The sequence below is a fragment of the Trematomus bernacchii genome, unplaced genomic scaffold, assembly GCF_902827165.1.
Source record: "Trematomus bernacchii unplaced genomic scaffold, fTreBer1.1, whole genome shotgun sequence".
NCBI lineage: Eukaryota > Metazoa > Chordata > Actinopteri > Perciformes > Nototheniidae > Trematomus > Trematomus bernacchii.
Window position 1 is genome coordinate 698,970 of NW_022987571.1, and position 72,089 is coordinate 771,058.

Consider the following 72,089-nt stretch of genomic DNA (forward strand, 5'->3'; position numbering starts at 1 on the left):
TTTCACCACGTAGGAAAGCAGCAGAAAGTCGACTGGAGTTAAAGAGAGCGGGCCCTAGATTATCCTTCTGCGCTGCGCTGCGATGCATGCATGGCTTCCTTCTGCAGGTAACGGGTGAGGCGCTCTGCCAATTGGTAATTAGCCTTTCTTTTTTTACAAACAAATATTTTGCACACTTATTCCTAGTGTGCCACTGGTTACGGTACCGGCACGCGTGCCTAGGGTTGCTGACCCCTGGTTTACAGTAAAACTTCGATTTTTAACCCAGGCGTTTTTGTTGGGACATGCCTTTCGTTTTCTATCACGCTATTATGGTAAATACTATCAAAGTGTTTATTTAAACCTGTACAAGTATTACTTCATGTGTTCACTGTCAGCGTCCTGAACTGTCATTTAAATCTTTTATTAAAACTCAAATGTCAAATGTCGAATATCATCAACCTCTCTGTCAAGGAATGTTTCCAAATGTTTGGAAGCCGGCTGTAGTTATCCCAATCTTTAAAGGTGGAGACCCAATGTCTACCAATAACTACAGGCCAATTGTATCCTTCCTACAGTATCAAAACTTGTAGCTGAACAAATTATGAACCATCTGAATAACAGTGCTTTTTCTCTGCATCCAATGCAATTTGGCTTTAGGGCCAAATACTCTACAGAAACAGCCAACTGTTTTTTCACAGAACAAATAAAATCCTAAATGGATAAAGGTGGTGTTGTAGGAGCAGTGTGTCTCGACTTAAAGAACGCCTTTGACACTTAATCACAAAAAACTCATATCTAAGCTATCCAGCATTAACTTCTCCACACAACCACTTAAATGGATAGAATCATATTTGTTCAACCGTTCTCAGTATGTCAGAGTACAGAATAATCAATCATCTAACCTCCAGCTGTCCACAGGTGTCCCACAAGGGTCAATTCTGGGTCCATTGTTATTTTCATTGTATATAAACGACTTACCATCGATATGTCCTGACACAAACATCCAAATGTATGCTGATGATACTGTAATTTATGTTCACGGAGGCAGTCTGACACAAGTGGCTAATAAACTGACGAACAAGATGGTTCATGTAACAGCTTGGTTGGAGCAATGCTGTCTGCAACTAAATGTCAGTAAAACTGTATGTATGTTCTTTACCAAAACCAAGTCCTCCTGCGTTGAGCCAGATGTGTTTGTGTCCGGGGAGAGGCTACAGGTGGTCTCACAGTACAAATACCAGGGGGTCTTAATTGATTCAAGACTCAATTTTAAGGCTCAGGTGAAAAAGGTTTGCAACAAGGTCAAATTCAGTCTGTCAAATTTGAGGTTTACCAGAGACTGCATGTCAACAGAGGCGGCTCTGATGTACATGCACTCTATGGTTCTATCTCACATCACATACTGGTTAACAACCTGGTCACATGCCTGTACAACCACTCTTAAACCCCTGGAATCATTATACAAACAAAAACTTAAAATAGTAGATAAGAAATCAGTTTATTCTCATCATTGCCCAATACTCACAAAATATAACTTGTTGAGCTGGGAAAATGTAATGAGATATGCAAATGCTTGCCTCATGTACAAAATAATACACGGCCTTACCTCACCTCCGCTAAGACATTTTATCACCATACGCACACCTGTAACTAGGTCAACAAGAGCTGCAACAAGAGGAGACTGCGTTGTTCCATTAAGGAAGAGTTCATTCAGCCAATCTTCTTTTTCTTTTAAAGCTGCACAACAGTGGAACTCAATCCCATTAAAGCTTAGAGAACAAAACACCTGCAGTTTATTTAAATCTAACTTAAAAACATGGTTAGTGGAAAATCAGCTCTGTCAACACTGACACAATCTGCACTTTACAACGCTCTGTTTGTACATGTGCCTTGACCTGTTGCTATCTGTCTGCTTTGGGAATATGTATTTTAGTTTTGTTTTTATGTTTTTATATATGCTTTTATCATAATATAAGCATCTATGTTGAATGTTGTTTTACTGATTGTATTTACCTGTCATTTGAAGTGAATCTTTTTTTTTAGGATGACTTTCAACATTTGTCCAGGGACTACAGATGAAAAATAGCATGTTGGCTAACTCTGGCGCATTTACAGAAATGTCAATCAAGTGTGCATCAAATGTTTGGAGATAGTCATTGATGTGAGTACGTACATGTAATTATTTTACTTCAGTACATCCTATTAAATGTTACGTTCTACTTTATAACATCTTCCAGGGATGTACTGCACTACGACGACTTTTACTACAGGTATCTTTGCTGCTGATACTTCAGGGATGCAAACTCATCAGGTATGAAAAAGGTGACAAGGATCCGAGCCCCCCGACCCCACGGAATATCGGCTTTAAAATTAGGAATAACAGAGGATTTTAGCAGTCAGAACAACTAAAGCAGCAGTGTTAATAATAACAGAAACGCCAAAGAGTCACATCTAATAGAAATATATGAAAACATTTATTTTTATTGTGTAGCAGTCAGTTTATAATTTTGGCAGCACTGTTGAGCATTTTGAAAATGTATTTTCATGCCTCTGTGCAAGGCTTAGTCTTTCTGTCTTTATAGCCAGTGGTGTAAAGTAACTAAGTTCATAAACTCAAGTACTATACTTGGGTACAATTTTGAGATACTTGTACTTTATTTATGTATTTCAATGTTTTGCTACTTTGTTCTTCTTCTCCTCTACAGTTCAGAGGTAAATGGTGTACTTTGACTCCACTACATGTATTTAATACCTTTAGTTACTTTACAGATTTGGATGAATGATGTGAAATAAAATTCAAGTGTTAAATCAGACTTTAGTTCCACCTGGAGTAAATTCACAAGCTACCCTGCTGTATACAAAGTCATTCAAACTAGCTGCACCTTTACCAGCTTTGAGAACACTTTAAAGATCAATCATTATAAAACATATCAAATATATTATTCTGAAATGGACCAATCTGCACAATCACTACTTTTACTGTCGCTACTTTAACTATATTTTAATGATAATACTTTTATACTTTTACTTGAGGAACATTTTGAATGCAGTACTTTTACTGTAACAGAGTATTCCTACACTCTGGTACTTCTACTTTTACTCAAGTACAAGACCTGAGTACTTCTACTTTTACTCAAGTACAAGATCTGAGTACTTCTCTTTTACTGTAGCTACTTTAACTATATTTTGATGATAATACTTTTGTACTTTTATTTGAGGAACATTTTGATTGCAGCATTGTTCCTACACTCTGGTACTTCTACTTTTACTCAAACCTGAGTACTTATACTTTTACTCAAGTACAAGATTTGAGTACTTTTACTTTTACTCAAGTACAAGATCTGAGTACTTCTACTTTTACTCAAGTACAAGACCTGAGTACTTCTACTTTTAATCAAGTACAAGATCTGAGTGCTTCTACTTTTACTCAAGTACAAGATATATAATTACAGATGGAGCGTCTTATTTTGGACAGTTTGAAACGCGATGGTCGTGATTGGTCGGTGATTGGTCCGTGATCAGCCCGTGATCGGCCCGTGATGAAGAGCCGGCCCCCAGTCTGACTTGATACCGCCCCCGTGATAAATAAATGTAATTATTGTGAAGCCAGCTGCAATGGATCATTGATCCACCAGGGGATGCAGTGGGGTTCCACACTGGAGTCATGTGAAATCAACTTCGACACAGTAAACTGGATGTACAGTATGTCTGGTACTAATGTATAGCGGATCTTTGTTAAGATCCATATGTCACGGATAGGATCATACTCTGTGCTAAATAAGAGACATGTAATCATTTACAAAACATCACCATGTTGTTATTTAACAAAATAATGTTGTTTAGTCGAAAAAAACGAACGAGAGGAAATGCAGCCGGCTCTCCCGATTTTTAATCCTAATTTAATCATCATCTTCACCACGATCATTGATGTTTATGTTCGCCGAATTGACATGAAATCACTGACAAATATGAATATTCTGTATTCAACTTCATTGAAACGATCAGGATGGGTGTTATTTTTCCCCACAATGACCAAGTCGCTGCAAATTATCCCGTTTATTACATGGCCACATTCTCAACAAAGTAACGACATGACTCCAAATCTTAATTGAAATGCTTTTATGGATTTAGAAAATGTTTTTATTGATTTAAAAAATAGTTGTATGTATTGATTTAAATTGACATGCATCCGCTAAGAGAAATAGTCACTAGACACTTGACACAGTGGCTTTAGGCAAAGCAGAAAAAGAACACTCAAACCGAGAGATGTTATTATTACAACGTGACTTCACTATTATTTAACAACTGTTTTTATTGGGTTCTTTTATTTGGGGTTAAGTATAGGTGAATTGCACTAATGTGGGAAAGATCGTGATGTCTCCTCCGATCTGCTTTATGATATTCTTTCTCCCGCTGTGTAGATTGGGGGACCGCCGTCCTCTGTCTTCAATGTTCGGCATCGCGTGAAACAGAGGATTTCGACATTCTGTATTCCTTGCTTACTTCCTTAAACCTTTTCTCCTCCTTATCTCTTTCATGACTTTTTATTTAATGCTTTATAACAGCTGTAATAGTTCGTTTAGAACAGGCACCTCACTCGCAATCTGCTCCTCCGCAGCGCTGCCCACCTCCCTCCGGCTGAAATTATGAATGTACAGTAAGGCATAGTAATCATAGATAACACGGCAGGCTCCGTTACAGTTTGTTTTCATCTGATTTCAAATATTTCAAATGTCTGAAGTTAATAAATACATTCTCAGTGTTCAAGTCAATCACTGACGATGCTTACGATATCATAAAATCTAAGTGTTAATGATTGTCAGTAGAGATGGGATGGCAGAAGGTGCTATATATATATATATAATTCCAAAGCTGGTAAAGACCTTTCAAATTTAGCAATAATAGTCATATAAGAAAAGTACTGATCTAATAACAGAGATTTGTTCTTGAATCAACTTTTTTATGGAAAATGTTTTATGTAATTTTATAAGGACTTTTCAATGTTCGACATCGCTCATGTGAAATCAACTTCGATACAGTAAACTGGATGTTGTGGTGCCGAGAGACGGGAGTCGGAGGCGGGGTATCAAAAGTACAAGCTAAACTTTTATTTAGCATCTGAACACACATGTAAACAACTTCATGCCCGGGAAGCGAAGACCGGCGGAAACAGCTGGTCTGGTTCACTAAAATGTCCGTGCGGAACAATACCCCAACCCATAGATCCGTGGGTGAATAATGTCAATCACCACAATGTACAGTATGTCTGGTACTAATGTATAGCGGATCTTTGTTAAGATCCATATGTCACGGATAGGATCATAGTCTGTGCTAAATAAGACATGTAATCATTTACAAAACATCACCATGTTGTTATTTAACAAAATAATGTTGTTTAGTCGGATAAAACGAACGAGAGGAAATGCAGCCGGCGCTCGATTTTTAATCCTAATTTAATCATCATCTTCACCACGATCATTTATGTTTATGTTCGCCGAATTGACATGAAATCACTGACAAATATGAATATACTGTATTCAACTTCATTAAAAGGTTATTAACGTGCCTAAACTCAGTAATTCACTAAAAATATTTATATTTTAATGGAGCCTTGTCAGGCAGATCAAGATCCGCGTAGCGGAGGGATCTTGATCCCTGGGTGTTATTTTTCCCCATAATGACCAAGTCGCTGCAAATTATCCCGCTTATTACATGGCTACATTCTCAACGAAGTAACGACATGACTCCCAATATTAATTGAAATGCTTTTATGGATTTAGAAAATGTTTTTATTGATTTAAAAAATAGTTGGATGTATTGATTTAAATTGACATGCATCCGCCAAGAAAAATAGTCCGTTGTTACCGTTTTTTAAACAGTCAGAATGAAACGGCAGCTCTCAGCGGTGTGTTTACACACCTAATGGCCCATCACCCACAGCTCTCTCCCCCCCCTGATCTTTCTTTTCCAACAGTTAAGATAACTGTAGGTTACTCTGAGTGACAAGCTTACAGTTAGTGAAGTAACACTTTTTTTTTGTGAGTCACGACCTGGCTGTTTCATTCTAACATAACGCTCCAAATATGACTGTTTCCACTCGGACTTCAATACAGCAACACCATTGTTTGGTTTCCATGGTAGCGTGTCTCTTTAGTAGCGTGCACTCCTTTCCTGTAAATTACAGGTCCAGCCAGGCAAAACAGTGCACTTCTCTTTCCCAAACTACTGTGACAGACCATGGGGCTGGGTCAGCCACTAACATATTCATATTTATCTTCTCAAAAAGAAAAATATGAACGTTAGTTTTTAACTGAAATGATCAAATAAAGTCAAAATGTCACAGTGTTTACAAACATTGACCATAACGTTCACCAGCCCCCACCCCCCTATGTTGAGTAGGCTATACTCTTTGTTTAAAACTAATTGGCCATCGGAATGTGTGTGTCCCAACCCCCCCCTGTGATATCTCTTCTCCAGCAGTCTGTAGGTTTGTGTTCGCATATTTATGCTGTCGCAGTTCCTGTTGTTTCTATCGCGCATTGCCGGTATGAAAGGGTCTGTGCCGGAAATATCAAGATAACACGGCAGGGTCCGTTTTGTCCAGTTTGTTTTCTTCTGATTTCAAATAAACAAAGTTTTGGCTTTCAGAATATTAAACTTGTTTCGGCAAATTTAGATGATAAATACAACTATGAAGCTTGTAACGGCATAATTACTTAAGCGGAGAACGGAGTAATTTAACGTTACAGCAGGCATAACAACAGCCGGTGTTTATTTTATTATTATATATATAGTCGTTATTCATTTGTTTTAAAGCTCAATAAGGAAGATTTAAACTTTCACACACAGCTTTTTCCAGCAGTACCTACCCCCCTCTGAGTGAATACCTGTTGTACCTGTCCGGGGCTAAGCCCATAGGACGATGCTCTGATGTCAACCCCCCCCCGTTGACAATTCACGAGCGTCTAACTCTCTCCCCCCTCCCCCGTCGCACCTTCTAACAGAGCCCCCCCACATATCAAATCCCAATTTAACCCCTGGCCTCTGGAGTAGAAATGAAAGAGTTTTAAAAATGTTTACGTTTTGGTAAGTTTTTAGGGAAATGTTGTAATATTGCAACGTTGGCCTTAGGTGGGAGCAGAATTTCTGTATTTCTACTCACATTGTCTGAATAAATATATTGAACAACTAAGGGTTAATTTGCAGGATTGATTGCTTACTTAGCCCTATATCAGTATATAGCATGAATAATAATCACACATCACTCATATTTGTTATGAATAATCATTTATCATTTATTAAATAGTAAGTCGCTTTGGATAAAAGCGTCAGCTAAATGCAATTTATGAAAGCCTCACTCAGGATTTTTTTAACAAGTGTTTTTATTGCTCTTGGGGCATTAAAAACAAGATTTTAACTTTAGTTTTTTATATAATATCTGCATTTTCTCTTGTGAAAAACTAAGTCTTAGTTTGGCCATAGTTATTTAATATATAGCGCCATCTCCTGGTTAAATCCTGAAATTGAAAATCTGGCAACGCCCTCTTGGAAAATAGTGGGAGGGCTTAACATTCCCAGATACTGGTCTTTGGCAGGTCTTAGGCAGGTAACTGGCTGGTAGTAGGCAGGAAGCTGTATGCTGGAGTCTGAAATAAGATGCTCCATCTGTATTCCACCTCCGTTTATAGCCTATGAAAAAAACGATTAGAAAACGAAGGCTAAAGCTAACGTTAGCAGATAGTGACAATGTATGCTAGTTAGCTAGCTCAACGATTCCTTAAATAATATTGCGACAGAAAAACTTTTCAGTGCACATCACGCTCTGCCGCTCCGACAGGGAGCTCTGCTCTGAACACCTGAACGGCCCGTTCTAACAGCTGTTCACCAGCGGTCCAGTCTGTGCCACAGTGACTCCGGACCACACAGTTAATATTAACGAACGCACCCGTAGATAATGTAGCTAATTAAGCTAGACCATCATAGCGGAGCAGCAGAGCCTTATTATACATCCATGAGCAGAGCCGACAGGCAGGAAGACTCGAGCACACAGCTCGCGCTGCATTATAATATATAAAAAAAGAACACCATGCGTGTCATGATGGCACATAACAGCTCGCGGCCGCAGATTACCCCGGGTCCCAGACCCCCCCCCATACCCCAAAAATATTTTGATTGCAGATCTACATGAATCACACAAACGACCTATTTTGGATTCAAAACGGCGAATTTCGCCGAAAGGTGACAAGTTTGCATCCCTGATACTTTTACTAAAGGTACTTTTACCACAGTGTGAGATAGCGACCCTTTAGCGGTTGGATTTTCAGGGAAAGAATCGACCACGAGAGGAGGTAGAATTGCAAACCATGGTGACTTTATTCCAAAAACACCACAAGAGAACAGTAGCCAGCATGTAGGTGTTCACCCCTCTCTGTACAGGTTCACCGCTCCCTGTACAGGTTCACCCTCCCCCTCTGACTGAAGACTGGCTCATTTCATAGAGGTTCTTCAGAGGATTTGATTGGGAGAAACCATTCACAGGTACACTTAATAAATACACGTGTCATCATAATGATTATAAAGAATATCCATACTATTATTTACATAGCATTATTAATTGTCTATAGCCATCTGTTAATTGAAACCAAAACAAACATGATAACTGACCAGAATACATATAAATACATTCCCAACTAAAACAGAAACCCCTACGCCTATCTCGCCACTTGGTTCGTCCCGGTGTAGGTACCATATGTGTTTGGCCTACCAGATGTGTTCGGGGTCCGTTACGCTTACCAATGACGTCACGCATTGGCTGTACGGTAACCCAAGGGGACATTTTACACGGTCAAATTCCGAATGTATTGAAACTCCAGACTCAACGTAAGAGCTTGAGCCTCTTCGGGGGGTGCTAACATTTAAACATACACTTCATTATTTACTTTGCCCGTTATTATATGTAGAAGATATTACTTTTTTCTCCGTCATGTTGTTTCCATAGCAACAACTTCAAAATAAATAAATCTAAATAGATGTGTGTTCTACACACCAAAATACGTTATTTGAACACCCCTCTCGATCGATTTACAAAAAAAAATTTGTATGGCCCGCCCTAATACACCAACGCAGTTTTTAAAGATATACATTTTTCAACACAGAATCATTTACCAAATTACACCATATCCAATCATTTTACGAGTCAGAAAATGCTATCTGTTCATTGCAGTTATTGTTTATTGAATTAGATTACCATGAGCTCAACATAATTATGTAGAGTACAAGTCCACAGCCAAGAAAATGTTATTTGCATATCATTTTATTTATGAATATGGAATTATGGAATTCTAACACTGGAGTTTGTTATTATTTACTATAACTTTATTATTACAGTAGGGCTGTACCCGAATACTACAGCCCTACTGTACCCGAATATCCGAATATTCGTTCGTTGGAGTACTATTCGGGTTTCAATTTCGTTATTCGGATATTCGTTTTTTTTCAAATTGAATTTATTGAAATCTCCAATATCAACTTAAGAGCTTGTGCCTCTTCGGGGGGTGCTAAGACTTAACCATAAACGTTATCGTTTACTTTCTCCGTCTTTATATGTAGATATTACTTTTCTCCGTTAATCTCTGTCACGTTGTTTCCAAAGGAACAACAACTTCCTGTCAACTGCGCTAACTCTCCTTCAAAATAAAAGCATGTCCATAAATAGGAAGCCAAGCCAAATTACACTTAAGACGTATACAACTGCAACGAAAGTAACAAACACAATGCGATATCCTTTTCAATTTCAAAGAACACAAATTGGGTTACATTAACAAATAACTATAAAACAACAATACTGTAGAATAACAAAATGAATGCCGTGAATACACCGAAATACACGTGTTGAAGCGGTTCGCTGCTGATTACTACGCCCCCCCGCGCGGGCCGAATATTAGAATATTCGCTGCTGATTACTACCGAATATCCGGAGCCCAAAAAATGGTATTCGGGACAGCCCTAGATCATTCTGCTTCAGTTTGTGGGCTACAGCCAGTTTATGGTAGCAGCACGTTAACAGCTTCATCCTTTGATCAGACCCCCGGTATACCCTAGTCAGCGCCCCTAGTTACACCAATCAGCGTGCGATTACCGTACAGCCAATCACAATGCGTGACGTCATTGGTAAGCGACGGGCCCCGAACACATATGGTAGGGCGAACACATATGGTACTGACACCGGAACCTTCTTTGGTCAGTGTTTGTTCCACCCGAGGACCTTTTGGCCGAACACACTGCAGCAGACACAGGACAAGCCCCCAGGAAGTGCGCCGGACTCTGATGAGAATATTCGTTGTGGCCAAACGGCGGTACTGCACTTCCGTTAGGTTGCTGGGCCCGGAAACACTTTTTCCCATTGACTTACATTGGGAAAGAGACGTCTGTAAATCGTTGGATAATTTTTTTGAAACTAAATAAACAACCCAGTATGAACATTTGTATAGCCCTTATTAAAAACATTCGGTCCTCAAGTTGTAAAATGTGCTAATAACGTTATTCTGAGAGTTATTTCCCTCGGCATTATGAACGCGCATCTAACCCACGGGACCGCGACGCCCGGCACGTTCATGTTACGTGTTCAGTACTACATGAGTTTTACCTTTACCCATGGATGCACAATAGAACGGACCCATATCGCCTTACGGCCCGTCCACACGGCGGCGTGTGTTGAAGCTTCAACGCTTCTGCCCATTCACTTTGAATGGGGTGACGTCACGTTTCGCCGAACTGCATTGTGGGAGCGAAGCGTAGCTTCAGAAGCGTTGCTCGCGACGAAAGTTGAGCAATGTTCAACTTTTGAAGCTTCGGTGGAAGCGTCAGCCAATCGAATCATATGCCAGTACAAGCTCTAGCCAATCAAACCGCCTGCTTGTGTGTCCGGGGCGGGAGATTCATGTGATTGGTTGTTGGTCGAGTTTCAGTGCAAACCCACATGTGCAATATTACAAGGCCCGAAGCCGTCAGTCCATAGTAACGAAGTTACCTTCGTTACACACAGATACTTTTACTGCTGATACATTTACTGCAAATTATTTGACTATTATTGAACTGTGTATATTTCTACTGCAGATACTTTAAAGGTAGGGTAGGTAAGTTTGAGAAACCGGCTCGAGATCGCTAGAATTTGAAAATACACAACCGGAGAAAATCTGCCACTTCCTTACAGAGCCCCTCCTCCAACACACACGAACGCGCACATGACCAATGAGGGCACGAGATAAGTTTGTGCACAGATGGAAGGCTGACAGGCAGGTAGGTCATCCAATCATTTTAGCCGGGCCGGCTAAAATGATTGGTCGTGCTTTTTACAGTACTACGGCTTCCACAGATGACATTTTTTTATGGATTTTTTGTCAAAGCACTTAAGATATTCATTGCTATCGGGATGTTAGGAGCATTCCATGGAATATAACAAAAAGTGTATCTCGAGCCGGTTTCTCAAACTTACCTACCCTACCTTTAACCATGTATATTTTTACTTCATACAGTACATTTTTACTGCATGTACTTTTACTGCAGGAACTTGTACTGTGTATATTTGTTATGCAGGTACTTTAAATGATGGAGTCATGTGAGCCGAGCAGCTTAATGAAGAATCTTTATTTTAAGAAAAATAAATGAATCTGTGGGACAGACACTGAAACTGAAACAGAGACGCGCAGAGAGACAGGTGTGCGTGTGTGTGTGTGTGTTCAGTAGCAGCGCAGGAAGAAGGTGTTGCAGGCCGTTCCTCTCAGACAGTCACACAGCCGACCGATACGAGGGCCATGTTTCATCGCACATCGCTCGCCCACATCACACTGAGAGGGAGACAGGAGAGAGAGACGGGGAGAGGGGGAGAGACAGGAGGGAGACAGGAGAGAGGAGGGAGACAGGAGAGAGGGGAGACAGGAGAGAGGGGGAGACAGGAGGGAGGGAGAGAGAGAGAGAGAGAGATAGGGGACAGGGAGACAGGTTTTCTCTTCAAAATGTCCCTGAACACAGCCCAGAGACAGGAAGTGATGTCATTTGATAAATAAACATGTTTCATATTGATGACAGACTGTAAACGTGTTAGTGCAGAACAGGAAACACAAAGGACACGAATGACTGAATGAATGAATGAAAGAATGACTGAATGGATTTGAAGGAGTGAAGGAATGAATGAGATGTGATTGATTGACAGCTGGTGTTACCCGGGGGATGACGCTGGCCTTCTTCTCCACAGAGAGAGACACACTGCTGTCAGCCTGATCCAGGAGAGCAGCCTGCACACACACACACACACACACACACACACACACACACACACACACACACACACACACACACACACACACACACACACACACACACACACACTCACACACACACACACACACACAGACACTCAGTATTTATTTGCTCTTTAAAGGTACATAAATCAGATAGTTTAATTATTTATCCACACATGTTTATCATTTAATTTTTTTTTTTAATATAGTGAATTCAGAAAATGTTGAGCATCGCCAACTCTTTTAGACATTATGTGTTTAATTCATAACGCTGACTTTCAATTTCAAATCAACATCGCAATTTTTTTCACTTGTGTTAAATGTGTATAAAGCTGTCTGTGCAGTCAGATTTGTATTATTAATAGAAAAATATTTTTAACAGATTAACCCACCACCTAAATTACATCTGATTTTATAATAATTAGTTAAAATAACTTTTGTAAAAAATATTTCGATTTAATAATCTAACTCATCACTTAATAATAACATAATCCGTTAAATTGATCATTTTAACCTTTTGGATTAGCTTCTTATAAATCATCTCGTCACCCTATGGCTCTAACTTATTTAAAATGTATAATTTTGTATTTCATTTATTCAAATTATCGTCACTAAATAATTGAATGCATCATAACCTGGCTTCATTGGTTAATATTAAAACTTCTTGAACACTGATTATTAATAATTCCCTCTATGACATTCTCTTGACAACATTTTACACATTGTATTAGCTTAAAATTCATAATTTGACCACATCAATTACATTTGAAAACATTGAAACCCTCATTAATTCTATTTCGATTTTCCCTTTAAACATTTTAATATCACTTTAATTAGCTATGATCTTTACGATATACAGAATAAAAGCGTGTAAATACGCTGCAGAGATCCTGTACGCAGACAGATGCCTCACCAGCTCTTTGTCTGTGAGTCCGAAGAGCGTCTCCGGTGACCTTTGACCCTGACACAGGGAGGTCAGCAGGGACAGACAGACGGACAGGTAGACGGCCGCACGAACACTCTCCATCTCCAGAAACTGAGCAAAACACAGAGCATGGTTTTCTACCCCTGAACTTCTCAAAGCTCTAACTACGGAACAGGAAAATGTGAAGTCACTCACAGAGATGACGAAGGTCCTCCAGAAGATCACAAGTATTTTTTCTTCTGTGGTGGCTATGCTCAGCTCCTAGGACTCTTTCTTTGTTGATTAAAATGTGTCTTCCTCTTCTTCTCCTCCTCTCTGCTGCTGGCTCTGCCCCCCCGTATTTATAGCTCCTGCTGCTGTCAGATATTATTCATGTATTCAGACATCAGATAAACGTACCGACGTGTTTGGCTGTGATCGATGACGTGTCTGTGAGGTTAATATTAACATGTCGATGGCGTCCTGTGTGTTGTTGTACAGAGGTCAAAGGTCCGACTGTGACTCACAGCAGGATGCTAAATTAACCTCGGGGGGCCGTCGGATCATGGACAGGAGTTTCTGGTAATGATGAGTCTGTGTCTCTATAGCAGCTCCTCAGGAGGACTGAGGAGTGAACATCTCTCCACCTGTAGGTTCACTTCCTGTCAGAGGTCAGAGGTCTGGCCCCTGTCTCTCCTTCTTTTAGACGCTGTTTATTGGACTGACCTGAGATCAGGAAGGTGATTTAAGGATGACGCAGGAGAAAGCTGCTCATGCCCTTTTCCTCGTCTGATTATCATCTCCAGGCTCCGTGTTTCATTAACGCAGAAATGTCAGGAAACTTTTGCTGCACACAGCCATCGATAAACGGTGAGTACAGGTACATCACAAGTGTACAAACACACAGCCATCAATACTCAGAGAGTACAAGTACATCACAAGTGTACAAACACACAGCCATCGATACTCAGGGAGTACAAGTACATCACAAGTGTACAAACACACAGCCATCGATACTCAGAGAGTACAAGAACATCACAAGTGTACAAGCACACAGCCATCGATGCTCAGGGAGTACAAGTACATCACAAGTGTACAAACACACAGCCAGCGATACTCAGGGAGTACAAGTACATCACAGGTGTACAAACACACAGCCAGCGATACTCAGGGAGTACAAGTACATCACAAGTGTACAAACACACAGCCAGCGATACTCAGGGAGTACAAGTACATCACAAGTGTACAAACACACAGCCAGCGATACTCAGGGAGTACAAGTACATCACAAGTGCACATTTTTTTAATTTAATCGTTTATTTGAACCGGGACAGTGCACATTAAGGAACATTTTAAACAAAATAATGTTTTTAAATGAGCCGGATTTTAGCTTTGAGCTAGTTTCCATCCGTAGTCCCGTCACATACAACATTTATGAACATAACATTTATATACATGGCAAACAGAAATACATGATATGCAGAAAGAGCATGAGCAGCATACAAGCCACATGGCAGTACAATGTAGCAGCAACGACATATAAAGTGCAGGAGGAGTTACCCCTGTGTAAAGTGCATTTAGCGGTGATTGCACGTCTGGTTGTTTCTCAACCATTCTTTGAGTTGACCTTTAAAACTATTGAGAGTGGGACAATCCCGTATCTCAGTTGGGAGGCTATTCCACAAAGAGCTGCCTTTAATGGAGAGGACATTTTGTCCAAAGGTGGTCCGTCTGTGGTGGACTTCACAGTCTCCTCTGGTTTCTGACCTAGTGCAGCGTCCAGTGTGTTTTTGTGAATGAATTCCCCTAAGGGGGGGGGGGGGGGCGGCAGTCCATGTAAACATTTATAAAAAAAACACATACTTTTAAAAGACTTAAAATGGTCAAAACTCAAGAAATTGTGTTTTTCAAGGATGGTACAGTGGTGGTATGAATTAGGCTTTCTGTCAAACACTTTGATAGCTCTCTTGTACAGCTGTTCTATGGGTTTCAGGTGTGTGACCAGTTTGTCAAACAGTATTCAATGTGGGATAGAATCATACAGTGGAGGTATGACTTTGCAGCACTGACAGTTAACCTGTTTAGCCCTGAGCCTGTTTTTCAGGTCTCAGGCTCGAAAATGACATTCCCAGAACAAATGACCATATCTTCCCTTCTAAAAGGGTTAAATTAATAATCTTTTTTCTCAAAGTAATAATAAACCTGTGAGTTGGATGTAGAAGAGTCAGAACAATATAGATGTTTTTTATTTTAAAGAAAATTCAGATTGAACATAGTAAAAAACTGTAAATTATAATGTCCGTCCAAAAATTCTTTTTGACTTATAGTGAAAACTACCCTTGGATGATGGGTTAGTAGACTAAAAGCTTTAGGAATCCAAAGTACAACATATAATAAGTACCCTGTATCAAGATTGATGCAAAACAAGTGACATTTAACCTTTTTAGAGAGGTTTAGCAAAAAAACTCCACCTCTGAGGTGATTTGGGTGGAAATGGGGGTTTTATCGTTTATCTGGAACCCATTGGTCGATTTTGGTGATTGACATCTCTTTCTGACCGTTAGAGCGAATAGAATCGAAGGGGAATCTCCCCTCTCACGCGCATGCAGTTTTGCATCAGAGCGAACCTATCTCTAGCTCTGACATCTAGAAACGGAAAAGCAGTTTTATTGCTCATGGGTTATCAGAAATCATTTCAAAGGGACACAGACACATTGGATTAACCTATGGATTAACTTCAGCAGCGTTTTTATCGTTTTAATGCCATTGAAGACCACTTTTGACCAGACTACAAGACAGGTAAGCCATAGCGTTTTTAGCTACCTTGCGCCACATGTTTTGATGTCTGTTTTTGTTTATAAAGTCGCGAGTTTGTATCATGGAGTGATAATGTATGTACCCATCGATTCTGTGTCACCTCACGATGTGAAACGATGTCATGGATGTGCAGAAAAGATAAATAATAAGGTTTTGTGAGTGATTCTCGGTGCAGTACTCTGTTAGCATTTTTTGCTCGTTGCTAATTCAGAGGCTCAGTGTTAGCATTGTGGGTTTTATTTTGAAAAAAAAAAAAAAAGATCAGTTAGATGAGTTTCCCGTTACATGGATAAAAAACATTCATAGTTTATTAAATGAACATGCACTCAGACACTGTTTCCTGCAAGATGTTGCGGGAGTGCCCTGGTACCGGGGTCTCTCAGGCTTAACAGGTTAAGAAAGGTCTAATTTGTTTAACATTTTGCAAGTTGAATTTAACGGTGTTGGATACTTTCTTGATATGTTTCTTAAAATTCAAGTTCGAGTCCAGTATGACTCCAAGATACTTGAAGTGGGGGACTAGTTCTAATTCTTCTCCGTTTAAAAACACGTTGGATCCTTCCATTTTGACTGGTCGTTTACTGAACATCATGCATACTGTTTTTTTTGCATTTAACTGTAAGCAAATGTTGTTCAGCCAGTGTTGAACCTTGTCCAATGCATTTGAGAGACATGATGTGATTATTTCAGTATTTTTCCTGTGTACAAAGATGACCGCATCATCGGCATACATTTGCACATTCAACTCAGGACATACATTCGGCAAGTCATTAATGTACAGAGAAAACAGTAAAGAATGGAACCTTGTGGAACCCCAACAGGGTTGACAAGGTAGGGGGATTTGGTACCGTTGACCAAAACACACTGTTTTCTGTTTGATAAGTAAGACCCAACCCACTGTATTGAATCTGCAGAAAAATTGAAATACGTCAGCTTTGTAAGGAGCACTTGGTGGTTAACTGTGTCAAAAGCCTTCCTGAGATCAAGGAAGACAGCACCTACATATGGGCTCGTGTCCAACATAGATTTAACCTTTTCCACAAAGACACAGTTAGCTGTCTCAGTGGAGTGGTGAGCACGAAAAAAAGTTGGTGTCTAAATCATCTGCATCCCTAGCCTTAGAACTTTTTAACCCTAAGATTATATTTTTTACCTCCACCTCTGTGATTTCCTCCAGGTCAAAAACTGGATGGGTATCCACAGTCGGGCTATGGGAGACCTCAGCTGGCGGGAAGAGCTTTGTGATGTCCAGAGCACTATTTATAAAATACTCATTTAGAGTGCTGGCCAACACTGCAGGGTCTTTTATCAGGGCATCATTGATTTTTAATTCTAGAGCATTATTATTTTCCTGTTTCTTATGTTTACCTAGTAGTTTATTTAGGATTTGCCAAACGTTTTTACTGTTACCTTTCGCACCTTCAATTATATTGATGAAAAAGTTTGCTTTGGCCTGTCTTATTGTTTGTGTTACTTTGATACGAGCATGAGTGAATTTCTGTCTATCAGTGGATAGTCCGGATTTTAAAATGGACCTATCATGCTATATTTGAATAATATAGTGTAGGACCATACCTATATAAGGCATATTTATACTTTTTCTTTTTCAAAATACCAAACAGATCATGCATTTTAGCCATACCTCATTTTGCTCAATTTGCTTTTTTATCCCTGTTTTAGCAAGGGCAGATTCAGTGAGAACAGCACCATCTACTGGCCTGGCATATGTACTACAGCGTCTCCAGCACTTTCGAACGGCAATGGCCGTGGCTGTCTCCTCCTGATTGGTGGAGTTGGCCCAATAGCTGTAGCGCCACTGTCCTGACGTCAGGACAGTGTTCAAATCTGGATCAGTTTTTATCAGATCCGGTGCAGCCCCTTTTTTAGAGATTTGGGTATGGAGGAAAATAGAGAGGGTTGTGTTTTCTGACACTTGGTGAGTTCCCTGGAACACCGGGGACACATATTCATGTATAAAAGACGTACAAAAGTGCATTTTGCATGATAGGTCCCCTTTAAGCTCTGCTTTAATAGTTGGTCTCTAGATTTAATCAAATTCCTGCACTGTAGGTTCAGCCAGGGAAGATGACGTTCCTTCCTGTCCCTAACTGACCCTCTCCTTGAGAAGGAAGACATTGCATCATTAATTTTAGATATAAACAGATTACTGTTTTCACCAATGTCTTCAGAGGACAGAGTGTCCCCCCAATTAATCATTTTCACTGCCTCCATTAAAAAAACTGTTGCAGGTTTTTGGGGATGAAGCGAGAACCCAAGGCAGGGGTTTTAGGTGTGGCCATGAACCTTTTTTTTGTGAGTTTCCTGGCAAAAAGAACAAGATTATGGTCAGAAAGACCAGTCAGGAAGTGGAGGTTTTAACTATTCTGACAGCTTTGTTTGTAAATAATAAATCTACCATACAGATGGAGCGTCTTATTTTGGACAGTTTGAAACGCGAGGGTCGTGATTGGCTCGTGCACGGTCCGTGATCGGCCCGTGATTGGTTCCTGATGAAGAGCCGGCCCCCAGTCTGACTTGATACCGCCCCCGTGATAAATAAATGTAATTATTGTGAAGCCAGCTGCAATGGATCATTGATCCACCAGGGGGTGCAGTGGGGTTCCACACTGGAGCTCATGTGAAATCAACTTCGATACAGTAAGCTGGATGTACAGTATGTCTGGTACTAATGTATAGCGGATCTTTGTTAAGATCCATATGTCACGGATAGGATCATAGTCTGTGCTAAATAAGACATGTAATCATTTACAAAACATCACCATGTTGTTATTTAACAAAATAATGTTGTTTAGTCGAAAAAAACGAACGAGAGGAAATGCAGCCGGCTCTCCCGATTTTTAATCCTAATTTAATCATCATCTTCACCACGATCATTTATGTTTATGTTCGCCGAATTGACATGAAATCACTGACAAATATGAATATTCTGTATTCAACTTCATTAAAACGATCAGGATCCCTGGGTGTTATTTTTCCCCACAATGAGAAATAGTCAGAAAAGCAGAAAAAGAACACTCAAACCGAGAGATGAGTTATTATTACAACGTGACTTCACTATTATTTAACAACTGTTTTTATTGGGTTCTTTTATTTGGGGTTAAGTATAGGTGAATTGCACTAATGTGGGAAAGATCGTGATGTCTCTTCCGATCTGCTTTATGATCTTCTTTCTCCCGCTGTGTAGATTGGGGGACCGCCGTCCTCTGTCTTCAATGTTCGACATCGCGTGAAACAGAGGATTTCGACATTCTGTATTCCTTGCTTACTTCCTTAAACCTTTTCTCCACCTTATCTCTTTCATGACTTTTTATTTAATGCTTTATAACAGCTGTAATAGTTCGTTTAGAAATCCTAGAAACACTTTTACGGCAGCTCTCATTTACGGTAACTCCTTCTGACGTCATAGCTACCCACGTATGTGAAAACACTTTACGATCAACGGTACCTTCATTTAATATTCATCAGTAATAATATCTCGACGTCTATAGATGTAATGTTAAAGTCAGTAGGTTTTGGTGTGCAACATTCCGTGTCATTTTTACTTCACATTCAGAAAACGTAATATTAGCCACATGCTTGTCAATACTAACCGGATATGAAGGATTTTCAGAATAAAAGCTTGGCATTGAGATTTTATGAGAACTTCCGGGTTTTTCACAATAAAACAGCTTTTAAACTGACGGTATGTTTTAGACTAAATAATGCTATTAAACATTGATTTTAATTTCTACCATTTTGCATTTCAGACTTCTGGAATATATTGCGATATGAACAGGGTTGGGAGGGTTACTTTGTAAATGTAATCAGTTACTGATTACTGAATACATGGCTCTGAAAGTAATCCGAATACAGTTACAGTTACGTGTCTTAAAAAAGTAATCAGATTACTTTTAGATTACTTTTGGATTACTTTCTTTATCCATCACAGATGAGAAAATAATAAAACAAATACAAAGAGGAAACAATTTGATATGTCTACCATTTATTTTAGGAGTATTAATATTTTTAGGATCATACATTTACAAAGCATCACCATGTTTTTATTTAACAAAATAATCTACAAGAAATCCTAATCTTATATTATAAAACATCACCATGTTTTTATTTAACAAAATAATCTACAATAAATCCTAATTTTATATTATAAAACATCACCATGTTTTTATTTAACAAAATAATCTACAAAAAATCCTAATCTTATATTATGGTCCTATATTTAACAAACTATGCCTATCTGCGGCCTATCTACAGTATGCCTATCTTTGGCCTATCTATATCTGCATTTTCTATTTTGGTTTGATAAGGACACATCCTGGGGATTGTGTTTACAAACATTGACCATACCGTTCACCATCCCCCACCCCCCTACTGTATGTTGATTTTTGACTTTGTTTGCCTACATGTAAATGGGTGGCATTTAGTACCTACCCCCCTCTGAGTGAATACCTGCTTAGCTACTTGGCACTAAGTACAGATATGTCTACCCTTTCTTCTTAGAGTTAGCCAAGAGGCTATTTTTCATCTGTAGTTAGTTAGATTTAAAACACATTTCATTTTAAACAAGTAAATACAATACATTTAAAACATGCAACATACACTGTAAACAAAATCTGTAATCTAATAAGATGCTCCATCTGTAGTGTTGGAGGTTTTGGTTGTTCTAGTCGGTTGATCCATTAGTTGTATTAAGTTGTGTTTATCCGTGATCCGTTTTAAGCTTTTTCTATTTTGTTTGTCATTCCAGTTGATGTTAAAGTCTCCGACAATAATTAGCTCTTTGTTGGAGTCACAGGAATTCAGCAGGAGTTTTACCTGGTCATAGAAATCCACCTTAGCGGTGGGTTGTCGATACAGGCAAATCATGGTGAGGGACATTTCCTCAGATAGTGTGATTTCCACACCAACACAATCAAACTCAATATTAGCTGGGAGTGCAATCTCCCTACAAGTAAAGGTATTCCTCACATAAAGCAACACACCCCCTCCTTTTCCCTTCAGTCTGTCCTTCCTAAACACGTTATATCCTGACATAGATACAATAGAAGATGGTGACGAATGTTTTAGCCAAGATTCAGATATTCCCAAACAGTCAATATTGGACTCAAGGAGGAGATGTTCTAGTTGTTCATGTTTATTGCAGATGCTTGCACCGAGGATCCCACACTATTTTAGCTTGATTCACTGTTTGAAAATCTTTTGTGCAACAGTGTTTTTTAAATACAGGATTTCTAGGCTTTACCTCGGTGCCGTTTATGACAGTGGAGCAGTCAAAGCTAGCTGGTGTTTTATGGATGTCTGCCGCTAGGCTGCTATCCATCGGCGCGGAGCCATCGGCGCTGCAGTCCTCCGATGGTGTTAGGCCTGCTAGGCCAGCAGCCATCAGCGCGAGACCACCAAGACCCGCCGGCAGAGCTAGCTGTTCAGCTAGCCGGCTTCTTCTGAAGCCAGTCCGGTGGTGTCCGGTGGTGACCGGTGGTGCGAGAATCTCCGCTGCTAGGCCGCTAGCCCTCGGTGCGGATCCGTAGTTCTCCGGTGGTGTGGAAGCTATCCGTCCTCCTCTGAAGCCAGTCGGCGGTGTGTGGATCTCCGCTGCTCGGCCACCAGCCCTAGGCGTGGACCCGTAGTCCTCCGGTGGTGTGGGTAGAGGTCCTGCTGCTAGGCCGGCAGCCGTCGGCGCGAGACCGTAGAGACCCGCCGGTGGTGCTAGCTGCTCGGCTAGCCAGCCTCTTCGGAAGCCGACTGATGGCGTGTGGAGCTCAGCGGCTGGGCCGCCAGCCGTCAGGTTCACGGAAACAACGCCGGGACCCGGACACGGGTGGATATCTCCCGAGAGTAATAGACACAGCAGAGCCAATAGCCCAATATTCTTCTCTTTTCATTTTAAAGCCTTTTTTTGTTTGAGAGAGTCTGCCAGGAGTGCCAGATGAGTGAACTGTAGATAATATGCCGACCATGGCCGAAGTGCTTGATATTCAACGATGTTGCTGGTGCAGACAATGATGTATCCTCAACATGTTGTTTTACCATGGGGGCAAGATGAGTGGTATAGCTACACACAGCCATCGATACTCAGGGAGTACAAGTACATCACAAGTGTACAAACACAGCCATCGATACTCAAGGAGTACAAGTACAATAAAAACAAATACAAAAATGTGCAGCCGTTAACCTCATAAAAGCAAATAACATCCAATAAAAAAATGTAACCAGCAGAAAGAAAACATGTAGAATAAATGTGAAAATCACGACATGGTGAAATGATCCGGTCATGTTTCTGACGACGTTTGGAGTTATTTTCTGTAGTTTGTAAAGCCATGACCTTTATTCTCAGTGTACATTCTGTATGAATAATAGCAGACCATCCATCTCCAGCTGCACACACACACACACACACACACACACACACACACACACACACACACACACACACACACACACACACACACACACACACACACACACACACACACACACACGGACACACTATTATTTATTATTCACTTTATTCAGAGGAACCAGAGAAGAAAACAGCAACAACCATTTAGCTGCAGAGACCTTCAGAATGATCCGGCAGTTTCCATCTCAGCTCCTTTTATTCTGTTCAGGTCGAGCTATGGAACGTTCTCTTGTCTTCTTCTTCCAACATTTTGAATGCTGTCCACCAGACAGATGAGTGAGTGTTTCCTGTCTGCAGACTCCTGAAATAAACGTGCAGCCCGAGGGGTCCCCACGCTGTGAGCCACTGACGGCTCCGTGTTCGATACCCGACATCTCCCATCACCATCAAAAGGCCCTGCACGCAAACCCAGGAATAACTGTGAGCCCTGGGGGCGGGGGGCGGGCAGGGCCGCCTTAATGCACGGGCTGACCTGGGCTGAAGCCCAGGGGCCTACGGAGATCGGGGGCCTATCATGAGCCAATAAAAAGAAAAATTCTAATTTCTTTTTTTTTCATTTCGGGATTTCTTTTTTTTTTTTAAATAAACAAAGTCTTGGCTTTCAGAATATGAAACTTTTATTTCCAAAATCACACGATAAATACATTTTTGAAGCTTGTAAAGGGAAGAAGACAGCTCTCCCTCGCCACTCTGCTGTTCCACAGCGCCGCTTCCCCTCCCTCCGCTGAAATTATGAATGTAAGGCGTATAGTAATCATAGATAACACGGCAGGGTCCGTTACAGTTTGTTTTCATCTGATTTCAAATAAACAAAGTCTTGGCTTTCAGAATATTAAACTTGTTTCGGCAAATTCAGATGGAACAGGTAAGGAGCATAATAACTGAAATATGCTGTTGCATAAGTATTCAACCATTGTGTTTTGGAAGATACAAGTTAAGAGCCTCTCTTTTACTGCTGCTGAAATCCACACCCTCATCACTTCCAGACTCGATTACTGCAATAGCATCCTCTTCTGTTCACCAAACAATATCAACAACAAACTGCAATACATCCAGAACCGCCGAGACCACCTCACTCCGGTCCTCCACAACCTCCACTGGCTCCATGTCACATACAGAATAGACTTTAAACTACTCATCACCATCATCAAAGCCCTCAACAACCTGGCCCCTCCTATCTCTCTGACCTCCTCCACAATCACACCCACACCCGTTGCCTGAGGTCCGGAGATGCAAACACCCTTACGACCACCAGGACTAAGCTCCGGACCTGGGGTGACCGGGCCTTCTCGGCTGCCACACCCCCCCTCTTGAACGCCCTCCCCAGCCACATCAGACAGGCCTTCTACAGGTGCATCATAGAGAGTATCCTGACCTTCTACAGGTGCACCATAGAGAGGATCCTGACCTTCTACAGGTGCACCATAGAGAGGATCCTGACCTTCTACAGGTGCACCATAGAGAGGATCCTGTCCTTCTACAGGTGCACCATAGAGAGCATCCTGACCTTCTACAGGTGCACCATAGAGAGCATCCTGACCTTCTACAGGTGCACCATAGAGAGGATCCTGACCTTCTACAGGTGCACCATAGAGAGCATCTTGACCTTCTACAGGTGCACCATAGAGAGCATCCTGACCTTCTACAGGTGCACCATAGAGAGCATCCTGACCTTCTACAGGTGCACCATAGAGAGCATCTTGACCTTCTACAGGTGCACCATAGAGAGCATCCTGACCTTCTACAGGTGCACCATAGAGAGCATCCTGACCTTCTACAGGTGCACCATAGAGAGCATCTTGACCTTCTACAGGTGCACCATAGAGAGCATCCTGACCTTCTACAGGTGCACCATAGAGAGGATCCTGACTGGCTAGGAGTGGGAATCACCAGGCTCCACACGATACGATACTATCGCGATACTTAAGCCAGAATACGATAGTATTGCGATTCTACGATATGCTAAGTATTGCGATAAGATATATTGCGATATTGCAAATCACATGCGTCATATCCATGTCCGTCTTCCCTTCCTTGTTAAAAAAATCTAAAATAATTCCACACCTTTGATTTAAACGCGACCGGCGCATTTCTGATTTCTTTCTTCGCTGACTTTACCCATGGCCATGGCCACAAGAAAAAGCTCAGCAGCTAAGCGTAATTTAGCTTAACTTCCTGTTTTATTTAGACATGCTTTTATTTTGAAGGCGACTTTGCGCTATTAACAGGAAGTTACTGTGCCCAAAGCAAAAGAAGGACTGAGAAAAAGAACGGAGATAAAGTACAGACATTAACGGAGATATCAAAACATAAAGTATTAGCACCCCCCGAAGAGGCACAAGGTTAGTGTTAACTGTAATATAAAAATGTGGTTTGTGTCTTAAGTCGTTAACTTTGCTAACTATTTGAAGTTCACTTGTTTAATAGTATGCTAAAGTAATGCTAATATGGATGTAGCTTAAATGTATTTGTTGTTTTGTGTCTTTGTATATGAAAATCATCAGTCAAGTGTACGACCACCATGGATATGCTACAGTTTATATAATAAAATATCGATACTTGGCGTCCGTGTATCGATACAATATTGCGTTACTATGCTGTATCGATTATTTCCCCCACCCCTACTGGCTGCATCACGGCCTGGTACGGCAGCTGCACCGCCCTCAATCGTAAGGCTTTACAGAGGGTGGTGAAAACTGCACAGCACATCACCAGGACGGAGCTGCCATCCATGGAGGACCTTTACTCCCAGCGGCTCAGGAAGAAAGCCCTCATGATTACAAAAGACCCCCATCACCCCAGCCACAAACTGTTCTGTCTGCTGCCGCCTGGCAGGGGGTACTCAGACTCAGGGACAGTTTCATCCCACAGGCCAGAAAACTGCTAAACACCTGAACTTTTTAAAGAACATCCATAAACATTCATCTTGCAAATTATTTATCTAATATATCATATTCCATTTACCTGTATATGGACTCTTATTGCACTATTTCTATTTTATTTATATTTACTTGCACATCTCAAAACATTCTCTTGCACTATTTTATCTGTTTTATTTGTTTTATGTCCTATATATATTTCTGTTGCTCTGTTGGAGGAGCCTGTTAAGTTTTTCATTGCCATATCTACACTGTAGCTAATGTGCAGATGATGATAAAGCCTTGAATCTTGAATCAACAGCACCTAGAAAAGACCCTCAAAACTCAGCGTCTGCACAAGAAGGAGACGAGCCAGGGACAGAGAGACAAGAATCAAATCAAATCAAATCAAATCAGGTTTTATTTATAAAGCACATTTTAAAAGCGATTTTTGGTCGAGCCAAAGTGCTGTACATGTAATAAAAAACACATTACTACAAAACACAATAAACAACAATAAATTACAACAGATATAACTATAACAGATATAAAACACACGGAAAAGTCAGGAGTCATGCTCCGCTCTAATTAGAAGGCCAGAGAGAAGAAGTGTGTTTTAATGTGGATTTAAAAACCCCTAGGGTCTGGGCCGACCTCACATGGAGGGGCAAAGTGTTCCAGAGCCTGGGGCCAGCTGCTGCGAAGGCTCGGTGACCTCGGGTTTTTAGCCTGGTCTTGGGCACTACCAGCAGCAGCTGGTCAGCAGACCTTAAAGCTCTGGCTGGGGTGTAGCGCTGGAGCAGTTCAGCTATATAGGCCGGAGCCAGCCCATTTAGGGCTTTAAAAACAAATAAAAGGACTTTAAAATCAATTCTGAACCGAACTGGAAGCCAGTGTAATGAGGCCAGAATAGGGGTGATGTGGTCGCGCTTTTTGTGACCAGTCAGTAAACGTGCAGCTGCGTTTTGGACTAGCTGAAGAATCACTGAGGGAGAGACAGAGTTCAGAGGCTGAGAGAGGAGAGAAGGAGCACCAGTTAACCATGTCATATCTGCATGACACTGGTCTGTATGTATGGGAGGGGGGCTATAAAGACACCATTACTCAAGAACAACAACCTGGGTTGCGGTCGAATTGTCCAAAAACCAGCTCCTATAGTCTTCTCCTATCCACTATTCCTTGACCTCTGTGTGAAACGTCACAGGGTTAAGGGATAGTGGTTGGGAGAATTCAAAAGGACTTAGGAGAAGATGACCGGGCTTCAAGAGAATCCGACTGCACTGATACTATCAGACGTATTTACTACGCACCAGCGCATGTTATTAATGTGCGTCTGCTGTGGGGAAACTACAGTTTTCTGTACAGAGGACTACTGTAAGACATCTAGATACTTTGCACCGTGCTCTGATGGTGTTTCATACTTTACTTTATGAATGTGGACAACAGTGTGGAGGTTTCCATATCGAGTTAAATCATTAAAAAGAACGTTAATTTAATCAAATATAATTTTTATATAAAATAAAATGCATCATACTAGTAGATGCTCTATACTTATATACTAAATGTTAACGGTTTGGTAAATTGATATGAAAGATTACATTAACAGGAGGCCCCTGACTGGATGGGACATTACTGTAAGCTTTAGTTTCGTTTTGACTGTACCATCTGAAGTGAGTCTGGACATGTCCAGTCTCACTCCCCTGGAAGAGAATGACACTCCCCCACACATACTGTATGGGTATGTGGGTGCATACTTGCTTCTGCTTCCGTTGGAAGGATATAAAAGCAGCAGCTCAGAGAGGAAGAAGACAGGGTTCTTTTACTGGGGAATTTAACCCTAGAGTAAGTTCTCTCAAATCATTGTGTGCACCAACTGAAGAGGACAGTTGATTTTACACCCGGTCACCATGAGGACATTCCTCTGAAGATCTGCTGGAGGTGTTAAAAAAAGGATAAATGTAAACCGGTGAACCACTGTTAGATCTTAGAAGTTTACACCGGAGGGAAATATTTGTATTATTGTCCCAATGTAACGAAAGGAGATAAAAACCCTGTAAAAGTGTGTACCATTTCTTTGAATAAAATCATCCCACCCATTTGGACTGGGATAAGGTAATGTTGCACGACTGCCACACTCACACTTAGGTAGGGCCACACCTCATTACAGATACCAGAATCCTACGGGATCGCTTAAACCAAGGTAATGCTCTTTTCTAAAGCTAAAAAGACACCAGAGACTGCTTTGGATATTGTAACTACGCAAGGAATACAACTTGAAGTGGTTGCCTGTTACAAATACCTCGGTATCTGGCTTGATGACTGTCTCACTTTTGAATTTCATGTAAATAACCTGCTTAAAAATCGGAGGGTTAGGCTAGGTTTCTTCTACAGGAACAAGTCCTGTTTCTCACTTGAGGCCAGGAAAAGGCTAGTCACTGTGACCTTTTTACCTGTGCTGGACTATGGTGATTTGTTATATATGAATGCACCTGCCCATTGCCTGAGCAAGTTAGATGCTGTGTATCACAGTGCACTGAGATTTTTGACAAATTGTAAAGCACTTACGCATCACTGTACACTGTATACCAAGGCGGTTTTGCCATCACTTACTGTACGGAGGCTCAGTCACTGGTACATGTTCATTTACAAAGCCATGTTGGATAAACTACCATCTTATATCTGCTCACTGATCTCTCGGCGAATTGAAAGTAGTTATTGCCTGAGATCGCATGCTGTGGTTTTATTAAATGTGCCAAGTGCTAGGACTGTCTTAGGGAAGAAAGCTTTTAGATGTGCAGCTCCACTAACTTGGAACAGTCTGCAAAAAGAATGGAAAATTACCAATCTGGTACCACTACATGTTTTTAAAGCTCGGTTGGATGCTACACAATCAGATGCTGTTGGTACCTGTACATGTGGATAGATATGTAAATTGTAATCCCTGTAATGTTTGCTGTATGATGTCCTTTTGTTGTTCTGTTGTTTATGTTTTTATGTCTTCATGTGGAACCTGCTGCAGGTCTCCCTTGAAAGAGAGATCAATGATCTCAATGGGATTTCACCTGAATAAATAAAGGTTTTGAATTTAATTGAATTTAAACGGATTTAGTGCGTCATCTGCCTTAAAAAGCAGTTCATGGTTCTCCAGAAGTTAGCTGATCCAGGTGGATCTGAGCCTGGTGGTAAACGTACATAGACTCAATAGCTTCTGTTAGGTCAATTAGTAGATCTGATTAATAGTCAGAGATTATTTCAGGCCCACCGACCTCAACAACAGTGAAAAATATATTCTTCATTACCAAGGTTAGAACTGAAATAATAAAGTAAAGCACCATATGATCATGATATCATTTCTCGGTCACGATCGGTTGTTCCGCGAACGGCCGAATGTTGTGTCACAGTAAATGTTGCTGCAAGGTATTGTGGGGCAGCAGTTTCTCCTTTCCTTTCGTAAAGGAAGGTCCAGTGTTTCCTAAGCTAAAGGAGGTTATAAAGGAACTTTCAAAGCTCCTTTCCATCATCTAGAGAATTCCAACAGCTCTTATCATGGCTGCCACTGAGGTACTTCCAGGTCATTTCACTCCGTTAGGAAGGTTCCTAAGATAAACTGACAATTCCAACACAACCCAGGAGTTTGCTAGAAACATTGAGAGTGAACCAGCTGAGATGTGGGACTAGGTTTAGTGGTCTGATGAGAAGAAGATGGAGATTTCAAACTGCTATGTGTGGCACAAACCCAACACTGCAGGGACCACAGCAGATCTCAACTGCCCCCCCCCCAGAACCTGTGGCCCTTTTCGAAAGCTGCCATCCACAAGCATCAAGCAACCAACCTGAAGAACCCCAGCAGATCTGCAGAGAGCGGCAGAAATCCCCCCCCCCCCCCCCCCCAGTGTGTGAGCTGCTGGATAGACTTCAGGCTGTTATGCAGCAAAAGCTGGCTCTACCAAATACTGAAGTGTAGGGGTTCAATACTTACTCTTTACAAGATCTGCCCCAGGATAATTATATATATATATACATACACAGGGTTATAATTTCAATTTGATGAACTTCATCAAAGTAAATGAATGATCCCGCAGTACAGAATAAAGACGAGCGAGCGCAAAGTGTAAAGTGAGAATACAAACTGCATTAACAGGCCTTCAGTGTTTAACTCATATATTTATGATTTAATAAGCACCAACTAAAGTTAAAGTGACATCCTGAGGTTTGATCATGAAGACATTCTGCTGTGTTAAATGATAAACAAGAAGCTGTTAGTAACTTCAGACATTTTATTGTGAAACATAAAATCAAAGATGCAAAAAGAACTTTGGACCAACATGTTTCAATGAAAATCATTTCTGAAATATTTAAAAGGTATTTCTCTAAAGCTGTTTTTCATTCTCTTTCTGCAGAGAAATGTCCTTCAAAAGACCTTCAGACATGTGATCTGCTTCGAGCTGCAGCACAAGACAGAAGCAGGAATAATTCCTCTTTAACTTGACAGTTTGGAGTTTAAAGTGGTTTATTAAAATAAACAGCTCATTATTTCCTTTTTCAGAACAAACCACAACAGATAAACACACATGAAACTGAGAAGTGCTGTCTGTCTTCAAAGAGCAAAGTCTGAAATATGTTTACTGACGAAATGTGAGTTCAGGGGAGGAAATAAATAACAATAATAGAAAAAATGAAATCATTTGTTATGCAAAATCCTGTTGCTACAGAACATACTTTATGATGTATATACATTAAACTCTGACTTTATTTGTTGGCAGGAGAGTTGTTGTTGTTGTCAGGAGTTTGATGCCAACAAACAATGTGTGTATGTTGTGTATAGTACATGGTGAAATCAAACCTCACATATATATTATATATATTTTTTCTATAGAAGAAAACATGAAAGGTTTTAGTGTTTTCTACATGGGGTAGTGAGACACTCTAGTGGCCAAAGTGAGTATGACAACATCAAAAACTTAAAAAATAAGACTGACAAGAAAACAGCTGTTCGACAGAAAAAGAAACAAATAAAAATCAACTTGTAAAGAGTATAACATCTGTTCACCTGTTCTTACGTTATCAACACAGGAGAGAGAACTCTTTTAATCAGACGTAGAAAATGAACCCTTTTTTTTTACTTGCCTCTCAGGGCCTCTGTAGATTCATCTTTATTAAACCTCCATATTTTTTATAAATAACCATATTTATATACATAGCCTAAGGCATTTGTATAAAAGTCTCACCATGTACAGATTTCACTGCTGTTGCTCGTGCACGTTAAAATAAAAGTGAAAACGTTTTCTAAGAATACAAAGAGTCTGTGAACTGTGTGAAGGAAGCATGGCTCCTCTGCAGAGGTCAAAGGTCATCGAAGGACAGTGATCAGCTGCAAACAGAAAATCAATAAAACTCTCATTAGTTTTCTCTAAACATCACTAGTGTAAAAAAGTATAATAATAATAACCTTGTTGATGTCACTGACTGGAATGTAGTTTACAATGTGTCTTATGTGTGTCAGCGTCCCCTAGAGGCTGCATACTTCATCACAATAATTTATAACCTGATGATTTATCTTTGCTTTAACATTGAATTAAAATAAATCACAACTTAAAGATCTTATAAAGTAACGAGCTGTTTATGAAACGTAATATTTGATATGAAATAAATGATGTTTGTTTGTTAATCATGTTACATTTTAAAAACACAATTTAAAAAACAACAGTTAATTATCCGAGGTTAGACTCTAAATCGTATTTGGATTTTTTATGAATCAATTGCGATGACATTTTTAAAATCTGAAAACTTAGAATGAATCAAGCTTTCAATTTTCGACCAATAAAACAAGATAATTTATCACAAATGATTTCATGACATGAACTTCATAATGAGGACCTTCTGTCTCTGACAGATTCAGAATGAATGTTCATATTCACAGTTCTATCTCACACAGGCTCCGCCCTCTACTGGACTCTATGGGTACTACTCTCATCAATGATACGCGAGCGTTCACACACTGAAGTTGTATAAACGTAGCCGTCCAATCAGGGCGAGCCTATCTGAATACGCGCGCAGGCTCACAGTATATAAGGCAGCTACACCTCCTGACTGTCATCCTTTTCTCTTCAGCGAGCGGGACAACACCTGAGAAAAGCATTCGAAACAAGTAAAAAGTATCTTACCTCCAGGCAAGCGAATGGAGTCGCCACTGCAGGAAACCCGGGCCTGTCCCTCATGCCCGGCTTAATAGCGGGCGCCGATCCCCACCAGCTCTGGTTCGAGTGACTGGGACCAAACCACGCAGAAGACGAGCTCGAGGTGGTGGACGTGGGACACCAGGTTATGGCCGAGGCAACGCCACCAACGTTCGCCATCCCAGCCGTGCGGGTTATGGCTCTGTTTGCTGAGGAGGAAGAAAATGAATTCGCCTCATCGGTGTCTGACACTTCCGGGTCCAGAATCCGCGGAAGTCCACCGCACATGTCTGCCCGCCAGGTCATGTCGGACTACCGCTCCCCCCACCACTGCCGCCGAAGCCGGTAAGCCGGTTACGGTCCGGCCTGCCCGGCGCAACCGGCTTTCGTCTCACCCCCGTTGCCAGATATCTGGCAGGGTGTGTGGCCGCCGCTGCTTGCCGTGTGATGTCCCTGGCCACAGTGGGATCACGCCGCGTGGCGCTTTCCAAAAAAAGACAGTGATGATATCCTGGGAGCCCCCATGTCTACGGAAGGGCTCTTTGGATCGATTTCCTCGGTCACGTGGATGAGGAGAAGTCGCAGCTTAGCCGTATGCTGCTTCTTACTCATCCTCAGAGGAGAGAACACTGTCCCACACTCGCCGCCCCCGCTGTAACTCCAGTAAAGGAAGCAGCAGCTGGGCGCGCGCACTTGAGTGCAATAAACCGCAGAAAGTGCTGTCAAAGTGCTGTCAAAGCACTGTGCGGGTTCAGGGGCGCTTTTCATTTCACCGTTAATCTGAAACACAGCGTTAATGCGAAGGCGTGCGGCCCCGCGAGAGTGGCCGCGGTGCGTTCAAGGACCTCCGCGGAGGCTCGGCCCTTTTCATGTCGGTTCCCCATGAGCCAAACTTCCTTTCATGGAAGGTTTGGCGGCGGAGAGGGCCACCAGAGAGTACCACAGCTTCTTAGCTGCGGCTCCACAGCTGCTTGCATGTCCCCTAACACAGTTTTATGGGGAATGGAAGCTCAGCTGTGTACTGACAGAATGGGTGGACAGGGCACTGGGACTGGGATACTCACTCCAGTTCTGCAGGGCTGCAAAAAGTTCCACATGTTAAACAGTTACTGGAACTGGTGCAGCCGGGCGATTGGTTCACAACCATCGACCTGAAGGACGCTTACTTTCATGTCGAAATTGCTCCAAAACACAGGAAGTATTTGCGTTGTGCCTTCCAGGGGATAGCCTACGAGTACAACAGACGTTTGGCTATTCCCTGTCCCCACGCACGTACAGTGTACGCCCCCATCGAGAGCGAGGTGTACGCCCCCATCGAGGGAGAGGTGTACGCCCCCATCGAGAAAGAGGGCAGGCGACGTGCCACTCTGACAGAGAACAGACGGACGTCCCTGCTTCAGGCAGTTTTCAGACTGTGACGGGGGGCAACGGTGACAGCACTGACCATCATGCAGACCTTAGGTCTCATGGCGGCTGCTCACCACGTGGTACCGCTGGGGCTACTGCACATGCGTCGCCTACAGAGGTGGTTTGCCAGCCTTCGTTTAGATCCCAAGAGGCATAAACAACGTCTGGTGACCACCCCCCCTTCAGTGAAGGGCAACCTCCGATACTGGGGGTCCCCAAAGCATTTGCTGAAGGGGAGGAACCTGCCTAGAGACAGCTATAGGTGGTGGCTGGCCTCTGACAGAGACCCGGCACATCAACCTTCTCGAGCTACAGGCAGTAGTACTGGTCCTACAGCACTTCAAACCCTTACTACAGGGAAAACATGTGCTGGTGAGGAGCGACAACCGCACCACAGTGGCTTACATCAACAGGCAGGACGGAGTCAGCTCCGCCGCCTTGTTGAGCGCAGCGGAGAACCTGTGGTTGTGGGCCTCAGAGAATGTTTTTATCTCTAAAGGCCCCCCACATTCCGGGACTGGAGAAAAGTGGGGCCGGCCTCATGTCAAGAGGCGGGCCCCTGCCAGACGAATGGTGGTTCCCCCTGGCTCGGCAGGACAATCCACCCTTGGGGGTGGACACGTTTGCACACGAGCCATGGCCAAGACAGCTGCTCTACGCCTTTTCACCGCTGCGTCTCATTCCCCCACTCCTGGAGAGGGTGAGACGAGAACAGTTGTCGGTCATTCTGGTGGCCCCAGGTCACCGCTCGGCGCCGTGGTACGCAGAAGTGACACAATTGATGGTGGGCCAGCCCTGGACCGTCCCTCCGTTCTGGGGGGCGCTGACTCATGAAGCAGGTGCAATAGGGGCGTGACCCACTCTGGGCCAACCTCTCCAGGCTTGGCTCCTGAGAGGGACAGGCTGAGAAGGGGTGGACTGTCTGACAATGTTATACAGACTATCCAGGCAGCAAGAGTGGGATCCACCACAGCCTGCTACAGGACGAAGTGGTTGGGATTCCAACGTTGGTGCGAGGAGGAGAGTCTAGAGCCTCTGTCCGGTACATTGGGCTCTATTCTATCCTATTTACATGCTCTACGCCTTTCCACCGCTGCGTCTCATTCCTCCACTCCTGGAGGGGGTGAGACGAGAACAGTTGTCGGTCATTCTGGTAGCCCCAGCTCACCACTCGGCGCCGTGGTACACAGAGGGGACACAAATGATGGTGGGCCAGCCCTGGACAGTTCCTCAGTTCTGGGGGCGCTGTCTCACAAGGCGGGTGCAATAGTTACCCACTCTGGGCCAACCTCTCCAGGCTTGGCTCCTGAGAGGGACAGGCTGAGAAGGGGTGGACTGTCTGACAAGGTTATTCAGACTATCCAGGCAGCAAGAGCAGGATCCACCACAGCCTCTTACAGGACGAAGTGTTTGGGATTCCTGCAGTTACTGGAACTGGTGCAGCCGGGCGATTGGTTCACAACCATCGACCTGAAGGACGCTTACTTTCATGTCGAAATTGCTAGAAAGCCAAAACAAAGGAAGTATTTGCGTTTTGCCTTCCAGGGGATAGCCTACGAGTACAACAAACTACCGTTCGGCTACTCCCTGTCCCCATGCACGTCCAGCAAATGTGTGGCCACAGCGCTTCAGCCGCTTCGCGACCATGGCATGAGAGTTTTATTTTATCTCAAGGACCTCATAGTCATGGCCAGGTCCAGGGAATGGGCAGATGTTCCACACAGCCCAATTGATCTTACAACTAACCAAGTTGGGGGTTTGCGGTCAATTGGAAGACGAGCAGTCCCATACCTCACCAGCAGGTGGGGTATCTGGGGATTTTGCTCGATGCAGCCCCCATCGAGAGCGAGGTGTACGCCCCCATCAAGAGAGAGAGGTGTATGCCCCATCGAGAGGCAGGCTACGTGCCACTCTGTCAGAGAACAGACAGACGTCCCTGCTTCAGGCAGACTGAACGTTGGTGCGAGGAAAGGAGTCTAGAGCCTCTGTCCGGTACATTGGGCTCTATTCTATCCTATCTACAGCTAATGGTGGACAAGGGACTTGCTCATGCCACAGTCAAGGTTTCCCCACTGGGGTCCGTGCACACTCTACACGTGGCGTGGCTGGGTCGACAGCCTTGTTCGACGGCGTGAGTGTGGAGGACATATGTACGGCGGCGTCTTGGTCTACGCTAAGCCCGTTCATAAGGTTCTATCTCTTGAATATGTCTGGCTCCTTCTCATCACAGGACTGGTGAAAAGAGGGGGGCTGTGGGTCGGTAAGCTGTATCTGACCCCCTGGGACATAATTCACTTACGTTTTCCCATGCTCCTTAGGGACCTGGGAAACGTGGTGCGCAGTAAGCCCCATACAGGGCTGGAGCAGGCGGGGAGAGCCTTCCCCACTGTGGTCCGTGCACACTCTACACGAGGTAAGCGCGTGTGAGTGTGGAGGACATAGTACACTTACGTTTTCCCATGCTCCTTAGGGAACTGGGAAACGTGGTACGCACTGTGTAGCCACTTGCGCTGGCACCTGCAGGGTGGAGCTATGGGCTTATTCAGACCAATTAGGCTCTACCCAGCCAAGTAAGCTGTGGCCCCGACTTCTCCACGGTCACAACCGGGTGATAGGAAATTGGGGTGCGATGGCTGTTAACCAAAGGCCTGTCAGGGGCAGTGTGGTGGGTCGATGTGTGGGGAGACAGGGCGTTTATTCATCGGGGCTCCACCCACTGTACCCATAGAGCCCTCTACCTAGGGGCCCTGTCTTCCCTATGCCGCTCGCTGAAGAGGGTGTAGGATGACAGTCAGCAGGTGTAGCTGCCTTATATACTGTGAGCCTGTGCGCGCATTCAGGTAGGCTCGCCCTGATTGGCCGGCTACGTTTATACAACTGTGAACGCTCGCGTATCATTGATGAGAGTAGTACCCATAGAGTCCAGTAGAGGGCGGAGCCTGTGTGAGATAGAACTAGGGTTACAATACGTAACCCCCCGTTTTAGACTTCAGATGTTTTTACTTTACAGCAGGGAAACCACATGCAAAAAGGGCTGAGTTTTGAGTTTTTATTCTATATTTCCCATTACATACGACAAAAATGGAAGTTCATGCTCCTGATTTACATTGGGAAAAGAATGGAGCTTTACTTTGAATACTTTTTTGATCATGTGTTTAGATAAAAAAAAAAACACAATTAACAAATAAATGATCTTTTTTTTCTCTAGCATCGGCGTGCATATTTATATTGTGATGTTAATAAAATATTATAATAATTAAAGATTGCATGATTTTATTTGTGAAGCTGTATAGCACACAAAAAACACGCACAGTACTCACATACATGTAGTGTGTGCGCGTGTGTGTGTGTGTGTCCTCACAGTGTGTGTTGCAGGCTGATCAGGGTCATCAGAGTCAAGGCGAGCGTCCTGATTTCCTACAGACATTAAACACATCATCAGAGATCATATTTATATTCACAGGGAAATAGAAACTTGAAGTGTTATGATTATTGTGAGGAGAACGAGATTCATTCCCTTTTATTTGTCTCTTCGTATCATTAATACAGATTGGTTGGTATATTCTCCTGATTTCGATCTGGCACGTTTCGAGAATGGAGCTTTAGTGAAATATATTTTAGATCATGTTTTTACATTTTCTGAATATCTTTCTAACACGTGAGAGATACATTCCTCAGAGATTCAGTTATGAAGTTGATCTAATATTCATAAATGCAGATTTGATCTGTTAGGATGTGTTTGTTTTTTTTCCATGTGAAACACTCAGTTAGTAGTGGTTGTATGTTTATGTTCTGTTGATATTTATCTAAATTAATATTTACGTATTTTGCTGTTAGATGATGTGGGTGAACCTAAAATATATAAACTGAAAAATCTTTCTGAGGTTTTAAAACAAAGAATCCTCTGGATGTTTTTCAGTCTGTGAACCTCTACATGAACTTGTCCTCCCTCGGTGCATCATGTTCTACGTTATATTTTATGTTATATTATATGTAATATGACATTATCTTTAGCAGAGATGACCCCTCTGTGGTGTGATTTAATGTTCTTCTGTGAATAACTGAACTGTTTATGTCTGCAAACACACTCCCCTGAGGATCTGCAGACCACGTGTGTGGTTTCTCTTCGTTATCCTCCAGTTATTTACTGTCACATTCACTTTTATTCTTTACATCACTTTTATTCTTTACATCTCTTTTATTCTTTACATTTTGTTTTTGTTATGTTTAACTTAGGTTTACTCAAGCCTTATTACCTAGTTTATCTGAGGTTGTGTCATACCTTGTTCAACGGAGGTTTAAATGAAACTTGACTGAACTGAAGTTTAACTGAAGTTTAACTTAGGTTTAACAGAACCTTGTTTATCTGAGGTTATGTCATATCTGGTTTAACTGAGTTTAACTTTGGTTTAAGGTTACACAGTCCAGTATAAAGAGGTCAGCTGGTTCTCACCAGAGAAACAGGAAGTGATGCAGCGTTACGACCTTTGACCCAACCCTGCTCAGTGGTTACTCGGGTAGTTTCCGTGGTTACAGTCACATCCTGTTCCTGCTGCTGCCCCCCCGTGTCCTCTCCTTCCTCGTCCTCCGTTTCGATGAACCGCTCACTGAACTTGTCCAGGTCCTCGATGCTGGTGTTACCTGAACGAACCACAGCAACACCTCCTTTAAAATCTTTCATCTGCATCATATTTTAGCAAACATCTAAAACAATCTTTCCCTATTTGTGTGTCACATGATAAATGTTATATGGTGGAAATGATGTGACTTACTGTAGAAGCTGTACTCGAACGTGGCGTTGTAATCCTCATAGTCTGGAGCCGCGGCTAAGTCGGACACTGAAAACACAAGCAGTCATGTTAACACACAGCAAACACACCTCAGAAAGTGTCTTTGTGCTAAGCTAGGCTAACAGTTTCCCCCTGGACTTTGACTGTGCTTCCAGTGTTAATGCTAAGCTAAGCTAAGAGTGTCATTGACACACAGACATGAAACTGACACCAGAAACATCTGACAGCGAGGTTTATTAAACCTTCCATTGAAGGTGTGTCTCACACTATGGTCTTCTTTCTCATGTTTCCCCTCTGCGTTCAGCCTTTTGTCTTCCACCATCTGTCTTTAATAGACAAGTTGTGTGTCGGGGTGTGTTCAGGTTCTCAGACTGTTTTCTTTTCACAATGCTCTTCTGCATGGGCGTCGCAGCCATTATATGAGGGTGGGACAAGTCCCCCCCACTTTTTCAAATGATTAGTTTAGACCCCCCCACTTTTACTATGCGGAAAGTCCGTGAATCGGTCTATCCACTTATTGAGAGAATGCCCAAATCAATGAAACTCCGTACCATGTTTTCACTGCTACTTTGTACCAAGGCAGATTCTCACAAAGCGGGCGCATGTTCAAGGAGTGTTGTCATAGTTGGACAGCTCAGATCTGTTGTATGAAGCGATGCCGGTAGCGGAACACACACCAAATGTTCAGGAAATGGTTAATACAGCGAAAATCAAAGCTGACGATCTCTTGGTTTGATATGTTTTCTCCCCCAGACAACATGGACATAAGAACATTTGTTTTCGAAGAAGAGGAAAGTAAGTCATCAGCTGGTAGCAGTTAATCAGTTAACAGTGATGGCGGCGTCTCACTTCTGGAGAGGAGTTTCGTCTTTATGTCATGATAGAGAAATACAAATACTGAATAGTTTAGATGAGAAAAAGGCATCGAAATGCCAGGTTACTAGTATTTATCATGTAAACAGGGAACATGAATAACCCGATCTCTCTGTGCTTATGTAAACACCATATCCCCAATATGATCATAACCTGGATAATACTCATAAACGGCTTACTGATGTCCATGTAGAGACGCAGTCAGTGTGTTTTACTGGAGCCTCAGTTCGATAAGAGATTATTTTCTGAGTTCTTTAACTTAGGTACTCTCTCTCAAAATGGTAATGTGCATTATGTTTTAATTATACTTCTTATCATTCAGAAGCTTTTTGTGTGTGTTTGTGTTTTACTGAGTGCTTATAGGCTATTTCCATCCTAGTATTCAGTTAACTATTTATTTTCTGTGCACATTACATAGACTAGCTAATATTCTACCTACTGCTTGGGACTTTGAGTCTTCAGAATGTCCAATGTCACAGACTGGGACTTACTTTAGAGTCAGTTGTATTTACATTCAGTATGACTTGTTATGATTCAATGTGAAAGAGTATACTGCTCAATAAATAATTATCACTTCACCACCTCTCTTGACATCTAGGCACTTGAGTGAGTCAGAGGCAGAATACAGGGACAGTGGAGAGAGGTCCATTGCTGAGGTGAGTGATGAAAGGGAAATGACAGTTGAGAGTAAATTGTGATGTGGACTCTCATCCCAGGATTTTAAGGAAATCAGTGGGGATATTGAACAGGAAACATTTCAGTCAAGGGGCATCATATGACCAATATAGACAGAAGAGCAACATTTATTTGAACATTTAAGTCAATGATACCATTCCTAGGTGAACTTAACATCCGTATGGAGTCAGATCAGTCTCAATATTAATAAATGCTCACAGAAGGATTCACAAATGTATTTTGCGATTTATATATAAATGACTCTACACAACAATATCTCTCAATGCACTCACAAATAATTATTGTTGTATATAAATGTACAAAAAATGGGCATTTAAACTGCTTTTTATTCATTCAAAGACAGCTCTGAATTAATAATCAAATATGTTTCCTTTCTTTACTACTGGATGAAATTACAAAATGTACCCATCATTTTCCTCATGCTAGTATAGCCACATAAAAGTATCAAACCACCTGTTAAAATGCACCAGAATACAGGAAATCTATATTTTCCTTCGCCCCCACACCCCCCGTTAAAAATGTCCCCCCCACATTCAGGATGCTTCCTACGCCCATGCTCTCCTGACAGTACGGTGAAAAAGGAAACATCGAGGATCTATCCTGCTACACAAACATTGTGAAGAGGGACGAGAGGATCAAAAGGGTCATGAAGGTCTAGTAATGAGAAGTCTCTAACATTTATATGTATATTTTGCATGTTAGCCAGTGTGCGGGAGCTAATTTGCATGTCAATAAAAACACACACACACACACACACACACACACACACACACACACACACACACACACACACACACACACACACACACACACACACACACACACACACACACACACACACACACACACACACACACGGATGCTGAGGGAGGAAGAAGCTCTTCAGGGACAAGGAAGCGTTTCCCATCAGACTGTAACTGTGTGTGTGTGTGTGTGCGTGTGTGTGTGTGTGTGTGTGTGTGTGCGTGCGTGTGTGTTTGTAACATGTGTGATAATAAAACTAGGTTTTTCTAAAAAGCTGCAGAAAGCCTCAAACATGTGAAGAGTGAAGCAGAGCTGCTGATCCTGATGAAGACATGTTACTTTGTGGAGAATGAAGATGAGTTTCTGCTGAGGTCGACATAAATGAATTGCATCCCGAGCTGCCAAAGGAAAATCAAAATATAATAATAATAATATGTGAGAGATCAGGGAGGTCAGAGTTAGTATCAGAGTATAAAATCATTTCCTTAATGAACTCACAGCTGTGTGGAGCATCATGGGTAATAAAACATGTTTCATTGTTAGCAGTCTGAACTGTATTCTGATCTAAAGGTTTGGATTGATCAATGAAGACCATGTGGGAGGATAATGGTAATGTACACAGCTGGATTGTGGAGTGATGTTCCAGCTGTGATGCTGCAGAACAAAACATCTCAGTACATCTCTTCACATGGTTTCTGAGTAAAAGTAACTTAAAGTGGACCTATCATGCTATATTTAAATGATATATTGTAGGGCCATACCTATATAAGGTATATTTATACCTTTCTGTTTTCAAAATACCAAACAGATCATGCATTTTAGCCATGCCTCATTTCGCTCTATTTGCTGTTCTCCAGCCCTGTTTTTGCAGGGGGCTGATTCTGTGAGCTGCAGCTGACCACGCCCCCCTGCAGGAGAGGGGAGCGTGCTCTGATCAAGTCAGAAGAGGGGGAGAAAAATAGATCTCCGTCCTCCGTGTTTTATTATAGCCTATATAGAGTCGTTATTCATTTGTTTTAAAGCTCAATAAATAACAAAGAAGACCTTTGACCGGCACTTTTCTAATTTTGTCCGGAAGATTTAAACTTTAACGGACATCTTGACCGGCGAAAGAAAACCTAACTGAAACTCTGCCGCACGGTCCCCTCGTTCCTTGGAAGAGGCGGAGAGGTGGGTGTTTGTCATCTGCTGGTGGACTAACCGGAGAGAATTACAGTGCTTGCCTCGACGGGGAGGGATTGCATTTAATTAAAGCAACGGGAGCAAACGCTTGCCTCGGGGAGGGAGAAAAAAAGCCACAGCGGAGAATAAACAGAAGGGTAACCATGGTAACCATGTGCGGGAAGTCTTCTTCGCTGCTTTTGTGGCAGACTACAGCGCCACTTACAGGCCTGGCATATGTACTACAGCGTCTCCAGCGCTTTAGAGCGGCAATGGCCGGCCGTGGCCCAACCCCACATTCCCCTGATAGGTGGAGAGTTGGCCCAATAGCCGTAGCGCCACTTTCCTGACGTCAGGACAGTGTTCAAATCTGGATCAGTTTTTATCAGATCCGTTGCAGCCCCTTTTTTAGAGATTTGGGTATGGAGGAAAATAGAGAGGGTTGTGTTTTCTGACACTTGGTGAGTTCCCTGGAACACCGGGGACACATATTCATGTATACAAGACGTACAAAAGTGCATTTTGCATGATAGGTCCCCTTTAAGTACAGTACTTTAAATACAGTACTCTTACTTAAAGGGGACCTATCATGCAAAATGCACTTTAGGTGCAGTTAGGTTTTCTTTCGCCGGTCAAGATGTCCGTTAAAGTTTAAATCTTCCGGACAAAATTAGAAAAGTGCCGGTCAAAGGTCTTCTTTGTTATTTATTGAGCTTTAAAACAAATGAATAACGACTCTATAGGCCTATAATAACACGGAGGACGGAGATCTATTTTTCTCCCCCTCTTCTGACTTCATCAGAGCACGGCTCCCCTCTCCTGCAGGGGGGCGTGGTGCAGCTCACAGAGATCAGCCCCGTAGACAGCAAACAGCAAATAGAGCGAAATGAGGCATGGCTAAAATGCATGATCTGTTTGGTATTTTGAAAACAGAAACGTATAAATATACCTTATATAGGTATGGCCCTACAATATATCATTTAAATATAGCATGATAGGTCCACTTTAAATGCTACATTTCAAATGTTTACAATCCATCACTAAATTCATGGCCAACCAATTTTAATATCATGCAATAACACTAAAATGACATTAGTTGCATTGAACTGATCTTTTTAATAAGTTGTACTTACAATTTAGTGAGAAACATGGGCTTGTGCTTCACTGTTCTCTGTTCCACACACACACACACACACACACACACACACACACACACACACACACACACACACACACACACAGAATGGGGTCAGTCTGTGATAATCTCTCATTGTTAATCTGTAAATTCTGATGTGTCGGCGCCTCGTTTGTGACCTTTGACCTCAGACGGCTAACATGTTAGCATGAAGCTCTTTAACATGGGATTAAAGGCTCAATTCACCCAAATCCCAGAAATCCCAGATTGACATCACTTCCTGTCCTGTAACATCATCTGCATTTTCTTTCTGGTCTCGAGAGATTTGGGTGAACTGACCCTTTAACACCATACTGCTCTGAAAACACACACAAATAAACCCCCCCCCCCAAACACACTGGGGGCTGATGTGAACTGAGGGGGCGGGCTGTTAATTGTTACCAAACAGGAAGTGTGTCATCTCCAACAGACTGAAATGAAAACCAGGTGTAGAGAAACGAGGGAGAATGAAAGGAACAAAGTGGAGGAGAGTAAAAGGAAGTTACGAAAATAAGAGCGTGGGGGGGCAGTAACATGAGGGGGTGTTTGTTGGCAGAGTAACATAACTCTCAGGAACACTTTACAGAAAGCAGCTGTGCATCAAAGCTGAGCCCAAACAGAGACAATGACTACAGAGGAAGGAGAAGAGGAAACACTTCCTTTCCTTTCCTCTACTTCCAGGTTCTTTCTGAGCCTTGGTTGATTTTAAATTACATTTCAATATTAGTATCCGTGCTGCAAGACAAATCTGCAAAATCTCCTCTTGTGACATTTATGATCTAAAAAAATCCCCATTCAATAAATAACAAAGTAAACAACTCACCATCGGAGGCTCATTAAAGTCAGCTGACCAGATTCAACTGCTTTCATCATATTTAATACAGATTGATGATCATTTATTTGACCATTTATTAAATGTGTGAGAACATTTCCTCTTGGACAGCAAGGTTCACGTCCCGTTTAAAACAAACAGCATAGATTCATTTTGACTTTACCCCTATTGAAGCTCATTTAACCCAAATAACAATCTAAACGTGTCACTTCTAAACTAATCAAACCGTGTTATTGTATAAACCTAGAGAAGTTATTTGGTTTCATATGAAAAATACAACATTCTAGCAGTTTTCCTCTGATCCCATGCTATATGCTAAGCTAACTAGATCACTTTAACCTGTTAAGCCCGGAGCCTGTTTTTCAGGTTTCAGGCTAGAAAATGACATGCCCAGAACAAATGACTATATCTTCACTTCTAAAAGGGGTAAATTAATCATCTTTTTTGTCAAAGCAATGATACACCTGTGAGTTGGATGTAGAAAAGTCAGAATGAATATAGATGTTTTTATTTTAAAGTAAATTCAGATTGAACATAGTCAAAAAATATAAATTATAGTTTCCGTCCAAAGAAAAAACATGACTTATAATGAAAACCACCCTTGAATGATGGGATAGTAGACAAAAAGCTTTAGGAATCCAAACTATATATATAATAAGTACCCTGTATCAAGATTGATGCAAAACAAGTTAAACATGACCTTTTTAGAGAGGTTTAGAAAAATAAACCCACCTCTGGGGTCATTTGGGAGTATTTGCCTCTGTATGTGACCTGCTCCATCAAAATCAGTCGCATTGACCCGAAGACACATTTTGAGTTGTATACACTGTTGGAAAGAGGATATTCCTAGCTTTCTAACGATATCAGGATTGTTTTTGTACTCCAAATATTAAGCGAAATATGTCACATTATATAATGACTGTCACCGAGTCATCATTTTGAGAAAAAGTTAAAGTTTCCTCTTCTCTGGAATCCATCGATCTGATTGATTATTAGCGGAGCAAATTATCAAAATATTACGGAGGGAAGATATTTTCGTTTGGATTACTGGTCTGGGGGAAGCTCGCGAGTGTGTGTGTGTGTGTGTATACGTGTGTGTGTGTGTTTGTGTAATTTTGCATTTGTGTGTATTGTGTTTGTTTCCCGGGGAAAACACTCACGAGAAATACCGGCTGTTATGCCTGCTGTGACGTTAAGTTACTCCGTTCTCCGCTTGTAATTATGCCGTTACAAGCTTCAAAGTTATATTTATCATCTGAATTTGCCGAAACAAGTTTAATATTCTGAAAGCCAAGACTTTGTTTAATTGAAATCAGATGAAAACAAACGGTAACGGACCCTGCCGTGTTATGATTACTATATGCTTACATTCATAATTTCAGCCGGAGGGAGGGGGGCAGCGCTGCGGAACAGCAGAGTGGCGGGTGAGAGCTGTCATCTTCCCTTTACAAGCTTCAAAAATGTATTTATCGTGTGATTTTGGAAATAAAAGTTTCATATTCTGAAAGCCAAGACTTTTTTTGTTTAAAATCTAACAAAACACCCGAACCCCGAAAAACTATTTTTTTACACAAATCCACGTTTATTTTGAAATGAGCCGTTGCGATTTCCGACTGATTTCGATAGAGCGGGTCACATATCTCTGGAACCCATTGGTCGATTTTGGTGATTGACACCACTTTTGAACCTTTAGAGCCAATAGAATCTAGAGGGAAGTACCTAAATCCACCTACACGTTACCATTGAGGAGTGAGAGTGATGCACACGCAGTTTGTCCAAACCGAAAGCTATGTTACGCTCTGAAAACTGAAAACTAGGCTTATTGCCATAAATATGATGATGGATTATCAGTAATCATTTCAAAGGGACACAGAGACATTGGATTAACCTTCAACAGCGTTTATCTGTGTTGTAATGCCATTGAACACAACTTTTGATCAGAAAACAGCAAAGATAAGACGTATTTGCCGTTTTGGCTACTTAAAGTGAAGTTGTGTGTTGTCTTTGCTGGCTTTCGCTGCCACGAATTTTGGTCGCACAGTGATGATACTTATACCATTGGAATCCGTGGAATCTCAGCTTTCAGATGATATCTTGTTTGATATTATTAATAATTCAGAGGCTTGGCATTAGACTTGTGTTTTGTTTCGGTAAAAATGGTTCATATCGTCAGGTAGCTGAGTTTCTTCCCGTTAAGTGGGTATGACACATTCATAGTTTGTTAAATGTTAAGAAGCCCTCAGACGGTGTTTCTTGCAAGATGTTGCCGGTGCCCCCACATTTTCTTTAAATGTTATTTTTAACTAATCCAATCTACAACAGTAAACATTAGCTTCAAATGTATAATAATATAGTAAGAGAGAAATGGGGGGGGGGGGCTCCAACATGGCCACCAGTCTGAGGGGCTACACATGTCATGTTACAGTTAAACTGTAAAATACATTCACCATAACTCTCACACACACTGAGTGAACAGGAAGTTGAACAGCTGCCAAACACACACAGATCACATGAACAAGATGTCAAACAGAGTCACACACACACACACACACACACACACACACACACACACACACACACACACACACACACACACACACACACACACACACACACACACACACACACACACACACACACACACACACACACACACACACACAGTCAGAGGTCTCACCAGCAGTCAGCAGGATGAGTGAGGCTCCGCTCAGATAAACAGACAGCAGACTCACACTGGACATGATCAATACAGAGAGACAAAGAGAGGGAGAGCTGAGGCCTGTACTACGAAGCTGGTTCAACTTAACCTGGATATGTTGGAGTTAGCCGGTTGGCGTAATCCAAAACATACGCGCTCTCGCTAAACTGTACTACGACGCTGGATATCAAGTGGATCGCTCAAGCCGCCGTGTCCTATCTAGTTAGGTGCGCGTTCACATGAAAGGGGTGGTATTTGGTGCATTCGACCAATCTCAAACACGGAGAAGCGTACTGACAGCGCAGCGTCATACTTCCTGAATGAAAAGTGAACTTTAATATTAGTCAAATATGAGGAAGTTAAACTTTAAACATCCATGACTTAAACACTTTACCCAGGATAAAAGCCACATAGCTGCACCTGCAAGGTGAATACAGCTGGTAAAAGAAAAAGTGTTTGAATGCGTACATTAACAGGTTTATGAAATCACTGCCCCGTCCAAGACACGAGTGGATCTGACTTTAATTAGGAGAATTTGACTCGAGTGTTTCGTCAATTTAATGTGTTGCTTAAAATAATACTTCTGCATACAGTATGTGACACTGTGAGTGTTGCACGGCCAGATACGGCTCAAGAAGCTGACTCAAATAAGGAAATATATGATACATTATGATGTGATATGATATGAATGATAATGGGACACATCTACGTCTGCACTCACAGTGCCGCGGACTGTACTTAATGTTACTCTGATCCGGTTACTTATGTCGTGGCAGATATTTAAGTAAGCTTTCTTAACGCTAATGTTATAATAGTCAGATTGCTCTGAAGATGGGAGGGGATATTCTATTAATTTTCACGTTCACACAGTCAGTTGATTTTGGCCGGTCGTCTTTCCTGCAACGGCAGTTTAAACTGTATTTCCTTTCTCCTCCTGTCATATGAATTGATCGCTTTAAACTCCGCACACGGAGCTCTGATTGGTCAGCAGGCAGTGCTTTCACTGAGTTGATCTCTTAGCCTGCCACCTAACCTGCTCCGGAGCAGGGGGGTATACTACGAATCTAGTTCAACATATCTTGGATATGTTTTGAGTTATCCGGCTGACTAAATCCAAAAAAAAAAAAACGCTCTCGCTAAACTGTCCTACGACGCTGGCTATCACCTCGACCGCAAGCCAGCCGTGTCCTATCTAGTTAGGTGCGCGTTCACATAAAAGGGGTGGTATTTGGAGCATTCGACCAATCACAAACATGGACAAGCCGTGTACTGACAGCGCAGCGCGTCATATATTTCCTGAATGAAAAGTCAACTAATATTAGACAAATATGAAGACGTTAAACTTTAAACATCCATGACTTAAACACTTTATCCAGGATAAAAGCCACATAGTTGCACCTGCAAGGTGAATACTGCTGGTAAAAGAAAAAGTGTTTGAATACGTTCATTAACAGTTTTATGATATCACTGCTGCCCCGTCCAAGACACGAGTGGATCTGACTTTAATTACATTTGACTCGAGTGTTTCGTTAACTTAATGTGTTGCTTAAAATAATACTTCTGCATACAGTATGTGACACTGTGAGTGTTGCACGCCAGATACGGCTCAAGAAGCTGACTCAGATAAGGAAATATATGATACATTATGATGTGATATCATGTGATATGAATGATAATGGGGTACGTCTGCACTCACAGTGCCGCGGACTGTAGGTTACTTATGTTGTGGCAGATATTTAAGTAAGCTTTCTTAACGCTAATGTTATAATAGTCAGATTGCTCTGAAGATGGGAGGGGATATTCTATTAATTTTCACGTTCACACAGTCGGTGATTTTGGCCGGTCGTCTTTCCTGCAACGGCAGTTTAAACTGTATTTCCTTTCTCCTCCTGTCATATGAATTGATCGCTTTAAACTCCGCACACTGAGCTCTGATTGGTCAGCAGGCAGTGCTTTTATCCTGGAACCTATCCTGCTCCGGAGGATAGCCGTTCAGAATAAGTTATCTAGCCCGCTAAGAAGTGAACCAGCTTGGTAGGACCGGAAACCCCTGAAGTTAGCTTGCTAAACGAACATCTTGCTTCGTAGTATACCCCCCAGGTTTGCCGCTCAGCATAAGTTACCATGGAAATCTAGCCTGCTAAAAAGAGAACCAGCGTCGTAGGACCGGAAAGCCCGAGATTTCCCTGAATTTAGCCGGCTAAGCGAAAATCCAGCTTCGTAGTACAGGCCTCTGATGGCTGATCGACTGAGACCTGAATGAACACACAGAGGGGAAGAAAAGGGGAGGAGGAGAGAGGGAGAGGAGGAGGATTCTGGTTCTCTGCCAAGTTTGTTCCCGTTTGCCAAACATGAGCAGAGACAAAGAGAGGGAAAGGAACAGACAGTGAAAAGAAAAGAAGATAAAAAAGAAAAGAGAAAGAACAAAACATTTTCTATTTTTGTACTTTGTACTTTCCAACTCTGTAAAAGGGACGATCTGATGTCCTATATAAAACTACAGATAATTAACTTCGAAAATGTAGGTTTGGAAAGTTGTGAGTGGTATTATTAAATTATTCCACGATTTCTTTATTCACTGTGGAGACATGGAAGAAGTTTTAAGAGTTTAGAGCAGGGGTCGGCAACCCTAGGAATAAGTGGAATAAGTGTGCAAGATATTTCAATTGTATTTTCGGATCCTGAACGAGACCGCCGACAGAGCGCGTCTCCCCGTTACCTGCAGAAGGAAGCCATGCACGCAGTGCAGCCCCGCTCTGTTTAACTCCAGGTGACTTTCTGCCGCTTTCCTCCGTGGTGCAGGGCTGATCGTTTCACCACAGAGGAAAGCACTTCACAAATTGCAGTACCCATAAGGAGCTGTACAAATGCGGCAGTTTTTGCGTGGCTGTGTCTTTAGTTGAAAGCCCAGTGGCGATCTGCTCATCTCTCATCTAAATAATATGCTACAAAGGGGCGGACTGGCCATCTGTGTGTTGAACTTTCCTGTCGGCTCCCAGACCGTAGTCGAGGAGGGCAGAAGCAACAAGCTTCAGGTTCAATAACCCACTTTAGCTTAAATGACTGGAGAGAGGCGAGCTCTACTTGGGAGGCTGTTGCATTTATTTAGCTGTTCTTCTGTTTCACAAAATACATCACAGACCTCTGTTTTTCTGCTGCCTCGTTTCACTTCCAGAAACATACACACGCTCGCTCACTCTCGCTCTACCATCCACACACACACACACGCCACACCCCTCTCTCTCTCTCTCTCTTAAAGGGACAGCGATCTCATCTCACTCTGCTTGACCCTAATATCATAACATGTGTGTTCTGGAGAATCACAGAACGGACGATCGTCCTTATTATTATGCCGTTTAAACCGATTATTTAAATGTGTTTGTTAAATTCGGCATCATGTAAGTTGCGCTGACAGGTCCATACACTGCTTCCCCGCAGCGAGGCCCCCTCCTGTTGATAGTTCATGAGCGTCAAGCTCCTCAACCCCCCCCCCCCGTTGATAATTCTCGATCGTTGGCACGCTGATAAAAATTAATTTTTTTAATGGCACTTCATATCAAAAAGGTTGCCGACCCCGGGTTTAGAGTTACATGGATTGATTCACTGATAGACTGATGACTGTTTTGTTGGGAAATATTCCTTTGAATGTGAGCGGACACATGTGACCTGATCATCTTTAGTGGCGCATTTCCACCATGGCGCGGAGCGCGGTTTAAAGGGGACCTATCATGCAAAATGCACTTTTGTACGTCTTTTATACATGAATATGTGTCCCCGGTGTTCCAGGGAACTCACCAAGTGTCAGAAAACACAACCCTCTCTATTTTCCTCCATACCCAAATCTCTAAAAAAAGGGGCTGCAACGGATCTGATAAAAACTGATCCAGATTTGAACACTGTCCTGACGTAGTGGCGCTACGGCTATTGGGCCAACTCCACCAATCAGGAGGAGACAGCCACGGCCATTGCCGGTCGAAGGCGCTGGAGACGCTGTAGTACATATGCCAGGCCTGTAGATGGTGCTGTTCTCACAGAATCTGCCCTTGCAAAAACAGAGCTAAAAAATGTGAAATTGAGCAAAATGAGGCATGGCTAAAATGCATGATCTGTTTGGTATTTTGAAAAAAAAAAAGTATAAATATGCCTTATATAGGTATGGTCCTATACTATATTATTCAAATATAGCATGATAGGTCCACTTTAAGCATGCCGTGTCGTGCCGGGCCCGCTTTTGGTTGCGTTTCCACTATGCCTAGTTCCGGCCCGGGGGTACTTTTTCACCTCTTTTCTGGCCCGACAAAATCGTGGTTCTATCGGGGCCAACAAACAGGGCTGAGTCGAGCTGAGTTTGCTAAACTAGAGAGAGAATCGCTGGCAAGGGGGCTACAACTACAACAAGATCAACATATTTGACCGTGATTTAATTGTAATACACGTTTCAAAATGATGCCAAAGTAACAACATACTGATACCGGTTAGTAAAAACCATGAATTAATGCTTTGACAAGTCTGCAGACAGACGGCAGGTGAAAAACCTTTTAAAATGCATGTTTTCTAAATGGAGATTGGCTAAGCTAACGCAATATATGCTCCGACCGTCCACACTCACAACAACGGCCTATACAGACATAAATAAACCAGCGACTGTATTCGCCATGACACAGGCAGTCTGTGGTTTGTACTTGTTTAACTTTTGTCCAGTTTCTGAACAGATATGAGGAGCTGTGAGCTGTGAGTGCTAACAGCTAACGGCTGTGTTGTTTTTCTGGGGTTCTCATTGAAGATGACGTCACGGCTCCGCCTACACTGCGTTACTATAGATACTACCCCAGTTCCTAAACTGTAATAGAAATGCGCCATAAAGTGAGCCAGTCCTAATGAGGCCTAGCCATACCGAGCGAGGCCGTGTAGTGGAAATGCACCATAAGTAACCCTTAATCCTGATGCACCAAGGTCCATTTAAAAAACAAGATATCTAAGCTTCTGACTGCAGTTAGAGAAACTAATGTGATGTAGTTTATTAATATACAAAAGATAATTAAATGTCTTCCTCAGACAGCTCCAGGTGTTTTATTTTGACACTTCCTGTTAGCTTGAGTCCCAGCACACATTAGAGGTTTCTCAATACTCTAATTTCCCCTCCTCGACTCCTCGACTCCTCGGTCCTCCGGTAATGACCCGGAAATGGATTTCAGCGCGCCATGTTGAAGGACATCTAATTTCTCTAAATGCACATAGAGGACCGAGCATCGAGCAGCGAGGAGGCTCTCTGGAGGAGCTCTAACCGAGGAGACACACACTGATGGGTCCTCCACGGCTCCTCCGCGGATGCATTTCCGGGAACGGTGGACGCGTGACGCACGGCCGGACTTATCTCAGCCAATGACAGCTCTGCATGCATCCCCTGGATATTATTTTAGTAACTGCTTTCATCGCGACGCGATGTTTACAGAGAGAACAGCTGTGAGGTCCGTGCAGAAAGCAGAGCAGTGTGTAAAATATATATCACTCAGTATAACAGGCCTACATTACTCTCTTTATTTGTATGCTGTAGTTTAGTAGATATCTACAAACAAAGAGTCAATATTTTTCTAAGACCATTTAGTGCTTCACATAATAAAATACACAACGGCTGTAGCCTGATTATGCTTTAGGAGCTGTAGGTGTGTGTGGTACAGTGTGTACAGTAGGTGTGTGTGTTGTACAGTGCGTAGATGCGGCGGACAGACAGGTCTCAGTTGGTTTGGTGTCCTATGCTTACTTGTAATACTTGTAAATACAACTTTTGGCCCGTAATTTCAATTCCACATTTCAGCGACCAGAGAGAGGGGGGGCTTTATCCAGTCTCTGATTGTGTTACGTTATTATTAAAGTTAACAGATATGGTTCTAAACTGTATTGAAGTAAACATGTATTATTTTGAACTGTATTTTAGTGAACATGTATTGTTTGAACTGTTTTAAGTAATCCCATATATATTGTCTTCTCACTTACAACTCACTGACCCAGATATCCCTACACACACATACACCTCCTCCCACCAGCACACACACATATTCTTTTCAAGGTCCTTTCTGGGCATCAATATATCTGTGTACAATGTTTGGTTGTCTGGGAAAGAATAGTTTGTGTGAAATATTCCTTGGGAAAGTAAAGGAGTGAATACAGGTGCAGAGATAAAGATTGACTCTGTCCTTGTGTACTTCCGAATCTCACGCTCTGCTCAGAAGAAAACATACTTTTTTCCCAGAACTCTGATTCGCTGTATTGGACCCGACCAGAAGTGAATCCAACCAGTAAAAACACCTGGGGGAGTGAGCAGCTCACACAGCTCCTCCCCACGGACTCTCTGATTCGCTTCGGAGTAAAATGGGAAGGAAGAGTCAACACATCTCCGCCCCAAAATATGTATATGAATACTGTTGTTTATTCATGTAAAATGCTTCCTGTTTCCTGTAACATCACTGCCCCTCCACCTGCCATACAGTAGGTTACTAATATACACTAACAAGATTACTTATATAATACAGTGATAGAATACATGTTTAGTATGCTTACTTATATACAACAGTAGTATTAAATGTACCTTGTGTTTTCACTCTCACTTTGCCATCATTTCAAAATCAGCTGAGCTGCAACATAATACAGACAGGTAATAATCAACAGAATACACTAAAAACACTCACCCATGAGTTACGTTTTTGTTTACTGTTTGGAAGTCTCAAATATGCACTCTAAATTAATATCAATAGCGATGTATCACACAAATAGCTCTCTTCCTTATTATTGTGTAACGTTAACTTTATTATACTAGCTTGTAGGCCTACTCCAAAATGGAGATCGTAATTTCTCCACCTCCACTCATTACAATCACACGTGCCCCAATGTTATATTTAACTAATATTATATTCCTCCACCCCACAAAAAAATCACGTTTAGAAGCCCTTTTTCTCTAATTCCACAACGTTGGATGAAATAACATTAGGAGAACGGATTAATAGCTGTTCATGGTTAACGTGTGTTGCTAACTTTATCCGGTATCCTAGCCTAATCTGTTATCTGTAAACGTTCCCTAAATCAGTAGATTATGGGATAATCCACTAACATCCTTTAATACACATGTTAATTTGACTCAGTGCTGATAATATCCGCAATATAAATCTTTAAACGTCTTCTTACCTTTAAAAGTTCATCACGAACGCTGCAACTCTACTGCCAGCCGCAGATCGTGGAGCCTCTCGAGTCAATAGTCCCCCGGAAGTCAGCGGCAAACTAACTTCCGGGGAACTATTGACGGCTCCACGATCCGCCATTGCTGTAAAAAAACTGGTCCATTGGAGTGAACGGAGATGTCGTAACTCTTCTATTATATGGCTCCATGGGCGGCACTAAGTCTCGAGGATAGGAGTCGAGGATAGGAGTCGAGGAGGGGAAATTAGAGTATTGAGAAACCTCTCTGGTCTCCTTTAGAAAAAGTCCACTCCACTACAAACAGGAGTACTGTTTAAAGAGTTAACACAGCCTGCTCTTTTTTTTCCTTTTGCACTTTTATTGTCATTACATAGTACAGGTACTATGTAACAAAATGGTTTCTCTGCATTTGACCCATCCTAGTGTTAGGAGCAGCTCTTTTAAACAGTCCCTGCCCCCTCCTATTCCTGGACCACAGCTGGATTTAAAACAATGGACTCAAAGTCTGTTTTCTATTTTCAGTCTCACAACGTCACTAAACACAAAAAAAAAAGTTCAGAGTGAGAAATGTTCAACTTTTTTACGAGTCTGTTTAGGAATCAATACTGCAGCAGGGAACTCCAGATATAATTTGTTTAGAACAGGGGTCTGCAACCCGCGGCTCCTGAGCCGCATGCGGCTCTTTAAGCCCTCTGCTCTGGCTCCCTTGAGCTTAGCCAAAAATAAGAAGGAAATACAATAAAAGTATTTGTAGGACTATTTATATTTTGTTGCATGATTGAAAATGTTTAGTTTCTTGTATTTTGAGGTGATACTGTGACACATAAATAAAAATAAAAAACGGTTTTAATTAGGTCAACTAAAATATGCGTCATATCCTGCTACGGCCAGCGCCTTTTCTTGCAGGTGAATAACCTGACCCCCGGCTCGATGAGCGAACTTGTTGTGTCCCGTCAAAAGTGTTGAGTCCAGTCATGTTTCATGTTTTTGTTTAGTCATTTTTTGTCTTGTCTCCCACTTCCTGTTTTATTTTGGTGCTCTCATCAGCGTCAGCCCCGCCCCTGATTGTTTCCACCTGTGCCCAGTTACCTTTTGTTTAAATTCCCCAGCCTTCCCTTGTCTTGTGTCAGTTCGTCTTGTCCTGTCTCCATGCCTGTAGTCCGCGTACTGTAGGAGTAGAATACCTCTGCTACGCGCCGTTCGTTGGATGAGGCTGGATCTCTATTAAATTAAGAAAGGAATTGAAAACACCGGAATCAAAGTTATAACAAATTATCTGAGTTTACTTCTAGTAGGAAACCAAACACATATACAAGTTATACAGAGTACTCCGGGTACCCCGGGCTTTTAGATTCGTGATGCGATGCGGCTAAAATGTATCGGGATCAAACCACCCATCGAACGAGAAGAGAGTGCCTTCTGTCAATGGTGCGATGCGGACACAGTTCAACGGAGTCAACCACTCACCAAACCCAAAAGCAATTTTACACACACAAACGTCAGTATTTCTATCTGTCTTGGGGCGGAGATTTGTCGATTCTTCCTTCCCACTTTTCTCCCAAGCGAATCAGAGAAGCCCTGGGGAGGAGCTGTTTAAACTGACCACCTCCTCCAAGTGTCCTGATTGGCTGGATTCGCTTCTGGCCGAGGTCAATCAGAGTTTCGAACAGAGTGAGACCCCAAACCACACTAGGTCAAAGTCAATGTTTATCTTTACCTTATCTTACTCTACATTCCTTCCCAGGGGATCTTTTCCTATTTTACGATGTCTTTAACGACTTAGAAACAGCATCTGGCTCTTAGTGGTGATAAGGATCAATGTTGGTGTGTGAAACACAGAATCTCTGAGTCAGTGAGTTTGAAAGTGAGAATAACATTCCTATTCTATATATAATTACCCAAACCGTTGTGATTACATAAAACAGTTCAAACAATACATGTTTACTTCAATACAGTGTAGAATCATATCTTCTTACTTCAGTACCAGTGATTACTATTTCATATCTCAAGCCTGATTCATGCTCCTGAGTTAAGTTTTGTTCCTCACCTAGTGAGCGAGTTTCTTTTGTGCCTTTAGAACGTTTTTTCACCTCGTTAAGAGTGTCGATCATTTTTTGTAATCCTACTGTTTGGATAAATCAAAGAAAATAAAAGTATCGGAGGAACACAGAGGATTTAATTCTGTGTAACCGATGTATAAATTCACTTGTTTATATTTCAGTAAAATCATTTTTGTCCATACTTTATTTGTAAAACTTGTCACTGTCACTTTATTTTTTAGATGCTTTTATTTTAAAAAGTACGTTTTATTTTGGTACTCTTGGCACCGGCACATTTCTGCAGACTCGCGCTACTTTCGTCAGTTAGCTAGGGGTGGGCGATACCACAAAATCTGGATTCGATCCGATACCAAGTATTTAAGGGCCAGTATCACCGATATCGATACTTTTTAAAATGAAAAGCTTCTTATGTACTTTCATGTAGGGGAGAGCTGCATGACATGATTTTTGAGCTGAATGCATCATAAATAGACTAAATCTGAATTCATTTTCATGATTAAAGACAGGACAGTTTTTATAGACAAATAAACGTTTTACTTTTGCAAATTTAAAGTGCAAACATGAAAAATAACAACAAGCGGCCACAGTAGCAAACTGCCTTCTTGCACACATCAAAGTTCGCTAAGTTTTAATTGACAGTTGTGAATTAGCTCCACACAACGCTCCTCTTTCTCTCAGCCATCATGCGCGTGTGTCGCACTTGCGAGTCGCTGGCTGCTGCTGTCCTGCCCTGCTGGCTGCTGTCAGTCAGCTTGATAATCGGCGTTCAGGCAGGGAGCGCGCTGCGCGTGCGCGAGCCTCGGGAGAGGAGGACAGCAGTGGAAAGAGAAGAAAAGAGCATATATAGGCCTACTTGTGTTCGTCTGCACATAGTTTTTGATAAAATTGACGAGTAGAGGAGAGGGGGAAAAAAGTATAAAAGTATCGATCCTATTGGCTCTAGTATCGATATTTTGAAACGTAACGTAATATCGGAAGTATCGATATTTTGGGATCGATCCGCCCACCCCTAGTTAGCTTCAGGCCCCACTGAGGAGAAGTAAGTGGAACGAGTGGTGTCATAAATGTTGTATTTTATATGTTAATATATTGTTTAATGTTACACTTCACACAAGCCAAACCTATTTGCAGTTAATATATATATTTTGCCGTGTGTAACTGTAGTTTATATAATGTGCAGCGCTTCAAACAGTGTTTGGGAGCTTTCTAAAGTTTAGCTATATGCTAACCTAACATGTGGGTGTTTTCTTCCACTGAAGGTGTGAAGTTAGAAAGCTGATGAAGCCATTTCCTGCTTTAATTATTATATTCTGTTTTGCACAGGTATGTGGGTATTATTTTTGTGTTTTGTAACTGTAAATTGTATTGTTTGTTTTGTAAGTGTAAATTAATGGTTATATTTGTATATATTAATTTACAAAGAAAAACCGGTTTGCCACCATGGATAAATGTATATCTGTTAATTGTATTATTTAGAACTCTGTGTATACTTTCCTGAGTTAGCTTCAGGCCCCACTGAGGAGAAGTGTGAAGTTAGAAAGCTGATGAAGCCATTTCCTGCTTTCATTATTATATTCTGTTTTGCACAGAGAATAAATCCTGGTTGGCAAGAAAGAAGTCGTTTGCATTCACACAACACAACGCAGAGATCACATGTGGCGTCAAACCAGACCGGTTACATCTGCGTGGACAGAGTTATATGCTTTCACAGCAAACAATGCAGGAATGTTTGATATGTGGAGAGTTGTCAAAGGTGCTGCAGCTTTTACGTATTGGAGGAAAAACACGGAAGAGGAAGACAGCTGACGATCTTCAGTCATAATTCAATCCGTTAACTATTTCTAGGGTGCAGCTATGTTTTATTTATTTTAAAGTGGGCCCACTTTAATGTTATTTATTTTTCTTCAAATGTGCACATTTTAATTGAAACAACTTTTTAAACGTTTTGAAAAAAGTCATACATGATTATATACTGTTTACATGAGGAACATTACAAAAGATGAAAAATTAAGATAAAAAACACCTTTTATAAAATAAAACAAAACCCAAAGCTGCACTCTTCTGCACTTTAATTATGGGCAAAAAAAAATCTGTCAAAAAACAAGAGAGCATCAATGTGTTATCGTTATCAATAGAGTATGTGGAAGAATGAACAGCGAAGCATCTCCTATGTCATCTGGCATTTATTCTGAGGACAACAAACACACAATGTCCTTTAACATCCATGTTGCACATCACATCACCACATCACTGCTCACGTCACTGTCATAGTATATATATACATATTACAGAATTGCAGAATAACTATGAAATTGCCAAGATAACATTACCGTATTTTCCGGACTACAAGTCGCACCTGAGTATAAGTCGCTCTTGTCAAAAAAACGTGTCGTTAAGAGAAAAAAAAAAGATATAAGTCGCTTCGGTGTGAAAGTTGCATTTATCCACTGAAGTCTTCATCCTCTGTGTCGCTGTGAAGGTCTCACTATCACAAAGCTAGCTATCCATCCAGTCAGGGGCGGACTGGCCATCTGTAGAATCTGGAGAACCACAGAACGGCCGGTCGTCAAGGGCCGTTGACGACTTTAAAAAAAATGGTTTAACGTCATCATTTAAGTTGCGCTGATGGCCGACAGAGGGCGACAGCGGCCGCCAATGCAGTTGTGTGGTTCTTATCTGTCAAATAATCACACACGAAGAAGAAAAAAGACCGGCCACACGAAGAGAAGGGATTAGACGCATGAAAAAACATGGATACAAATCAAAGAAAACGAAAAGAAAAAGGTGGGGCCGAGAAGGCAAGAGAAAAAAAAGTGAAGTCACTCGCAGTTGAAGCATATAAATGTCGCAAATTGACAGATCTTTTTGGCAGCAGCGCTGCCACAAGCACTATCATCAGCAGCTTAGAACAAGTGCAAGATGATGAAGAGAATGATGAGGGCGCAAGTTCAGATATACAGCCAGCCTCCTGCGTTCATGATGAGGGACAGAGAGTTGAGCTGGTGGAAGAACCAGCTCAACTGGCACATACAAGTGCAGGGCAAGAGCAAGAGGTGGGTGAGAATTACCCCTTGAACTGCATAAATGCAGCCTAATAAACAGCTGATTTCTAATAACTAATAACAAATAGTACTGTATGTTTGTGTGTTTACTGCTTTACGATGTCCCATGTGTTTAAGACATCTCAGGAGTGTCCTCCCTCTTTAGGTGAGAATTATCCCTTGAACTGCATAAATGCAGCCTAATAACTAATAGTAGGCTACTGTATTTTTTTCTTCTGATGCCAACCCCCACCCCCCGGATGTGGCCGGTCTGGGTCAGATTCCAGGGCTGAATTTTCATCCCAGTCCGCCCCTGCATCCAGTTAAACACTTTCAAAGAAACTCCAGCACAGATGTCAGCTTTACTGAAGTTTAATGAATTGGTGAAGCTGTAAACACAATACAGGCATGGCACACTGTTATTAACTGCCCGACTGACTGAGCTGAATAAACAAAATAATCGACATAATGAGCTACGGCACATAATACTGATACGCTAATTAGCCTAGCCGCTAATTAGCTTAGCCACTCGCAATTCTCACTGTATTTAGTCACGAAATTAATTTAATCTATTGATTCATGTTCACCAACACGATTTTCGCATTTTTTTCGTGTCACACAGAACGATTTTAAAAGCAATGTATTTCTATTGGTAGTATGTTTCGTGCCTGCACCACGTCTTTTAGTCCGGTCGGGTCTTGGAATACCAGAAGCTGTGTGGTTCATAAAAACATGTTCTTACTCAATATCTTACCCTAAGCCTAACCCTATCTCTTTTATTTTAAATTATATAATGTCTGAGTTTTTTTGCCATCCACGAGGAAAAGAAATGGGGCTCAGAGCCTCAGAATACTGAAATCTGTATTTTGTCATCTTTTTTTCCTTCTAATTTGTTATTATTTGGTGCAGGCACGAAACATATTACCAATAGAAATACATTGCCTCTAAAATTGTTCTGTGTCAGAATACTGAAATCTGTATTTTTTTAAATCTGTTTTTCCTTCTAATTTGTTATTATTTACATTGCTTTTAAAATCGTTCTGTGTGACACGAAAGAAATGGCGAAATCATGTTGGTGAACACGAATCAATAGATTAATTTCGTGACTATAACACGAAATGCCGTGAGACTGTGTTGGCTGTGCGCTCATAGACATCGCATAGTAGAAGAACTGTGAGTAAGGGAAGGTCCGTAGCCGCTAGGCAGTGTAAATGCCATCGGCTTTGTGCTGCATTTGTAACAGTGTAAATAATGAATGTTTGTTTTTATTAAATCCTGTTAAACTGGGACTACAGCCATAGTTTTGTCATTTTATTTTATTTTGAAAAGCCGCAGCCGGAAGCTAGTGTTGCGCTGAATGTGGTGCATTTTGGGAATCCCTCAGTGTCAGAGGATTCTTAGCTTCGGGTGAGTTGTTGTTCTGTTCACTCAGTTGTAAATATAATAATAATTGTGATCTACCTGTACTATTTTGTTAAATGTCCGTAGTGTATCACTTTTTAAAAGAATTGTACATAAACTGAGAGTGAGCCATCTTCCAGCTAACTAGTTAGCTATTAGCTGCTAACGGTGTGGAGGAGTGCATGTGACATTTACGTCACTGATGTGAAACTTTCCTTTGCAGAGCGACATCTTATGCCCCTTTCACACCGGCGCTTTTCCAGCTCCGGCTCGGAGCTGGAGCTGGAAAAGCGCAGTTTTTTCCTGTTCACACCGCAGCGGCGCCGCGTCATAGCTCCGGAATGCGGTTCACTTCCAGCTCCAAAAAATTGTAGGTCTAGAGGCAAAAGCTTCGGAGCTATGACGCGGCGTCGCTTACGTCTCTCTTACGTCGAGGCGTGCAGGAAACTAAACCCACCTCCCCAACCTGTGCAGCCCATGTATTGATTCCATCCGATAGCTGCTATAATAACAAACAAAACGTCTGCCTGCTCTCCACAATGATCAATAACAGCGAATGGATGGTCAAAGTAAGGTACAAATAAACAGAATCACACGAAGCCTGGTTAGTGTTGCCTGACTTTATAAAGTGTGCTTTTTTTTTTATAAGTGTGTGGTTGCCTTCTAGTCACTTTGCTCAGCGCTACTGCTTGTAGGCAGGCATGACGAGACTCTTCAGTCGACCCCAGGTTGTCATGTCCGACTATCACAAGTAGAATCATAATGAAAAATACGCCGGTAAAATGTGCCTGTAGAAAACGGCTTAGCAAGTAGTCAGTTTAGCTTCGGTTGCTATGCTAACATCACCCATGTTATACCAGAGAAACTTTCATAACAGCGTTGTGATGCCAAACAGCGTCAATTCAGACTGACACACATTCACTTAAGGGGAACTGGGGATATGTATCAGCTGCTTGTGTGACAGTCAGACAGTGAATACTTTAGAGCAGGGTTGCCAACTTTGGGTACCTGGCTGGAGTGAGATTGTGATATCATGGGTTTAATTCGGTTTAATTACACATATGCGCACGACATGACTGCTATCGTGTCAGCAGCGGGACCTTAGCATATATATAGGATATATATACAATATATACAAATACACAATAATGGACACAGACTATAAAGGGCACACAGTTTCATTCACTAATGAAAGTCAAACATGTTTGTTTCCACTGTTGTATTGTGTGCCTGTCGCGATAAGCAATTAATTGACTTATCGTACGATAAATAAAAATGAACTCGATAACTTTTCTGACCTCGATAAATTTCCATTTACATGAGGATGTGACTAGCAGTTTGAAAGGATGTACTTGAATTATTATTATATATTATCATTATGTCAGTGGTCTAAAATGGTCATACAACGGTGCCGACAATATTATCGTTTATCGCAATAATTTCCGGGAAAATGTATCCAACAAAATTAATTATCGTGAGAGGCCTATACATGAAACACACACACACACACACAAACAAATCTACAGACTTACTCCAAACTGCCAAATATATTAATTAACACACTCTCACTCTCATATACTGTACTCTTTGACTCTATGTTGGCCTAGTAGAACAATAAGCAGCAGACTTTTACTTTTTTATCATTTCTACTGGATCTTAGATCTGCGCATGCGCTCCAGAGTATTTTTGTTGGGTAATCTATGGTAGGGCTAACCCATACAGTGGTGGGGCTTAAATCAGTATTTGCAATGTAATTACATACACGCTCCCCCCGACAGTGAAACGCCATGCGTGAGGTTTAGATTATTTCCCTGTCTCAATCCAAATTGAACTGTATGAAATAAAAAGGCACATTTGTCTTGTAGTAAATAAAAAGGGCGACCTGGAGCCAATCCTGCAACAGGTGAAAAAGTTGACATGCTGAAAACCCAACCCCTGCAGGGGGGTCTGGGGGGATTCTCCCCCAGGAGATTTTTTAAAATCCTAACATAAAATAAACATTCTGGTACTCTCTTGAGAAGAAAAATAAATAAATCTATTACTACACATTTAAAAAATGAATGCCATATTATTTTTTTGTTACTTTGTTCTGAAAGCTGAAGCTGCTGCTCCTCACAGAGAGAAGAGGGAAGAGGCTGTGTGAATGACTTTACATTGTGGATAAGGGTGGATAGCCCCCATTGTTCTGTGTGTCAAAATGAAAGACAGCCCACACACCTATCAATCATCAAACCGTGGGGTCTTATTTCATTACGTGTTGATTTCTATCAACACGTAATGTTGTATCGATGTATAGAGATGTACTACAGCAAAAGTATTCTCCGTCGGGACTTCCTGCAACAACACCACGCCGTTATCGTGATTCTGATTGGCCAGAAGACATTATCAAAGATGTTCTATTGAGAAGACGATCACTACGTGACAAAAGTTTTCAAAACCGTTTCTAGTCTTCGTATTCTTGTTTTTGGCGTGAGAATAGTTTGGGGCAGCGTGAGAGCGTGAGATTGAGAGTGAAAGCGTGTGTCACACGCCAGATGCGTGAGAGTTGGCAACCCTGCTTTAGAGCCGTGTGAGCTAACAGGAGAATAAACTCCCGTGGAAGAGCAGCCAGCACTGCAGCGGTCGGTAAATGCCGCTGAAACACATTAATAAACAATGAACCACGGCACTCTGGAGAAAATTATAAGGTTGGAGAAGTCGTTATTTAATTTAATCTGGCTTCGTATGATTAAAAGCAACACGATCATCGACCCGACGCAGTCCCCCCACCGTTGTTGTTGTGAGCTCCGTTGGGGAGAAAATCAGCGATGTAAACGGTGACGTCATGACGCAGCAGCGGCAGCTGGGCGGTGTGAACAGAGCGGGAGCTGAACCAGAAAAGCTCTAGCTAGGAGCTAGAAAGGGAAAAGCGCTGGTGTGAAAGCCGCATTACTGTAGTGTGGCTAAACTGTGTGTCTATTCCATGGGTTGCAGGTATGTTTACTTTGAGCTGTTAAATGTTTTATTGAAGTGCAATTTATGTGTTTTCAATATTACTGCTGTATTTTGTGAATACTGTTCATCTAAGTAATTTGATTAATCTTTATTGTAACTCACAATTACAAACTAAATTGTTTTATGTTTGTAATTTATGTTATTGGGTTTCTTTATAATTGTATTTAGAATCCTTTTTCTCTAAACAAATGATACCACTATCGCCTGCTACCTCCCTATCCTTTTTTACTCCTTATGGGAGGATTTTGTATCGAATGTAATTTGTGTCTTTGATTTGGTTTCACCTCGAACAGCCAACACAAAAATTTTTTTCTTACCCTCTTGTCTTGATGATGTTCAGTATTTGCCTGGAGTTTAACAGTATTTAAGGGGGGTGTATGTAACAGTGTAAATAATGAATGTTTGTTTTATTAAATCCTGTTAAACTGGGACTACAGCCATAGTTTTGTCATTTTATTTTATTTTGAAAAGCCGCAGCCAGAAGCTAGTGTTGCGCTGAATGTGTGTTCAATTCTACATAAACTGAGGGTGTTTCTCAATCGCGAGTACGCTTGCTTGGTAGCACATGTCTGCCGAGCATCTTGCTTCAGAAGCGAGGCAAGAATACTTCCTGGCATTCGGAAAACAAAGAGTGGAACAGGCTAGCAAGTGTGCAGGTGTGCGTCATATGAGAGGCCCCGCCTTACATTATCCGTCACAGATTTGGGGAAATTGGTCCGTGCGCAAAGCATTGTGGGGATTTTAAGACCGCGGAGTCTACTCATGTGCAGCCTCGATATTTCTCCAACGGAGTACGCCGGGCTCGGTAGATTTCCAAGTATGCTGGAGATTGGAACAGTACTTCGGCGGCACTCGATGACGTAGTATGCTTGAAATAGTGGCTCTGGAGCAGCTTTACTCGCGATTGAGAAACACCCTGAGAGTGAGCCGTCTTCCAGCTAACTAGTTAGCCGCTAACAGTGTGGAGGAGTGCATGTGACATGTACGTCACTGATGTGAAACTTTCCTTTGCAGAGCGACATCTTGCTGTAGTGTGGCTAAACTGTGGATCTTTGTGTCTATTCCATGGGTTATGCAGAGCTGTTAAATGTTTATTGAAGTGCAATTTATGTGTTTTCAATATTACTGCTGTATTTTGTGAATACTGTTCATCTAAGTAATTTGATTAATCTTTATTGTAACTCACAATTACAAACTACATTGTTTTATGTTTGTAATTTATGTTATTGGGTTTCTTTATAATTGTATTTAGAATCCTTTTTCTCTAAACAAATGATACCACTATACCAGGGGTGCCCAACCAATCGATCGCGATCGACCGGAGATTCCCAGTCGATCGCGAGATGTGTCTAAAAATAGAACAACAATATTCTGTTTTATCGTTAATGTCCTATAACATAATCTTCCTGTGCCAGAATAATGCACTTGAACGCATTAAAGCTTTGTGATTGGCCGGCGTGACCCCATGTGTCGGGGCGTGGCTGGTGGGCAGTGGGCACTAGTTAGCTGACGTTGTCCGTGTCAACAGGAGTGACAGTCCGCACACACACAAGACCGCAATTATGGCAGAAGCAAAAAAGCCTAAAATATATAATTTTCACTCCGAGTGGGAGGATGATTATTTTTGTATCTATTCCAATTCAAAGTCCATCTGTCTCATCTGCAATGCGAGCGTGGCTTTATCGAAGAAGGGTGCGGCATTTCAAGACAGTGCACAAACGCTACGAGACGGAATTCCCTCCTAATTCTGCCCTACGCTCCCAAAAGGTGAGGGACCTGAAAGGACAGCTAAATGCACAGCAGTCCATTTTCACCAGGCCCAACAACAAGAGCAAGGCTGCTACCATAGCATCTTATCGTGTCAGTCACGTTCTTGCGAAACACATTAAGTCTTTCAAAGACGGCAAAGTTGTGAAAGAAGCATTCCTGGAGGCTGCCGACGCGCTTTTTGGGGACAGTAAAAATAACAGTAGCATTTCAACAGGTTTTTGATATAATAAAACTCAAGTTAGATACCGTTATTAATCAGCTGTAAGTTTTAGTTTGTTTGAACTTATTCATTATAATTATTGTACAAAATGGTATAAGAATGAAAACTTAAATTGATTATAGTTTATTATTAATTCAGGTTAAGAAACTAGTGTTGCTTGCATCCTATTTTAAAGGCATTTCTTTTTATACTCTACTAAAATGCAACAAAAAAAGGGTTTGATTCTATTAATTTTGTCTTTTTTATTGCACTTTGGCAGCAGATTCCTGTGTAGCTTCAGATCTGAGTTGTCTTATTAGTAAGCCTAATTTATACTTTTGTAGCAACACTATTTTTATATAATGGCAAAGAAAGGGTTCAGAGTCTTTTCTTTTTTTCCTGTGTCATATGTGGCAGCACTGTTCAATGTTTCTTGAAAACATTACCCACTGTAGTATGTGACGTGTGAATAAACTCCAACTCTGCATCAACACCACTGTTGTGTAACTTCAGTTAAATACTTGTATGTGTGTAGATTAGAAAGAGGTAAGATAAAGGATCTGCAGTATTTTATGAAGTATTAATCGTACAAAGGTCAGTTTTATACAAGTAGAAGTGTATTTACCTGGTAGTAGGCTGTCAGTAATGGCTACGCCTCTCTATTTGGACTGGTAGATCTCGGCAGACTGGCAACTTTAAAAGTAGCTCTCGGTTCAAAAAAGGTTGGGCACCCCTGCACTATACGATCACTGTAAGAGTGTCAGAGGATTCTTAACTTCGGAGCAACATCTTACTGTAGTGTGGCTAAACTGTGGATCTTGTGTGTCTATTCCATGGTTTGCAGAATAGAACCTGATTGATATCTCAACCTGGCTCCTGTGGACTATAATAAAGCAACAGCAAAGCAGGACACAAGTGTCACACATTCACATGATGTCGGAATAATCTGAAATATTATCTCCCGGCCCATTCGCCCAAAGCAGTCAACCTAGGGGAAACACTGAGCTGCTATGTAAAAACCTTATTTTTGTAGATTACAGCACACTTGTAATGCACTGCAGAATTATTTAAGTTTTGTTTTTATTAAGTTTATGTGAGGTGGCTCACACAGATTATTGAAAAAAGTTCAGATTTATCTGACTGCTTGTATTAATTGATAAAAAAAGAAGCTATGTGCAGTAATATAGAAAATTGAGGATGCAATACATTGAGATGCATTGAGGATCGTTGTGAATTTGAATCATTGACAGGTGAATCGTATTCAAATCGAATCGTGAGGCCAGTGAAGATTCACACCTCTAGTAAGCATGTGGTGTGTCTCTATTTTGGTTCATTCAACCTACACCAGTGCTTGAATTGGGCCGGTACTCACCGGTACGCAGTACCGGCACTTCTGATTTTTACCCATGTGGTACCGGCACTTCTTACTGAGTACCGGCAAGGTGCCGGTACTCAGTAAGATGCCGGTAAGATGCCGGTAAGATGCCGGCGGCTCGTCATGACGCATGACAACAAATATGCCCAGCGTACCTAGATGCCTGCATCCCTCCGCGGCATCTCATGACGCATCTCATGACGCGCCGCCACGATAGACTAGAGCAGAAAAGACATCACATAACATTAGCATTTCGAAAATGTTAGCGTGGCTTAATAATAGTGCGAAAAGACAGCGGTTGTCGCCGGACAAGGAGCCGACTGGAAATACAGAAAATGCTGTGCCTGTGTTAGACTTTTTGTCTGACGGGGAGCCTTCTCTGGTCGAGCCTCCTGCTGCAAGTTCTGCATCCCATAAACCACCGTCTGGATTCCCCTGTGTCCTCCCTGGCAGCTCCATTGATTCCCTCTCTCCTTTCCTGCTGAAAGATGGTGAGTGTACTCAGGACGAGCCAGTAGTCAGGCTTTTTTTCCTTTTATATCCATAAAGAAAAAGTAAATCTGTTTACAGTTCTGTTTCATATGGATGTTGAGAGGTATCCATATATCTCTTCATTTTGCTCTCAAAGTGCACCAGATTGATGCATTTAACTTCAATATTTAAAAAAAAATCTTCCCGGGGGAGCATGCCCCCGACCCCCCTAGAGGGTGTCAGGTCCACTCCCCACTTATAAAAATAGCACTTTACCACTGCACCCCCTCTAATCTCAGATGCACCCTGAGTCATTTTGTTTAAGTACAGTGAGCCTTTCTAAAATATACAGTAAAGAGACAAACCCACCAGCATTAGGATATACTATGACTTTGAGCCAAATACTTGTTTTTGGGCTGTATAAATAAATTGACTTGAAACAGTTGCTGATTTAGAGTACTGGCACCTTTTTTATTCCAATTCAAGCACTGACCTACACCCGAACCACTCCGGCATGATGAAGAGTACATTGGTGATAAGAGTGATGATGATTGGTCAATGGGATAGTGTGCACTATGCCCCAAACCCAGTATAAAGCACTAAGCTCACAATAATAACCTAAATACCTAATACCTAAATACATTCAGCAGGTGTCTTAGTTTATTATACCTCACTCTCCTTTTCCTTTTGACCTCTTTGCCTTTTTGTTTTCCTTCTTCCTTTTTTTGCTTCTCTTCTTGCCATTCTTCTTCTGCTTTTTTTTCTTCTTTCCCTCATAAGAAGAGTCAGAGGTAGAGCTTGAGCTGAAGTCAGAGCTTGAGTCAGTGCTGGAATCGGTGCTGGATTCCAACCTCATGGCCTGCGGCTCCTCATCTCCAGTGTCCATTATCTTCAAGTACCCATCTGTTGATGAATGATAAATGACAAACAGAAATAAACTTTAAGTTTAGTCCCCACAACGGATTCACTTAAAGCCCAGAGGAGTCTGCTTTTATCACAATATACAACATTATATAATTACATTGGTGTGACTGAGCAACAGATAATGTAAGGTGGTTTGAGGTTGTACATGAAGTGCATACTAATTGATGCGGTGGAGGTTAGATTGGGTATGAAGAGACATTGCAGAAGTACAAATAATGTGCAAAAAACTTTAGATGGGATGTCTTATGTTTTATATATACAAAAAGGAGTTGTGTATGAGAAAATGCATTAGTCTGCTACTTTCAAACTGCATTGTGTAGAACTTTTCTATCACTATTAGTGTATTTCCATTCATTCCACCCAATTAGTGCTCATGTGGTCTAAGCCAATTCATCTTTAAATGGAGCCAATATGCTATGACAAGGCAGCAGTCATCAGCCTATACACAAGTGAAGTTAAAGGAATTCCTTACAAATGACAGTAATAGCTGAAATATTGTAAATATTATGGCCCAAATAAGAGACTTGAATTCCCAGGGAATTTTATTTTCTCTGTACATTTTTTTAAAATATTTTTGGTGAACATTTCAAGAGTTTGATTTATAATGCAAAATACATTTTCAGTACTTCTGCCTGAAGATCAATAACAAACTACAAACCCTCTGGTCCAGGGACTACGGATGAAAAATAGCCTCTTGGCTAACTCTGGCACATTTACAGTAATGTTTATCAATTGCACTGTCCCTGATGAATAAATACAAAAATAGATGGCTAGGCAGCCATTTTTGTTTGCAATTCAAAAGATGCACATAAAGCAGCAGCCAATATGAGGCTATACAGTTTTAAATGCAATTGATAGTAGCCCAAATAGGTCAAAGCAAAGGGGCGATGATATGCTGTCAAGATACTGTCCATAAAAAACAAACCCATGTGCAGTGGTAGCACTTTGATGAAGTGCTCCCAAGCGCCCTGCCAGCACTTTTCTTTCAGTGAAAACCGCTATATGGACACACGCACCTTAGTGATCCTACACATTGTCCAGCTATAATATCTACATGCACTAAATGTAAAAATGTAAGGCTAAACAAAAAATAGTTACTTGAGAAAAAAAATAATATTGAAAGGCTGGCAATAATATTCAATAATAGCTGAAATACTTTTGTGGTACACTGCGCCAGAATTATTTTGAAGCCACACAGGTTCTGGAGAGCCCTAATGTAAAACTTTGCTCCACCTGTACAAACCTATAGAGTTATTCTCCTCAAGCTGCTGCTTGAGTATGCTATTTTCTTCCTCTAGCTCATCCACCCGAGACTGGAGCATCTCAGCCTTCTTTCTCCATAAAATATGCTGCTTGACAGGCATAACACTTTCCACCTTAACAGCTGCAAAATAGGACATGACAAATTAGGAATACATGTCAGAAGGCCAAGGCGATGATTTGGTATAAAAAACGTTTGACATGTTTGAGTACTTCTGTTCAGGAACTGCTCAGAAACCCCCTTATTGTCAATATACCTAGGAAAGCTACACATTCTCTAAATGTCTCTAGTTTGTGGTTGAACAGTTTCATGAGGCTGTGATTATCCTAGATGTCACAACATCTCATTTTATACATTGATGTCAACTTTCAAAACATGGTCTCACTATGAAATGACTACTATGGGGACTAACATCATCAACACATGAATACAATTGCGCTCATTGGATCCACAATAGTCTCAGCTTTCCAGTCAAACCCAAATTCATGCAATTCCAAGACTGTATAGGGACCCCAGTATGCAGACATATTCAAATACACCATTATAGAATAGGCGTAATTAAGACATGTATACTGCATGTAAAAAACGGCTTGATTTTTGCCCAAAACTGCATGTCCATCCATCCATCTTCTCCCGCTTATCCGTGGTCGGGTCGCGGGGGTAGCAGTTCCATCAGGGAGCCCCAAACTTTCTTTTCCCTGGCCACATCAACCAGCTCTGACTGGGGGATCCCAAGGCACTCCCAGGCCAGCGAAGAGATATAATCCCTCCACCTGGTCCTAGGTGTACCCCTTGGTCTCCTCCCAGCTGGACGTGCCTGGAACCACCTCCCTAGGGAGGCGCCCAGGTGGCATCCTTACTAGGTGCCCGAACCACCTCAAACTGGCTCCTTTCGACGCGAAGGAGGAGCGGTTCAACTCCGAGTCCCTCCCGGATACTGAACTTCTCACCTTATCCCTAATGTCTGCGTTCACACCGACGCGATGGCGACTATTCGCTTCGCTCTCTAATCGCTCCTATCGCTTCGCTCTAAACGCTGGAGGTTCACCGCGGCTGCCAGCTGTGTTTACTGCATCATTCAAACAAGACGCGCTGGCTCGGGAGCTACAACTACAACAAATGAACATATTTTACCGTGATTAAATTGTAATACACGTTTCTAATGATGCCGAAGTAACAACATACTGATACCGGTTAGTAACAACCATGAATAATGCTTTGACAAGTCCTGCAGACAAGACGGCAGGCAAACACCTTTTAAAATGCTTGTTTATCTGAATGAAGATCGGGTCAACCAGGCTAAGCTAACGTTGTATATGCTCATTCCACACTCATAACAACGGTCCTACAGACATAAATAAGCAAGCGACTGTATTCACCATGACACAGACAGCTGTTGGTTTGTACTTGTTTAACTTTTGTCCAGTTTCTGAACGGATATGAGGAGCTGTGTGACTAACTGCTAACAGCTATACGGCTGATGTTGTGTGGTTGAACGTCAGTGACGGCGGCTGAGATCCTCACCGCTGATTGGCTTCCGCGAGAACGCGTCACGTGAATTTGACGCTCGAGTTGAAAAAATTGAACTCTCGCGTTTAACGCGGCACCGTTCAATCGCCTCAATCGTGTGATTCGCGCCGCGTCCACCGCTTCATCGCGCCGTCGGAGCGAATTCGCGTCTGTCCACGTCTCTGCATTGACTTTACATGTAATCGCGCCGCCCCCAAACGTCGCATCGCGTCCGGTGTGAACACAGCATAAGGGAGACGCCAGCCACCCTGCGGAGAAAACCCATCTCGGGCCGCTTGTATCCGCAATCTCGTTCTTTCGGTCATGACCCATCCTTCATGACCATAGGTAAGGGTAGGATCGAAAATGGCCCGGTAGACAGAGAGCTTTGCCTTCTGGCTCAGCTCTCTTTTCGTCACAACGGTGCGGTAAAGCGACTGCAGTACGGCTCCCGCTGCTCCGATTCTCCGGCCCATCTCATGCTCCATTGTTCACTCGAGAACAAGACCCCGAGATACTTGAACTCCTTCACTTGGGTAAGGACTCATTCCCTACTTGGAGTGGACAGTCCATCGGTTTCCTGCTGAGAACCATGGCCTCAGATTTGGAGGTGCTGATCCTCATCCCAGCCGCTTCACACTCGGTTGCAAACCGATCCAGTGAGTGCTGAAGGTCGCAGACCGATGAAGCCATTTGAACCACATCATCTGCAAAAAGCAGTGGTGCAATCCTTAGTCCACCGAACTGCAGACCCCCTCCCCCGACTACGCCTCAAATTCCTATCCATGGTATATTACAAACAGAATTGGTGACAAAGCGCAGCCCTGGCGGAGGCCAACCCTCACCGGAAAATGGGTCCGACTTACTGCCGAGGACCCGGACACAGCTCTCACATAGCTACAGTAGTTATGCGATGAAAATCTTAGGTCACAGGCTTCTCCAACAGTGCAACACAATAACACAGATAACATAAAAAATAATAGTGCAAGTAATAATAAATACAAAAGAAAAATAGTTAAAAAAGTGAAATAGTGCAATAAGAGTCTATATGCAAGTTATTGAATGATATATTAGAGCAGGGGTCGGCAACCCCCTGGCACGCGTGCCAGCATTGCACGCGGGCAGCCGTAACCAGTGGCACACTAGAAATAAGTGGAGAATAAGTGTGCAAAATATTAAAGGGGACCTTATCATGCAAAATGCACTTTTGTACGTCTTTTATTCATGATATGTGTCCCGGTGTTCCAGGGAACTCACCAAGTGTCAAGAAAACACAACCCTCTCTATTCCTTCCCTCCATACCCAAATCTCTAAAAAAGGGGCTGCAAACGGATCTGATACAGACTGATCCAGATTTGAACACTGGTCCTGACGTCAGGACAGTGGCGCTAACGGCTATTGGGCCAACTCCACCAATCAGGAGGAGACAGCCACGGCCATTGCCGTCGAAGCGCTGGAGAACGCTGTAGTACATATGCCAGGCCTGTAGATGGTGCTGGTTCTCACTGAATCTGCCCTTGCAAAAAACAGAGCTAAAAAAATGTCAAATTGAGCAAAATGAGGCATGGCTAAAATGCATGATCTGTTTGGTATTTTGAAAAAAGAAAAAGTAAATATGCCTTATATAGGTATGGTCCTACACTATATTATTCAATATAGCATGATAGGTCCACTTTAAATTGTATTTACGGATCCTGAACGAGACCGCCGCCAGAGCGCGTCTCCCCGTTACCTGCAGAAGGAAGCCATGCACGCAATGCAGCCCCGCTCTGTTTAACTCCAGGTGACTTCTTCTGCCGCTTTCATCCGTGGTGCAGTGCTGAATGTTTCACCACGAAGGAAAGCACTTCACAAATTGCAGTACCCATAAGGAAGCTGTACAAATGCCGCAGTTTTTTGCGTGACTGTGTCTTTAGTTGAAAGCCCAGTGGCGATCTGCTCATCTCTCATCGAAATAATATGCTACAAAGGGGCGGACTGGCCATCTGTGTGTTGAACTTTCCTGTCGGCTCCCAGACATAGTCGAGGATGGCAGAAGCAACAAGCTTCAGGTTCAATAACCCA